Source organism: Schistosoma haematobium, chromosome 7 (assembly GCF_000699445.3).
Source record: "Schistosoma haematobium chromosome 7, whole genome shotgun sequence".
NCBI lineage: Eukaryota > Metazoa > Platyhelminthes > Trematoda > Strigeidida > Schistosomatidae > Schistosoma > Schistosoma haematobium.
The window spans coordinates 7,162,582-7,234,670 of record NC_067202.1 but is presented as its reverse complement, the minus strand read 5'-3'; the positions used below and the strand labels follow the sequence as shown (position 1 = coordinate 7,234,670).

Below are 72,089 nucleotides of genomic sequence, written 5' to 3'. Positions count from 1 at the left end.
TGCGGCAATAAGTTGTTTCTTCCTTATTCTTTTCTTTTTTTTCTGAATGATCTACCATCTTCCACAGAAGACACTTTTGTTAAATATGCGGATGGTTTCAATGTATGTATAACGATCTTTACCTCTTTACATACACTTGTAATGAATGATTTCCTGTCTCTTATTGAACGATGGTTTGTTCTTAATAGTCTTACATTTAATCCTTCTGAATGGCAAACTGTTAACTTTAACCTGAGATATGAACAGCACTTAAACACTTTGTTGAAATCCCATAAAGTTTGTACTATTGAAGAGTCATGTGCTCACAAGTGACCAGCTTCGTGAGATAAATCTCAGAGTCATAGTGAGAAGCCATAACCAGAGTAGTTGAACTGTGTCGTATGTTTTATGGCAGTTACTCGCTGGATACAATGGAAGATGGTCGTGAAGTAATATGAATTTTTCGATGTTAGACGTTAACACCGTTAGATGTCGGCTCAGTGGTCTAAAGGTCCGAATCCCGCGTACAGGATTGTGGATGCTCACTGTCGAAGAGTCCGGTACTAGGACGAAACGATGGTTCAGTGCTTTCAGGTTTTCAATGATGTCCTAACATTGATCGGTTCATAATTTAAATAGAAAAAGTTAACAAAATTTTGATATTTATTCTTTGTTTATATAATCACAACATTTGGAGAAAACAACTCCGGTAAATTCTAAAATATATCAATCAAAAATGTTGAATAAGTAAATAATATATGTACTTGTAAAGCTTTATACAAAATGAACAAGACAATAATCCATTTAATAGACATTCACCCATATAACTGTATTTTATATGTTGATAAATGGAAACTTCACGTTGTCAATCATTATATTACTCATCATAGATTTCGAATGAATATTCATATAGAGATCATCAGTTGTGTACTATTCAATTTAGTCCCGAATTCAGTTCACCTTCAGTTAATTATTGTTACAACGAGTTCCCTACTTTAAGTCATTTGTTTATTATTATTTAATTTAAGAAGGGGTTTTTGTCGATATTATAGAAATTTCAATAGTAAAGATCATGAGTTAATTGAAGCTAGATCATCATGGAAAACCTGGAAGCACTGAATGACCGTCTCGTCCTAATGTCGGACTCCTCAGCAGTGCTCATCCACTATCCCGCCTTATGAGATTCGAACTCAAGACCTATCGGTCTCAACCTTCACTTTTTTTTATATGAGCACGTGTGTTTACATCTTATACTACTCATATCTGTAGGTTATTTTTGTGTGACTATAAATATTGATTAACACTTAATTAAATCAAATCTGCTCACATATCTTCTTCACTGCACGTCATTTTACTTCACTTTCTTCTTTTCGCATCGTCTCTCTGATGGCCTGTCCAGATCAGTGAGGATCGAACCCAGCACCTATGGTCTCGCAAGCCAACTCGCAAAATCGGAATCGGTAAGCCGATACCCGATAGTATACATGGCAAACTATAATGAGTTCGTAATGTCGCGTAACTTTTATCCGTTTCCCACAGTATATAACAATTTCATAGTCGACATGACTGAACTCCATTGATCATGGCTTCTCAATATATGTTCTTATTTATATACTCACTCTTATTCGCAGTATTCTTATGTGCTCTATTTGGTGGGAAGGGCGTGTAATGTCCGTTATTATGTTAAGCCTATATACCTTATTCTAGCTTTCGGACAGACCAATCCATTCATTCTACTTGAGTCACATTTTGACCATGTTAATTACTCACTTATCGACCCTGACCGTTGTGCACTTCTTATCCTCTTCATCACATGTCTGTAACTTATTATTCTGTGACTATAAATATTGATTAACACTTGGTAAAAATGGGGTTGGCTCACATGCCATCTCCACAACTCGTCGTTTCACTCTCTCTTCTTCGCTTCCTTCTCTACGTCGCTATGATTATCTGTTTCGACCAATGGTTGTACAATATTTATGTATTGGGAAATCTATCCTCGTATTTGACTTATTTAATTCTGTTATTCACTAACGCGATCTAAGCCGATAATTATATACGAGAATGGCCGATATGTATATTTCAAAAGTAATCAGAAACAATCTCAGTGGAGTCATATCACTGGTCACTAAAGTGGTGAACCCGTCGACAACATTGTGCAGGCTAATTGACGTCACGATAACGGCCAACTAAAAACTTAATGCCTGAATTTATAAAGTGAACACGTACTGTTGAGGAGTCCCATACTAGAACGAATCGGCTATTCAGTTCTTTCAGGTTTTCAATGGTGATCTCGCTTAGATCAACTCGTTAATTCAACTGTTCTATTACTATAATCTACGCAAATCCCCATACTCATTTAAGTAAAAGTTGTTGTGTTGTATTCTTTATATTGGATGATAATAATGTGGAAAACTTTAATTGCCCTTCTAGAAATAAGATGTTATCATACCTCTTCAAATGATTGATAGCTTGTTGTAATAACAAGAAATTAAAGCTAATTTATGTTTGTACAATCATCTTAATTATCTTTTCATATAATCTAATCTTTGACCTTTAATCCATTTATCTGTTTTCTTATTAAATGATAGATTGAACAGATTTTAATATACCTGTTGGTTCATAAGGGGTTCAAACCACAAGATTCTAGAGATCCTTTGAATATATTTCTTGAGTAATCGTCAGCAAGGTGTACCTGTAATCTTGTGAGATCTGATGCTCCCTGATAGATTTGATCCTCTGTCACCCAGCTTCGCAGTCAGAGACGTTCCCATTGGGCTATCCGGGCCGCGATCGACCTCCTGTATGACTAAGATGTATTCATAATTGATTGATCACTGGGTAGTAGGTGATCAGTGTCATGTGCGTCAGGTCCTTCTTAGTGCAGATCGAAGCTTATCGACCAAGTTGCAATATGACCACCAGTAGTAACGTCTCTAACTGTGAAACTAGGTGACACAGAAACTAATCCGTTAGACAGCATCAGATCTCTCAAGATTACAGAGACACCTTGCTAACGAGTGACAAGTAGCACAAAACCTAGATCCAGGGTTATCTGTTGACTACCTCAAACCACCATCTTACTATTCAACTATTATCGTATAAATATCAATAACGATCAGAAATAATTTGTTATGATAGTTGAGATATGTTATCGAAAACAATTTTCTTTTAAAAATTTACTTTGCTCAACAACAACAACATCAAAAAAACACTTGAAACTATCCACTATCCATCAGTTATATAACCATCTACGTATTTTGCGCAGTCGCATGAAATAGATAAATTAAATTAGAGTTCTGGATATTCCACTCGGACTATGTTTACTGTTAACGGTTGTGTGTTTTTTTCTTCAATACTTTAAACCAATCTATCACAGAGAGAACGTCTTCAAAATGTAAATAATTAAATATCATTAAATCTTATTAATTTAAAATAAATTATATTAACTAAACAGTATTTTTTAAATTTAGTTTCATAGCCAGTCCATCTGTGGTGTATACTACTTATATCTATATGAGTAGTATATAACGCTATTCAAAATGAGAATGTCTAGCAGCAGAAGATTGAGTAAGAAAGAACAGGAACAGAAAGCAATTTGGTATGAAAATGAAGGAACAATGAAGTGTGAGACCATCGATTGATATTTTGCAAATGAAGTATTCACTGTATAGTTCTCAGATTTTAGTAATGTGTTCTGTAATTTTATGTCCAAATACATTCGATTATCCTCTCTTGTTCACTACACTGTATTTTTGTCTTGTGAGTAAGCAAGTTTCGTTACAAGAAAACACTATAGGTAGACAATAAATGAAGTTATCAATGATTGCCTAATAAAGCTTTATTATTGATCAATTAAGGTATAATAAAGAATATATTTAGCTTGAGGTGAGAATGTTTTAGTGTTTAAGGTGAATAGTTTCGTTATGAAGCTTCTATTGTGCTTTTGGACAATAATATCAAGTTGTTCTTCGATGAGAAGTGAAATATTAGAATTTCTCTACAACTGATTAAATGTTTGTTCTATTGACGTAGAATTTTGTCATCTTATGTCCATAACTATGTTATTAATAGGGAAAGTTATTAATAATAAAGTCAGAGATCAGGTCAAGGGCGAAAACAATCCTAACAAATACACAACAAATGACCTTACGACAATAGAGAGTAAATAGTCAAATCCTAGGGCCAACTGAACAAACGATTAATCAGATATATGGAAGTACGTTGTGATGATGCTGTCCTGAAGGACAATGGAAGCTTCAAATCATTCATCTCAGACAACACAACACCAACGATCAAGGTGTTATTGTTTTTTCATGTATTTTCAGTATAACCTTGATCACAGCTATTTTGTCTCCACGTAACGTTGTCAAAGAAATTGTAGTGTCGGTTGACATGTTAAGCCCATATATCTTATTCTGGCTTTCGGAATGGCCAATCTATTCATTCTACTTTAGTCATATTTTGAGCTTGTTAATTGTTCAATTACCAATCTTAACTGTTTGATATGAGCGCATATGTGTGTGTACATCTTTTATCCTATTCATCACATGTCTGTAACTTATTTTTGTGTGATTATAAACATTAATTAACGCTTGGTTAAATGTGGAGTTGGCTTACCCGCCTTCACCGCGCATCGTTTCACTTCGCTCTATTCCATTCGCTTCATATACAAAACATATTTATTCAAAAGTCTATTCTCGTTATTTGACTTATTTAATTCCGTTATTGACTAACGCGATTTAAGTCGGTGATTATACACGAGGATAGGCGACATGTATATTTCAATAACAATCATTCATATGATCGAATTGGAGTCAGATCCCGTGCCACTAAAGTGGAGAACCCGTCAACAAACATCGTCCGATCTAAATGACGACAAAATAAAGGGCCCCACTAAAAACACACTTATGCTTTAGTTCTTCGGAAAACCCCGAAAAATTTCTCTATAACCTATCAAAAATAAAGTTAAATCAGATAGAAACAGAAGCTTTGTCGCTTGGATTTAAATTTCATATCCCCAAAATACATGCCAACAGAATTGGCATTGTCTGCATCAATCTTCGTTCTTGCTCTGTTTAAGATGATAAAAGGAGCTATGTGTATGATGTTTTGTTTCGGTTATCTACTCAGCTATCAAAAGTCACAATCTCATGTAAAACTAAAGTAAAGAAATCAAGATTGTATACCAAGAGCTATGATTGTTTTGATCATTGAGTCAGAATCCAGTGTAACTATACTGACCTTCGAAGTATAAACGTCTAATTCATCTTTGTATTATTTTCAATGGTTCTTATTCCTAGTTAACCGTTTACTTGGAGGAAGAAAGACGAAACCGGTAATATCATTCTGTTCTGTGCCTTTTTTACTCGGTTACTTAAACTAAAGGAAAACTCTCTGTTCAATTTAGAAATGTTAAACAGTTAAACATCAAAAACATGTATCCAAATGGATTCGCATGATATCAAAAAATATTTATCAGGAATGAATATCAAAAGAAAATGATTATTTACATTCACTTGGTGTTGTTTTACGTGTAACTTCTCATTGTTATTTAGGACTGCGGTTGATCAGTCTCATGTTGGCATGTGTGCAACCTGTGCGGATTGACTCGATATAGCCTTAAGTCACAAGCTTTTTAAACAAAGATAAATAGTGGTTATCAGTGGAATTCAGTTTGACTCTCGTTTCGTTCTATTTGGCACTCGTCAGCTAGATGTACATGCAGTAGCCAAGTGAATGACGCGATGACGTTTGAAGCGAGCAGTACTGGGTTCGAGTCCCGGAGTGAACATCAACTCTGAGATGCAGGTACATCCAGTTGACGAGTCCCAAATAGGACGAAACGCGCTTCCTGTATTCCATTGCTAGCCACTATCCATCTTTGCTTAGAAAGTGATTATTTATTTAATGTCAAAATAAAATAAATATGAAGATAGTTGATCATTTGTATATATTTAACATAGGCATAGGCATTTAATAAGGTTTAACGTTTTGACATTGCACAACTATTATACATTAACGCTATTGATACTGGCTTCGCTGGTAGTATAAGTGAACTCCAAAATTGAATGCCTCTCATTGAGGAACCATAGATTTACTTTTGAATTTAGTGACTTGTAATTATCATGACTGATAACATTTCAAGATCATTCAGTTTATAATCTGCATTATGAATCAAATTTAACCAGACAATCGTCAAAAGTCAGGATAAAATGAATACATGTTTTATCCAATTATGAGACTCTGTGGAAGTTTTCATCTGTGATATTATCATGAAGTAAATTTAGGACATACATTCCCTGAGAACTTCTGGGTAATCTTGGACTAAAGCTAAATCGTTGTTGAATCCTTCTTGGTTATTGAATCATTCCTGATGTAATATATAAATTGAACAATCTTGATAAACCTTTACTAAACTATTCAAAGTTCTATATGAATAATGAAATGAATTCTTGGTAATGTTGAGATGATTATCTTAAATCAATTAAAAGTGTAATAATAATTTGATATGAATTATCAGATGTAATAACCGAAACTTTTGATGTTATGCAGTTTTAGGCATATTTACTACTATTATTGTTATTGTTATTATCTTAGATGTTAGCAGTTCAGGAATCGATGTCTGAATGGTGTTCATTCTTTTCAATGCAAATTGCCAACTACCATGATGTATCTGATGATTGTACTTTTTTGTAACGATTCCAGCGTCTTTCCCTAATTTCATCCTCAGCTGAATGTTAGCTTGTTTTCTCCCATAGTAGGCTATTGCTCACGGTATCCGATCAACGAACATTGAGTATCTTGTGTAGACAACTGTTTATAAATACTTGTACCTTCTTGATGATAGTTGTTGTAGTAGTCCTTCAAGTTTCAGCTCCGTATAGTAGAACTGTCTTAACGTTCATATTGATGATTGTGACTTTGATATTGTTTGACGAACAGCTGTTTTGAGTTCCATATGTACTTCAATTGTAGGAATGCTGTCCTTGGTTTGCCGATCCTTGCTTTTGCGTCTGCATGTGATCCTCCTTGTTGATCGATGATGCTTCCCATGTACGTGAAGGATTCTACATCTTCCAGAGATTCTCCATTGAGTTTGATTGAGTTGATGTTCTCTGAATAACCCATGAAAGAACGGTAAATTATTTAGTAGTGACATTTAAACTAGAGCTCCAAAGAAATATCTACATGAAATTGAAATGATAGTTCTAAAATATTGGAAATCGTTTCATTGCATGATATAAAAAGTTTATTTGTAATATATGTGTATAAAAAATCCTCAAATACAACATGGAGAACAGCGATTCAGTCACTCTTGACGGCGAAACTTTGGAAGATGTAGAATCATTCACATACATGGGAAGCATCATCGATCAACAAGGAGGCTCACATGCAGATGTAAAGACGAGGATTGGCAAAACAAAGACAGCATTCCTACAATTGAAAACCATGTGGAACTCAAAACAACTGTCCGTCAACCAATATCAAAGTCACAATCTTCAATACGAACGTTAAGGCAGTCCTACTATACGGAGCTGAAACTTGGAGGACTACTACAACAACCATCATCAAGAATGTACAAGTACTTATAAACAGTTGTCTACACAAGATACTCAGCATCTACTGATTGGATACCATCAGTAACAGCCTACTATGAGAGAGAACAAATTAACTTCCAGGTGAATAGGAAATTATGAAAAGACGTGGAAATGAATGGGACATACATTACGTAAATCATCCAACTGCATCACGAGTCAAGCCCTAACTTGGAATCCTAAAGGGAAGCGGAAAGGAGGAAGGAGAAAGAACACATTACGTTGGGAACTGGGAGCAAATATGCAAAGGATGAATAACAACTAGAAAGAGCTTGAAAGGTTTGCCCAGGACAGGGTTAGATTGAAAGTGCTAATGAGCGACCTATACTCTTTCACGAGGAGTAACAAGAGTAAATAAATAAATAATATGTATATAAAAATTAAAAAGAACGATATAACCCAATCAGGTGGAACACATGATGTTCAATAAAATTCCATAAAACATTAGTTCCATTTAGAAAATTTCTACTTTCTACTTACATACAAAACCACACACACGTACACACACAAAAAGAGAACGAGTTTTCTTTAGATAAACAAAAAAACGAAAAGAAAAAGAGAAGAAAGTAACTACCTTGGGAAATATGAATTGAATGAGAGTACTCTCCTTAAACTACTTTAAACTTATCAAGATAACAATCTTAAGTTTTTCTACTATTTAACTTGTAATATATTTGAAATACTCTCATAGTTGTTGTTTTTTGTTATATCTATCAAGTTATTAAATAGGATCGTTTTAGTCAGTTCTTAAATGTTGAAAGTATTTCATAATAAGATAATTAAATATTCACTTTCAATTGGCAATTACAAGCAATTATAGATTAGAATGAAGATTTATGGAGATTGTAAAGAGTATAATTGTTAAATTTATAAGTTGAGCTTTTAGATATTGATCCATGAATTCTCAAACTTAAACAATATGTCAATGGATTATAAATTATCTGAAATCTATTGAATCTTATGATTATTGTAAAATATCGTATTATTCTTGCCCTCAAAATGCCCTGGTATAACTGAGAGTGAAAAGAGTCAACCCTCTCGTTCGAAATGCTCTCACATGACCACGTGCATACAAACATTGCCAAGGAAGTTCTACTCACTGAATTCTCGTAGTGGGGATGTTGTCTACGAAATTGAGAGGATGAAAAGCTAATGTCTGGCGCTTTAACCGGATTGGTGGACATGGAGTGTCCACCTAGGGGAGTTGGGAAACCCTGATTCCAAACCAATGATGCACATAGGCTCCAGCATCCTGAAGGAACAAATGGCGTATGGACCTAATATTGGTCACCGGCTACCATGGGGCTGTATCTCCTTACTTTGCTCCACCGCCTTGTAGATTAGACCTTTAGGTCATAGACTTCATGATTGACCCCCTAAGAAAATCATCTGCTTCGGTTTGGGCACCTGGGCAGTATCGTAGCCCACACACAAATCAAGTGACTTGTGTGGCGCATATGTATCTGATGCTCTTTTGTACTAATATTCGTGTGTTCAAATAAATAACTAAATAAGTTTATGGTTTAATAATCGCTAATCAATGACTAACGTCATGTTATTCAGATGATAGACAATATTTGCACTCTAGGATGGGTATTTTAAGGGTTTCTTTTACTGACGTTCTCGATAACATCAACACGTACTTCAATAGGAAATGAGTAATGAAAGCCTTTCCATGATTAGTTAACAGCTTGTTCCGTTCACCTAGTGTTTGTCTGATTGTCCCCCACAACTGTATTGCCGTTATTTCCATATTGTCCTCATGTTTTTAACTATGACGTTAACTTTGACTTTACAGGTCGTTATTTTTTTCCCAAACGATCAATAGAATTGATCAATTTTTATATCTCCATTGGTTATTGCTTCACGAGAGTGCTAGAATTCTAAAAGTTTCCAGCTGTCTTTGTGTTTTTTCTGTCCTATATGCCAACGGTTTCACAATCTAACTTATGACGATAATTGACATAGATAGATCCTGATCGTAGTGTTCAACAGGTAACTGAACGGGCGTCCGCTTTTTCCTATATAGTTACTTATCTACCATGGAACTGAGTTATTTTCAGCTGATTGTTCTCCGGGAAACAATTAATATCAAGTTTATTGACTCCTTACTGGCGAATACCAACTAACATGAAACCTAAGTTTAAGGTTTCCTCCACACTACTTTCAATCACCTAACAGTATCACATGTAGTTCAGGATAACTGATTCACTCAATCAAACGATGGCAATCAATTTTACTATATGACAATAAAAATAAGGGCTTTATTTAATATTTTTTCGTAAAATATGGAAGTTCTAGTATAAAAACTATCACCTACCTGTTAGAATACAAAATTTAGCTAGTATTCTGAGTTACGTGTTTTACAACCTACCTATAACGATAAGAAGTAATGGAAAAGCCTTAGTTATTATATTGTATATATTGGCTTTATCGAATATGTTGTTTTACTAACATTATGCAAACTGATTCTTTCACATATACTAGCAATAGCATAGGTCACCTTAGTTAAAATATCTTCCATATTAGACCAGAATTAACCATTTATCTAACCAATCAAATGCATTATTGAAACGTTAGACATATACTATCTAGTTAATATTAGGGATCGAAATCTATCGCTTGACATATTATCAATTTTCCATTTGCATATGTTTTTTTTTTAGAACATTTACTTACGTGTCTATGATTGTCTCATCGGTCACAGTTGATTTCTGCGACAGTTGACAATTAAAAAAAGTCTATATTTCAATCTTTAAATATGTATTATTTACTCCTGTGATTATATAATCAAGTATCGTTGGTGGTCTTAACAATAACAGAAGACAAAATGGTCATATATAATAATAATAAGATTTTGATTAACGGAAAAAACTTTATCAGAAGCGGTTTGTGGAGATTTTAGAAATTTCACTGATTGAAATCATGAGTCAATTGAAGCTAGACCACCATGAAAAACCTGGAAGCATTAGACGGCCGTTTCGTCCTAGTATGGGACTCCTTAGCAGTGCTTTACTTGTCATTTTTGGAAATTATATCAAATGATTTGTCTGTAATACATCACGGAAATATTAGATGGGATAATTCACAATCTTACACCATATATGTTTAGTTATCTTTAGGGTAAACATTAAATATAGTTTTGATTATTAAATATTTAAAAGTGTATTTTTTGGTACTTAATAATGTAACACTGTCCGGTAGCTTATATTGTTGTAACGGGAAGGGTCCAAAATTTGATATTGTTACACAGTGTACTACGTGTTAACCTCTTCCCCCGACTAACTACTTAAGCTAGAACACAAGAATGAGAGAGAAAGTGTATTGGGATACCGGTAAGTTAGACATTAACACCGTTGAATGCCGGATCAGTGTTTTAGTGGTTAAATGCTTGAGCACGAGACTGATAGGCCTTGGGTTCGAATCTCATAAGGCGGGGTTGTGAATGCGCACTGCTGGGGAGCCCCACAATAAGACGAAATGGCCTTCCAGTGTTTTCGGGTTTTCCATGGTGGGATAGCTTCAGCTGACTCATGATCTCAACTATTGAAATTACTACAATCTTCATAAAACCCCTTATGGTTTATCAGTAAAATTATTTAGCGGAATTTTTTATTCATACATTTTTGATATAATCCAGTTTATAGAAAACTGTACAGCTTATTCCACCAAAGTTCATTTACTAAATGAATTGATTTACAAGTAGATTCTCGAGAATTTGGAACAATAGTTACAGTATAACTGCTGAATCACCTTTCAATTCATCGACTGACGTCAAACGGATAATATAGGAGTCTAAGAATGGTATACTTGTCCAGTTGTCATGATACCGGAAATACATTAGAACAACCTAAATGGGAAATAAAATCATTATCCAGAAAAATCTCAACGTGACTGTATATAGCTATCAATATTACACTTATATTTATTGGATAAACAAGGGTAAGACCACAATTCCTGGTGACCTTGGGTTACCAACCGCAATTGAGTTAGCCCATGAGCTAATTTAAAACACTGTTGCATATAGCTTGCTGTTAAAACTAGTAACTTTTATCATATTTCATATTTTTAAATGATTGGATAATAGTTTCCTTACGGAATAAAGTGCTAATTTCAGTTTATTTGGATTATGAGTGTTATAATTATAAGTATTAAGGTTAGGCGTTGAGGTTATAGATTTTTAGCGTTAAGATCTAGGGGTCAGAAGTCTTTGGGTTAGGAACTAGAGTTTAGGGGTTTCATGGTTGTTCGAATTTAATAGATGTAGAGCTAAGAATTAGGGTCTATCCTGATAACAGAGTTATATTATCAAGCCTGAATTATCATTATTTACTATTAAAAAGTTCATTTATGATTTTATAACACTTAGTTTTAATCCATAGCTTTCCTATATTTTGAAGCACCGACACGAAAAATACATTCCAACTGATTATTTTTTATTGGTAGATCTCAAGGCCATCCACAAAGTTGCAGAAGGTCATCGGTAAAGTATAAGCTTGCCAAACCAAGTTTCTCTTTGTGTAGCCCACCTCAATCTACAGTATAGTAGTCGTGCATAGCAACCACGAAGTTACGACTGACCAATTAGTATCATTTCAAAGCGAGCAATAAGAAGTATGATAAGAAGTTCAATAATCGAACACCTTGTGAACACAGATCATTCTATCGCAACGGATTCTGCATAAGAAGTCATATACCAGATAAGTAAAGAGCTGTTAAATGCTGTTATCACCCATTTTTTTAGCATTACTGAAGTATTCGGTAAACATTAGGAAAAAATCAGGATTACCTATACAAAAGGAACTAGAACAAATTCTACCATCGATTTAATCTCTCGTAATTTTTACTACTTTTTTCTTTCACAGACATCTGCCGCCGTTCTATCTTCATCTCTATAGGCCTTTTACCTCACATTTGATTTATTTCTGTCCTATGATTCCGTCTGATTACTGTCTATCTCAGTTTCAATATTTTATCTTCATAAAATTCTCCTACTCTTTCAGTGAGTTAGAACTCTTCACCGAACAAATCTATCTTATTTCATATTTCAATGGATGTATTCTGTTCACTAAAAGATGGCTTTTCAACAGACTTATGACACAGGTGAACCGAACTTACTTATTTACTTACATTACATACGCTTGTTACTCCTAATGGAGCATAGGCCGCCGACCAGCATTCTTCAACACACTCTATCCTGGGCCTCCCTTTCTAGCTGTATCCAATTGTTCTTCATTTTTCTCATGTCTGTCTCCACTTCTCAGTGTAATACGTTCTTTGGTTCTCCTTTGGCCTTGAGGGTTCCAATAATTTAGGTGTAAAAGTGATAAAACAAAACAATCGACATTTTATTAACAAAATGATACACTTGAATACTTAGCATATTGATAAATATGAAAAATAATTTATGTAACAGAACATAATTATCACACATATGAAATAAAGTACTCAATAAATCAAATATAAGCAACGTGAAGAACTTGACACTTGTGTGCATCGGTTCACGTCATCGCACTAAATTAATAAAACAGGATACAATTAATGAAACAAATCTCATTTTAGTAAAAATATAAATATCACCAGTAATGAAAAGGTGAATAGTAGCTAGCAGTGGAATCCACAACGTGCGTTTCGTCCTATTTGGCACTCGTCAGCTGAATGTACCTACAAATCAGAGTTGATATTCACTCCGAGACTCGAACCCAGTGCTGCTCGCTTCAAACGCTATCGTTTTATCCACTTAACTACTGAGTCCTGACAGCCACTTGCTTGTGCAATTGGGTGAAGTTTAAATTCACTTGGTATTGTTTTCCTTGTATCTGACGAGTCCCAGATAGGGCGAAACGCGCTCCAAAATGAATTCCACTGCTAACCATTATCCATCTTTGCTTAAAAAACGTATGACTTAAGGCTATTCTCACAGGATGCACATATGCCAATAAGAGACTAATCAGTTACAGTCCTAAATAACAATGAGAAGATGCAAGTAAAACAAAATCAAGAGAATCATCAATAATGGTAAACAGAAAAAAACACACATCAGACATGGAAGATACAATTCGCGAATATAGAATGAATTCATTGAATAGAGAGAAAACAAAGAATAAATGCATTTGATCTATTATGATCAACTCTTAGCCAATGTCACATAAGTTATACCACTTAAGTAATACTTACTTACTTACTTACGCCTGTTACTCCTAATGGAGCATAGGCCGCCAAACAGCATTCTTCAACCCACTCTGTCCTGGGCCTTCTTTTCTAATTCCATCCAATTCTTGTTTATTTTTCTCATGTCTGTCTCCATTTCTCGGCGTAATGTGTTCTTTGATCTTCCTCTACTCCTTCGACCATGAGGATTCCATGTGAGGGTTTGTCTTGTGACGCAGTTGGGTGCTTTCCTCAATGTGTGTCCTATCCACTTCCAGCGCTTCTTCCTGATTTCTTCTTCCGCACCACTTAAATAATACCTTAATAAATATTCTATAGTATATATGTGAGCTAAGATATATGTAAGTATAAAACGGATGTTAAACTGAACATCTATCAATTCATCATAATTTGTTTGTCCTCTTTTTTTGATTTATTGGTTTATAAAATTGAACAAAGTTACAAAAAATCAAAAAAAAGAAGAAAAGATTTAAATGAAATGATACCGGAAACAATTAAAGTATGAAAAATAATTACTAAGCGGGATCCAACAGATCATTTGCTTTAAAAGAGAGAAAGAGAAAGAGAAAAACGCAACTTTCTAAATGACAGGTAAGGTTTCGATTTTTCTTTTCTAAAGAAAATTAACAATTTCGCTAAAAACGTTTGTTCTTGAAAGTAAAGATGGATGGTGGTTAGCAGTGGATTCCATGACGCATGTTTCATCCAATTTGGTGCTCGTCAGCTGGATGTAAATGCATCTCAGAGTTGATATTCACTCTGGGACTTGAATCCAGTACCGTTCGCCTCAAACGCCATCACGTTATCCATTTAGCTATTGAGTCCTGATAGCCACCAGCTTGTGCAATCGGGTGAAGTTTAAATTCATTTGGTATTGTTTACTTGAATCTTCCCATTGATGTTTAGGCCTGCAGTCGATCAGTCTCTTATTGGTATATGTGGATACTGTGAGATTGTCTTGGTATCGCCTTAAATCACAAGCTTTTTAAGCAAAGATGGATAGTGGTTAGCAATGGAATTCAGTTTGAAGCGAGTCTCGTTCTATTCGAGACTCGTCAGCTGGATGTACCTGCATCTTAGAGCTGATGTTCACTGATCTATTGAAGTCCTGAATATCAGTGAGAAGATTCAAGCAAACAATACCAAGTGAACTTCTTTCTTTTAGATTATTTGAATAGAACAGATCAACTGAAAACTTGAGAGCTGTTTTATTTGCTGCTTGTTACTGAAACATACATGTTGCCAATCCTAGCCTATAATTATCGATATAACTGGCGTTAGAGAATGACGGAATGAAAATAAGTCAAATACGAGAATGGATTTTAGAATACGTATATTTCGTACAATCGTTGATCGGATAGCGAGGGGAAACAAAATGACGTGCAATAAAAAGTTGAGTGAGCCAACTCGATTCAACCAAATGTGAATCGATATTTATGGTCGAACAGAAATATGATACAGACACATGATGATTAGGGTAAGTAATTAGCACACATACGATCATATAGAAAACAGTTAGGATTAATAAGCGAATAAGTGATAGGGTGAAAATGTAGCTTGTAAAGAATGGATAAACCGGTTTTCCCAGAAGCTAGAATAACCTTTGAGGGCTCGACATAGGACCAGTCACTATAGTCTTGTATCATGTTAACAAATGAGACAAGTCATGACATGTTTACACTTAGTAATGTGAATCTGTACATATGTTTTACCAACTATGAAACGATAATCCATTTAGTTTTCGATTGTAAGTAATATTATTTCCTATAGTTTATATCACAAACTGATATTCGTTAGACCACCATTGAAAATCAACAAGTATTACACTTTTGTAAACCGTCGACAGAGCTCACTCACGACTTCATCAAGTAATGAATCCAGTTGATCCTTTAACCATCAGACCAATGAGTCAACATCCAATGGTTTACACTGTCTAATTTAAATTAATTAACTTTACGATGACGATTGTTGAGTAATTAAGGCGAATTCAATGTATTTAGATAAGTTAACTATTGGATGATCGAAAGGTTGGGAGTTCATCATTAGACCTGAAATTCCCGAATTCTATCCCCAGAACAATCTTGGATCATTAGTGTCCAAACGACTAATACCAGGATGAACCAACTTTGTAGTGTCAACTGGTTTTCCATTGTTGTTCAACTAAAATCAGTTCATGGTATAGATTGTAAAATTCAACAAACATTAAAATCCCTTACACTAAAGATGTGTTTTCCTGTATATTTGTTATTTGATTCATTCATAATGAATAAAATGAGTGAATATTTATCGACCCTGGGATCTGACTTCAGTAATATCGTATGATTGATTGTTATTGAAATATACATTCTGATTATTCTCGTACATAATCGTCGACTTAACTTGCATTAGTGAATAACGGAATTAAATCAGTCAAATACGAGAATGAATTCCGAATACGTATATTTCATACAGTCGTTGATCCAGACAAACGAACGAAGAAACGAGGCGAAGAGAAGAGAGCAAAGCGGAATGGCATGTGAGCCAACTCAATTGTACACCATTTCGTTTCACTTTGCTCTCTCTTTTTCCTTTCCTTCGCTACGCCTCTCTGATTGTTTGCTCCGATCAACGATTATAAAAAATATACATATTCGAGGTCCATTCTCATATTTTACTTATTTAATTCCATTATTCACTAACGTGATTTAATTCGATAATTATATACGAGTGTATACTTCAATGACGTTCATACGATCTAATTGGAGTCAGATCTCAGCCGCGCTAAAAATAAACCAAAAAAATCACTGTTTCTTTTACTCTGTTTTGTAAACGAATTTTCTAGAACTTCAATATAAAATATTTACATATGTATTATTGACAAGTTGATATTTTTCATGTTTCTGATAGCTACCAATTTGTGCCTAACCTTATATTCAATCAATATGCTGGTTAATAAATTGAATAACATTCTATTTAACAAAAATGAACACTTCATTAAACCAATCTTTCTTATTGAATACTATTATTATTGATGACTTATTAAGATGATTAAATGATTACTGTATATATGACCTATCATGAACTACACGTTTATATAAATCAAATCATAAACTATATACTACTTCGTAGCATTCAACAATAGTCTAATTTAACTAGACAAATCTATATATCAGAAGGGTTTTTGTGGATAGTATAGTAATTTCAATAGTTGAGATCATGAGTCGATTGAAACTAGACCACCATGGAAAACACATTTAAACACTGGACGGACGTTTCGTCCTATTGTCGAACTCCTCAGCAGTGTTCATCGACGTTCCCGCCTCGCGAGATTCGAACACATGACCTATCAGCCTGGCGCGCGAACGCTTAACTACTATACCACTCAGCCGGCATCCAGTGGTGTTAATGTCTAGCATCAAATAATCCACGGAATTGAGCAACACATTCACCATTGTCTTCAGTGAGCTCCTATTTCACAAGTTTGTTGAAGTTAGACATTAACACCGTTGGATACCAGAGTAGTGGTCTAGTGGTTGAGTGCTCGCGCGCGGGACTGATGGGTCCTGGGTTCGAAACTCGTGAGGTGGGATCGTAGATGCACACTACTGAGGAGTCCCAAAATGGGACGAAACGGCCTTCCAGTGCTTCCAGGCTTTCCATGGTGGTCTAGCTCCAATTTACTCATGATCTCAATCACTGAAATCTAAATATGATGTTATTTGATAAAACTATTTCATAATGAAACATAACTACTTTGATTCATACAATTATTAACTTGTTGTTGTTTTTGTAACATATATTATTGATACCTAAACTATACATAGATACAGGTGAATAGTAAAGCTTGTGTACATTACATTAAATAAGAAATAAATGTCTAGGAATTGAAGAGTGTAATTATTGTGAATATTATTACGAAATTCCAATCAAATTATTATTATAAATTTTGTAATTTATTTGGAAAGAAAAATCCATTAACAGTAATTGAAATATTGTTCTTCTTTCTAGAATAAACATTTTCATAAACTAATATCAAATATAAATTTGCTCGGTGACTATCAGGTGTCAATAGCTAAGTGCATAAAACGAACGGTACAAGGTTCTAGTCCCAGAGTGGAAATCAACTCTGAGTTGCAGGTACATTCAAATGACGAGTCCCAGATAAAATGAAAAGCGCGTTGTAGATTCTACTGCTAACCATTATACATCTTTAAGATGTTGGTTGGAGGTATTCAACAGGAAGCCCTGGATCAAGTTTTCATGCTATTTGTCACTCATCAGCAAGGTGTACCTGTAATCTTAATGGAATTGGTGCTTCCTGACGGATTCGATCCCGTGTCACTTGGTCGATAGCATTTGATCTGCACTAAGAAGATCCTGACACATGACATTGCTGACCCACCACCCAGTGATCAATCAATTGTGAATACATCTTAGTCCTACAGGAGGTCAATCACGACCCCGATAGCCCATTGGTAACGTCTCTGACTGTGGGGCTGGGTGACATGGGACCGAATCCGTCGGGGAGCACCAGTTACTTCAAGATTACAGGTACACCTTGCTGATGAACCCTAGTATTTAAAGTCCTTTATAGTTTGAGACGATTACTAAACATGTAAATTTAATTGATTTATTCAGTAAGAATAAAACAAATTTCAACGAATTTCATTCAGCTCTAAACACAAAAACTGAATGGTCTAGATTAGAACACAGGTGAAGTTATCAATGAGTTCTCCTGAGAAGTCCCAACTGATCATAAAATATTTGTTTTGGCTCCCGTTTTCAGGTACTTCCCGTATAAATTCAGTAATAAACTTAAAATATCACCAAAAAACAATACTGCATCAATCATACATATATTGATCATTGAAAATCGAGTTCAGTGAATATACAGCCTTACAGATCTTGTATAAACAAATGTCTAAAGTTTTGAATAACACATTTTGATCAACTGACCTACTAAATTGCATTTCCCAGCTAATGCTTGATACAAGAATGTTTTAAGGATAAACTGTTTTTTGAGCCATCTCAAAATATATCCATCAACCTACTTGGCCTTAAAGAGCATATTATATTGACCAAACAAAGCTTTCTCTTCCTAAACCTATATCCAAGCACTTATTCAGTATGATTATCAAAAGATGAATGCAAATTAGTAGATTGATCAATCATTGAACATCTTATCTATTCTGATGTTCACCAAAATCTTCAATCACAAAGTGAAAGAAACTGGTTCGAAGAGATACCAGATAAGAAACTTATACATAGAAGAAGTATTAACGCTTATTAACTCAAACCTGTTTTTATTTCTTATCAACATGTTTATTCTATCATCCTATATTCTTCAATTGGATAATTATCTTTCATACCTAACTTATATTATCTTATTTTGACACGCGTTCATTGAAATGTTTTCCTTTTTCTTCCTTTTTATAATCGTCAAGACGATATACTTGAATTTCTCGTTTCTACATGTTATTTCATACTTATTACCCTTTGACTATTACTTAACTTTCAACTCTAACTAACTTTTAATATCTCTATAAATGATTCAATAACTCTTTGTTTATTATGGACCACTAAATGTAAAAATATAACCGTAAATATAAGTGTACAACTCTAATAAACTCAATGGTTTTTCCTCTTTTTTTAAAATAAATCAACATTAGAACAATGAAGGAATTAATCTTGACACGAGATCGAATCCGTTAGGGAAAACCAGTTCCCTTAAGATTACAGGTACACCTTACTGACGAGTGCCAAGTAGCACGATATCCCGGGTCCAAGGTTTCCTGTTGACTACCTTTAACCACCATCTTACCTCAACATAGTGCACTCAGTATCGAGTCACCTAGACTAGTGACCACATTGTAACTTGGTCGATAGGATTTGATCTGCACTAAGAAGGATTTGACACATATGACATTGATCACCCACCACCCAGTGATCAATCAATTGTGAATTAATTTGTAAATCGCTTGAATTTAGCGAATAAATCTTTAGGTAAATACATACTATCACTAGGAGGGGTTGTAAAATATACTTCTGTGTATTTTAGATATATGTCGGTCTCGAACCGTGATCAAGAGATAAATGATGAAACCTTATAGATTGTTAAAAGTATCAATATAGTTACTCTGTTACCAAATATTTATTATATACAAGCAATTAAATATCACCTAAGTGGTCCCAGCATGAAAATTAGATGTTCTGGGTTTGATACCCGGTAGTATTTTACACACGAAATAACTGTTCATATCCTTGTGACTTTTATTGATTGTCTAAGATTAATTACTGTTCTCAATGACAATCACTATAAACCGTCATAGTGACAACTGTAACCATAGTTTGATCGCTTACAATGATAATGTACTTGATATCATTATCTACAAAATATAAAGTAGAACAAAAGTACGTATGTGTAACACCTGTTTGCTTATTTCATTGACTTAAAATATCTATTATAGTAAAACATAATGTTCAAATGAGAGTTGTAATTTTTTTATTGGCAATTACATTTCCAGCATCTAAGCTAAATGATTTTGAAAGATTTATAATTTGCATAATACATTAGAAATAAAGTGAATGACAAACATTGTTCTACTGTTGTAGGTTTTAGTTTATAGGTTGAAATCTATTAGACAACTGATAAAAAACCTGTTCAATTTCTTCATTTCTGTTTAACTTCATCCTAGATCTACTGATAGGAATAACGCTCACATTGACTGAATTCTTGGGCATTGATCTCTTAGCAGGAGGTCCACTCAGCAACTTAGAATACACAGATGATGTTGTCCTGTTTGGTGAAGACGCTGATAAAATGCAATGTCTTTTGGTAACACTGAGCAACAATACCAGAATGTTTGTGTTACAACGCTCATTTTCACTTCGTCTAATGTTATAACAATTGGGTTTACACGTTTACATGTACGGCACATTAATTTACCTTAGACCAATATCTACACTAGACTCCCTCTCAGTGTCTATTCTACAGGACGTCAACACAAATCAGATCAAGAACACGTGATTAGCCTGATCACAATGTGATGTATTTCCACACCAAAACCCGACACAATCCAACAACAATGAACAATCAATAATAAGTGAGTAACAATATTAATATGGATAGGAAAATATATAACTCATCTGATACCTGTCAGACTATCTACATTTCTGACTAAGCGGACAACCAATGATTATCATTGTCGCCCACACATCAGTTTGAAATACGCTTCTCCCCCTCTAAATGCAAGTTGTTGCTTCAAGACTGGCCTGCGTCAACACCTGAACTAAGGGTAGGGAGTGAAGTAGTCGAACGCGTAGACAACTTCACATATCTTGAAAGTCTGATCAGCCCTAATGGGTTGGTGTCTGACGAAATCTCTGCATTGATTCAGATATCTCGTTTGGCTTTTGTCAACTTACGTCACCTATGACGAAGGTGAGATATCCGTCTGTCAATTAAGGGACGAGTATACTGCGCAGCAGTTCGTTCTGTTCTACTTTACGGCTGCAGAACGTGGAAGTCACTAACTTCTATTCTGAGCCATGCTGGTAGATAGACTACTTGGTTGCGGTTTGCGTGATTATCGTAACCAATGGTTGGAGACTAATTGACATGGTTCAGAATCGGACACAATGGCGTAAGTGTGTACATTCTCTGTCTTCCCTCAAACTATGAGACTAAAATTGCTTTACATTTTTCTTTCTACCAACTAATTCCTTCTTCCTGTATCATATCCTTATATGCAATCTTTCTTTTATATATTACTACCATTGAATTAACTACTTCTATGAATTTGGTGTTCATCTTGTTGTGCTTATGAGATGGGGTAACTTAGACCTATGCATATATTTGCCTGGTCCTACGTTATAGTTAACTGACTGATTGAGAAGTATATAACAGCCATTTCATATCGATTCATAGAACTGTTGAACAAAGCTCATCCACAATCAAACCCAGGATCTTTATCCTTGCAGCAAGTGTTTAACATGTAATCCATTTATTCAGCGTATAAACCATGTTTTATAATTATTAGGATGGCAAGTATATGAAGACTGAACTGTTGGAAATAGTTGGTTTTTTATCAAAAATTAACTTTCAGTTATAAAATTATCTCAGTAAATGGAGCACTTATCAGTAGATCTTGCCTGTGAATCAAGCCGATCTATAAGACAACCAAATTATCACTCAACAGTTCATACATTTTACATCAGTCGATTCACAATACTGAACGACCATTATTTCTGATACCTATTATACAACTGACAAGGTTGAACTACTTAGAAATAAATTTATAATTTTCTTGATGTACCGAAAACCAACCTTGTCATGTTTTTTTTTATTAAGAAAGTTAAAATTATTACAATATTGAAGAAGAATAATAACCACTTATGATCAATCACATGGATTATACTCCTTGAATAGCAACTCTAAACTCTAATCTTTCCGATTACTGCTTATACTTTTGCTACCTCTACCACTACGAGGTTTGGATCGACAACTGCATCTCTGTGCTAATGTGTGTTGAGTCGGCTTTCGGAAGACTTCAACGGAGCCTCCAGCGGCCCAAAAGGAGTCGAAGAGTCCTAGCCAATCAGAGTATGATGGAGCATTCTAGAATTCCGACGCGGCGTGCTACTATTGGTCAGTAGCATAATATGTCGTTAACGGATTGGCCGAAATATGATGTTGATTTAACAAACGTTAACATCTATAAATACCCAAGTTTTCTGTACAAAAACGAACCTTGGAGTAAAGTGTCTCTCTCATACTTTGCGTCTTATTTCTGGTGTTCAGGTCGCTGTGTAGTTCTAGCTTGCGGGTCATCAGAATAGCTTAGGAACAAATATAGCGTCCAATCAGCAAGACTTAACAATGTGGAATGGCAACTCGAACTGATGTACGTACGTACAAAGTTCTACGTTGTTACTGAATGACTGACTGATGATCAATCATAAATATTTGCTGATCATTTACAAATATAATGTCAACCAACAAAATATTTTCTATTCAACAATTTGAAATATGAAATGAGTAAAAATGCAATTCTTCTCCATAAATTCCGTAATATAACAATATGATTGTAGGGAAAGAACACTTGGGGCTAACAATTCATTGATTGGTGTCTGAAGGAGTTTTGTGGAGATTGTAGTGATTTCAATAGTCCCACAAAAAGACGAAACATCCGTCCAATGCTTCCAGGTATCCCATGGTGGTCTGTCTTCAACTATTCAAACTCATTCATTGTGTTTTAGTAAATTATAAAAACCATAGATGAAATACTTTATTTGTACATCTTTCATCAGTTATCCTTTACATCCTTCACGATTCATTTGACTTCGTTGTTATTATTATTGCTCTCTGTTTTCTTTTCTTTTCAATATAATCTTCTCAATATTCTTTTGACAAGCATTGCACTTTTGATTGGTGTTACATACTATTTACATCGGTCAACATAAGTAGTATACACTACATTTTTGTTTATTACAAATGACATGAATTATGATATTACTTTAGTTAGTTGAAAGGATTATTAAATAGTATAGAAGAGAAAAATTGATCACTTGTTTAGCTATTGACGCTAATTATGCAATTAGTAAGAACTGTCTCATTGTGTGAATGTTTTTAGCCAGGTTATTCAGTTAAATTCTTGAATTAATAGCTTAGCAACTTTCTCAGTTTAACGTCAAGGCAGACTGTTGACAAGAGATTATTTATAGGGAAATACTTTTGCATTTAATATGTGTTTAATGAATGATAATATTCTTTCACAAATTACTTGAATTATATACGAGTATTCGTCAAGATCAGAACGAATAGTTTGACAGAAATTGGGCGCCGAGTATAAGGAAGTCATTATACGTGAGAACTATATTTGAAATAATCTCAGCGATCGAAATTTGTAGTTATGGTATTGTAGTGAACAAGAACATGAGTGGGTACAACCGAATATAGTTAACACAAAATTACAGAGCATCTCATTAAAATCTGAGAAGTATATAGTGAATAGTGAATTTGCACAATACTGCAGGAGGTCGGTCGCGTCCCGGATAGCCCAGTGGTAACGCATCTGACTGTGAAGCTAGGTGGCACGGGATCGAGTCTGTCAGGGGTACCAGTTCCCGCAAGATTACAGACACACCTTGCTGACGAGTACTAAATAGCACAAAAGCTAAGTTCAGGGTTTCCTATCAACTACCTCCAACCACCAAAAAATACTTTTCCTGGATTTTTCAAGGACTTGGATTTCAAATGGTTGGTCATAGGTATTATCTCTTTTTCTCCAGTCGACGTTTCATCACTTATATAACAACTGTTAACCTGATTACATAAATCTGCACTAAATAAACAATCAGATCTATTATTTCACTTCACAAATATTAAATTATAATTAACTTATAGAACTAAACTATTAGATCGAAAGAAATATAGAGTCAATTGCATTAGAGCTTCTTTGTAAGAACTTGGTTATTGAGAATTTTGTAACCATAATACTAAATTTAAAATAGATTTCAATTGTTGGAAGAAGAGTGATTTAAACTTACGTTTTAAACAAAGTTCAATTGTCAATACTCATAATCTGGAAATGAAGTTTATGCAAGTGATTGAACCTACAACTACTTTGTTTAACCATAGTATTAGAATATATGATATAGTTTTACTGTAATATTCTAGATACATGTGTAGTGAACGAGAACCCAGGTGGAGTAAATCAATTTATTGTTTAATACAAAGGTACAGAATACCTTCATAAAGTACGAAAACCATATAGTAAATACTTCATTTTCATATGTTTCATCAATTGTCTCTTACGAACTTCATTGCTCTTAGTCTCTGTTTATATTCCTATACTCTTTAATTCGATCTTTTAAACCTTTTGCTTCCAGGCTTTCCATATCTGATTGTTTTTACATACGACTTATATCCGTCGACATAAGTAACAATTACCCACCTCAGACAATAGATGATCACGCAATTTCGTGGATTGTTTGAAGTTAGATATTAACATCGTTAGATGTTGGATCACTAGTCTAGAGGTTAAGTGTCCACTCACGAGATCGAACATCCTTGATTCGAATACCGCGTGTGGGATATACATCAATCTTTTATTGTCTGCATTTTACTTGATAAAATGTTATATTCAATAATTTTCAATACCCTAGTTACAAATAAATTAGCATAAATATTGCATAACCATAAAAAAATAAATAAACAAATGTGAAGATGTCACATAAGAGTTTATCAAATCAACTTGTCAGAGAAATGCCTATTATTTTTTATTTTTTTTACAATCAACAGGTGTAAATATACATTGATTGACGGTTTGTTACAAAGATGGGGGTGGAGAGGGTAAAAGCACTTCAATACCTTTTTTTTTTCAAAGGAAAGTAACTGTTTCCTAGACTATGGTACAATATAGTGACTTAGATAATTTGTTAAAATAATTGAAAATTCTATGCAACAAATGACTAAAGTATGTACAATACGTTTATCATATTTGGTTGAAGTTAAATTTTTCTAAAAAAAAGAAAACCTTAATCATACGACCAGTCAATGTAGTTTATAACACGAATGTGTATCCAGTCACATTATCTCGTCTGCCGTTGACTATGAGTATTGGATAAGTTTCTACTAGAAAGTCTTCATATAATGATATGGATCAGATCAATGATTAATGAATTCATGAAATGATACCAATCCGTCGTTGCTTTGTGCAGCCAATGTTACCTACACCATAATTGGAACACAAAGCTAAGAAGATAGCGGAGAGACTCTAATTTATGGACGACCTTTGAACGAATCTGAAATAACCTTGAGAAATATTAGCCAATCAGTAAACAGTAAGTATAGAGTAAAAATATATGATAAATAACCAAGGAAATAACGAGGATACACTTCTTATACATGGTTCGAAAACTTGTCAAGGTTAGAAAGAGGTTCAGAGGTTCTAAAATCATAATGCATGCAGTAGAAGAAATCATCCATACGGCTACAGAATAGTCGGTCTCTGGAACCATGATTAAGTCTCAAAAAATTGTTTCAGCTTCGACCACATAGCTTCAATATTGTTTGTGTGCACTCCGGTTGTTTAGTGCACAAAATATCACTTGTGGATAACCACATGATGCACATAACCAAGCCTATGTAGGAGTGTGTACGCTCTCAAAACATCCGTATATATTGTAGTACTTAGCTGCAGCCAGTGTGACTGGTGCTTTTATTATCCAGTTCGCGATAATTGTCGTGATTCGCCTTAATTAGGAATTATATATAGGGTTTTCATCACGAACTGACATCAGCTATAATGCCAGAAATTTATTTAGCCAAATGGATGAAAGTCTTTCGTGTTAAAATTCGAGACCTATTATCTTATACCTGATTGATTCGTCCATAAATTATAGTCTCGCCGTTTTATTTGTTATAGCCACTCAATTATCACGTTTTGTACAAAATTCCCTGTGAACCGATCGTACGTTAGCATTAAGCACTGAAGTTGGCGCCTTAACCTTGAAATCTCTAAAACGCCTTTGATTGGCTCGTCCATTAAGTAGAGTCTCGCCGAACTTTTAAACTCTGATTTTCAAGATATTTGCCCTAGTGTCTCCTTAATATTCGACTTTTCCTAAAAACCAGTTTTTATTTATTGTAGGAAATTTCTAAAGTTAACTCTTTGGTTACAGGTTAATATCTATTAGACTTGGTAAATATCTATATAATGATAATTATCTATCAGAGTTTCTCTACTTCGTTGTAATTATTACTGCTTTTTGAACCAATTTCTTTTATTGTTCTTCTGTGTTCTTTCAACATTCTATCAAATCACATAAAATTTCATAAGTGTATACAAAAGATAAATTCTTCTGAACAGTCATAATGTAACGGAAATAATTTCTATGCAACTTGTTTTCTGGACTTCGTTTCCGTACTTGAAATGCAGTGGGAAAAAAAATGTCTATCCTTTTATTTTAAAGAGTTTTAAAGTGGCTTATTGCTAGTTATCAACAAATTAAAAAAATTGTGTGATAGTCGAAATACATATAAGATTCCTATGATTTTAAGTTAATGATATGTCGAGGGTATATTTAAACAACTAAGTGATTGAATTCACGCTTGCGATAGTTATAAACTAATGATATGTACTATCAAACTCTGATTATACAGTAGCGTTTACATAATACTTACTAATTTACGTCTTTTACTTTTCTTGGAGGTGTATAGACCACCCATCAGGATTTTCCATCAAATTCTGTCCTGGGAAATCCTTTCTAGTTTTTTCCATTTGTTACCTATTCCCAATGAAATATGTTCCTCGGTATTCCACTTTTCCTTTTGCCTTCAGGATTTCAAGTTAGCGCTTGCTTCGTTTTACAGATTGATGATTTATGTAATGTACATTCTATTTACCTCTAACGTCTTTACCTAATTTCCTCTTCAGCTGAATGTTGGTTTGTTCTCTCTCACGGAAGGTTGTTGCTGATTGTATCCGACCAATGGATATTGAGTATCTTGTGTAGACAATTGTTTATAGATGCATGAACTTACACTTTTAAGTAAAAATGTTCTAAGAGTGATCACTACGTTTGAAAAATACAGAAACACGTCCTTGATGTTATTGCATTTGTGCTGAATCCCTATTCCCAGTAAGAAATAAAGTCAATATTTCATTGTTTGGTTTATCTGCTTATCTTTCAGAAAATATTAAATAAGAAATAATATGAACAGTGCATAAAACTTGTTTGATTAATGCATAAATACTTCAAATGGTACAGCTAATCAGTTCCAAACTCATCATCATCATGCATTGCCAATCCTTGCGGATGCAGATGTGAAGGCGAGGATTTACAAAGTAGGAGAAGCATTCCTACAGTTCATGAACATATGGACCTCAAAACAACTGTCGACCAATATCAAACTCAGGATTGTTATAACTTGTGGTTTTGTACTCTTGGTTCATTGTTTTTCACCCTGTTGCCAATTGTTATAACACTTGATTTTACTTCGTCTAATGTTATAACAATTGGGTTTACACGTTTACATGTACGGCACATTAATTTACCTTAGACCAATATCTACACTAGACTCCCTCTCAGTGTCTATTCTACAGGACGTCAACACAAATCAGATCAAGAACACGTGATTAGCCTGATCACAATGTGATGTATTTCCACACCAAAACCCGACACAATCCAACAACAATGAACAATCAATAATAAGTGAGTAACAATATTAATATGGATAGGAAAATATATAACTCATCTGATACCTGTCAGACTATCTACATTTCTGACTAAGCAGACAACCAATCATTATCATTCTCGCTCATACATCAAGAATCTTCAACATGAACGTCAAAAAAGTTCCGTTATGTGAATCTGAATAGCAGAGAACTATCACAATGGTCATCAAAAAGGTACAAACACTTATGAACAATTTTCTACACAAGATATTGAATGTCCGCTGAACGGATACCATCAGCAACAGCCTACTGTGGGAGAGAATAAACCACTATCCATCTGAAGAGGAGATTAAAAAAAGACGTAGGAAATGGATAGGAATTACATTGTTGAAATCATCAAACTACATCCTGAGACAAGTGCTAACTTAGAATTCTTATGCAAAACGGAAAAGAGGAAAGTCGATGAACACACTTCATCAAGATTTGGAAGCAGGCATAAAAAGGATGAGTAGCAACTGAGAAAGACTGTTCAGGACAGAGTTGTATGGAGAATGCTAGTGGTCTCAATTCAGACTACCATATTTTGATTCCCTGAATAAAAGTAAATTTATTTTAAAACTCTTTGGTTTTATTATTTATCATGTTAAAGATAATAATTAGGTATAATCAATTGTTTAACATTCTATAGTGATCCATTTGAAAAGTGAGAATATTGAAATGGTGTTTGTCGATTAGGCTACTCAGTATATCATTAACATAATTCAAGAAACTATAATTTATAGCTGGATTTAAAAGTTATATATGAAACAGTCCTACAGATTGAAAGTATCGTCAACACATTGGTCGTTTCCATGATAAAGTCATGATCAGTTAAATTACAATCGATGAGATTTAATATCTTTCACATGCTTAAGCTGCAATGTCAGTTAAACTATTCGTTTAACGTTTGATTAAATGTTCATAGCTATTCTTATCCATAGTTCATTTTTGAAAAACAATTTTTTCACAAATTTCATGTTAGTTGTTTTATTGTTGATTGTTCAATTGTTTAAATACTGCGAGGGACTGCTAGCTCAAACAAACTTTTCACAGTAGCTCTAACTGTATATACCAACTTACATGTACGTGCTTAAGCATATACATTGAAAGAACCAAGAGAAGAGTACATGTTCGTATTTTTGACCATGTTCCAAAGAAATTGACACTGTGAGAAACAAGGGCTCTCAACAATGCCATAGATCGGCATTTGCTTGACACCGGACATCCCATTGACATTCTTCATGCTTTTAAAATTATTAGCAGACAAAGAAATACTGTTTCTCTCCGTTTCCCTGGAGCTATCGCGATAAAAAGAACTCAAACCGGATCTATGTATTCAACTAGAGACAGTAATAAACCTAATAATACCCTAGTAATTCAAATTGTTTTTGGTCATTAGTTTTATTTTGTTGATGTTTAGTTTGTGTTATATTTCTCTTCCATTACCGAGTTCTTAAACTACCCCATCACTCATACATTTCCACTGGCTTGATTCTCTTAATTTATGTGAGCTTTTCAAATTCTATTCAATGATTACGTAACCCATCTTATCAGTTTGCTTTTATAATTCCACGGATCTTATGTCAACCTTTCATTATCACACAGCTTATCTTATATGTCTCTGAATTCCACTCAACTATTGCATCACCCACCCTTAATGTTTCCTTGATTCCAACACCAAATAACCTCTGATCTGTTCTTACACACATATATATAGAGTTATTATTGATAACCTTGGTCATTCCAGTTGTTTACATTCACTTATGTTAATTGTTTCATACTATTTCTTACCTGAATGTAAAATTCTAATACATATTTGGTTGTGAGCAGCTGATGAGAAACCAAGAAATATAATGAATTCATATTATTCTGCATCAATGTTTGTTCTAGTTTTATTAAATTCACAAAGGGAACTAATTGTTGAGATCATGAGTCAATTTAAGTTGGACCGCCATGGAAAACCTGGAAGCACTGGACGGCCGTCTCGTCCTATTGTAGGACTCCTCAGCAGTGCCCATCCACGAAACCCACCCCGCGGGATTTGAACGCAGGACACATCAGTCTCGCGCACGGGCGCTTAACCACTAGGCTGACAGGCCCTAAGTTCGAATCCCGCGAGGCGGGTTCCGTGGATACCCACTATTGGGGAGCCCCATAATAGGACGGGACGACCGTCCAGTGCTCCCACGTTTTCCATGGTGGTCTAGCTTCAATTGACTCATGATTTCAATCAGTGAAATTTCTAAATTCTCCACAAAACCCCTTTTGACATTATTTATTAGTTATGGGACTATGATATTTGATTGGTAACGGTTTGTTTTAAAATAAAGAATTTAATTTCATCACTGGAAAGTTTTACACTATATTAAGTTCCTTACTAAATGATAAAAAACAGTCAGGAAGAAGTGTGGACCTATATATTATTCTACATGGTGCTTCTCAGAAGGCATTGTTTACAAATCTTGAATGAGTTGATGCTTCCTATAAGATACGAGTTTATGCTATAGAGGCTCTATCATGACTTGTCTTTTAAAAGAAAGAAAGGATTTTGTGCTACATTGTAATATTATATTGTAGTTAATATCAATTCGGTTCACAATTTCAATGATTGATTGAATTTAAACATTACCACGGTTGGATGTCAGATTAGTAGACCAAAGGTTGACCATTCGCATACGAAACAGAAAGTCCTGGGTTCAATTCCTAAGTGTGAGGTTGTGGATGCGCACCGCTGAGGAGTCCTGTACTAGGACGAAACAAATATTCAGTGCTTTCAGGTTTGCAATGGTAGTCTAACATTGATCGGTTCATGTTATACCTAGAGCTTATATTCATGATATACCGCGTATACTTGAGCACTCCAACACTCCCAATTCGCAAATGAGAAGATAGAAAACAAGTGAAAGGAATGTTATTCCAAACAGTATCAATTATAGTACAAAACTGTCAGTTATTTATAGTTATCAGTAAGAAAAAAATCATCATTATAGTCCTCCAATCCGCATATAGGAGGTTATTAGCATTTGTACAATAGGAAAGCTAAATGTAAGGATTCTGGAATATTCTTTCAAAAGATGATTGAATGGAATATCTTCAGCTCTTTCTGATCTTCTTAAAGCTTCCTTGAGTTCAGCCGTGGATCGTCTTCACACCTCCCCTCTTTAAAATCTGTTATGTAAGACTTTTTTTCTCGGGTCCACCAGAAACTTGGTTACCGTAGTTCATGATTTTAATGAGACTTGACAATCTTCACAAAGTTATACTTGTATATCTAGACTCCTAGGTAACTAACTTCCTATAAACGTTTTACTTTAAATGAATCAAGTTTTATATTGATTATAACTAGAAGTTCCTTCAATAATTATGTCCATTTCTGGTGTTTATTTAATAAAATTTCTGTCAAATTATTAAATGATTGTTAAGGTTGAATAATTACAAATAGTTTGTTTAAATAAAATCTACAATTAATATATTTGTTTATCAATTTATGATTCAATTAAGTGAGAATAGTAGTTTATTTAAACAAAGTAATTGTTCAATGATCAATCAACAATTATTATTACTATTTTTTGAAATAAGATTTAAACTACTTATAAGAGGTGAATATAATCATGCGAGACAAGATCGTGAATGTACACTGCTAAAAAGTTTCATATTAGAACGAAACGGCTGTCCACGGCTTTCCATGGTGTTCTAGCTATTTTCAGTATAGGGGTTGTGGAGATTACTAAGTTTTTTATTGAGATTATGAACCGATTGATGTTAGACCACCGTTGGAAAACAGTGGTACAGTAGGCTAAGCGTTCGCGCGCGACACTAAAGGCTCTGGGTTTGAATCCGGAGAGTGGGCGAGTGGATGCGTACCGCTGAGGAGTCCCACAATGGAACGAAACGGTCACCCAGTGCTTCCAGGTTTCCAACAGTGGTCTAACATCAATCAGTTCATGATCTCAATTACAAAATATTAAACTATTTATTCAGCTAGAATATTTCTATAACTTGTAGAGATGAACAGATTTCCGAAATATTTATTGAACAGAGTAATATTAGTTCTTCTAAACAATAGAGATCAACTATTCATTCATTTCATATCTCAATATATATATATATATATATATATATATATATATATATATATATTAATATCTCATTCAATATTCGAATTAGCCACCCAAAACAACAAATATTTATTTTAAACAAATCTATTATATCGTAACAAACACCTTTGACAAACATGAACATGTAAAATAAATAAGAAGATGGATCTTGATTTTCGATAGAATTTGTCAAAAAAACTTCTGAAAAGCTTTAATAAACATACTTTTATGATATGCGATTTGTAATCTAATTACTTATCAATAACTATATTACTTGATGAGATGAAATTAACATATTGAATAGAACTAATGTAACAGCTATGATAATAATAAAAACTGAACACTTGGAATATGGTTTGAAATGATAGAATGGAGAGGTATGTATGAAGGAATAGTAGAGCTCAAGGTCTAGAAAAAGATAAAGGATGTACGCACTTGAACTATTATGACCGATTCTTGGTAAGATTGTGGTGTATGCTACTTATATCAATATAAGTAGTATAAAACACCAAATGGAATGACTGGCAGCAGAAAGTTAAAAAGATTAAATCGAAGAGGATGGGAATAGAGAATGACAATGAAAGAACAATGGAGTTTTTGACAAGTGATGAAAAACTTACAAATGAATTGTTGAACATATAGTTTACACATTTTATGGAAGAACTCTATAACTTCGTATTCAAATGAGTTGTTGTCACCTGAGTTCCGGTTTACAACAATATCACAGAACACAATAGTCGCGCGAATCCCAACAAGGTAGTATGAACTTATCAAAATGTTCCAGAACAAGTGTTAATGACTTGATGAACTCATTCTGTTTTGGTTTGAGCTCTCCTGAATTGCTCCTAACCTACTTTTACCCGTCAACATCCTCTGATGAAAAACATGATACATGCCTTAACCACTAATATGAATATATTATTCAAGTACAGACTAGCAAGATAACTCTCTATGAAGAGAGCAGTGGTTGAATAATTAAAACAACCGACTTTCAACGATTTGGTCTTAGCTATGCATACATCAAATGTGTAGTATTACTATCACTTGAAAACACTGTTACTGCAAACTAAAAACATAGATCTACTCTTAGTAAACAAGATAAACTTAATATGTTCTCTTTTGTGACTTAAAAAAAATTAATTGAGAAACTATATTATTCTACATGTGCCAATTTTCATAATTGAGGTCATTTCTCAAGTTTCATGAGAAAACCTTCGGAAAAAATTCATCGAATAAAACAATGTTTTCTCATACAATCAATATATAATTATTGAATTCAATTAAAATTACATCTATATAGTAAGGAATTTATCTAATTGATTTACATTGTTTATTTATTTGAACACAAAATTATTGGTACGAGAGTGCACCAAATATATGTGCGCCACACAAACAGTTCATCATTTGTGTGTGGGCTGCGATACTGACCGGGTGCCCAAACCGAAGCAGGTGGATATCTTAGGGGGCCACACGCCGAGCCTTTGACCTAAAGGTCTAACCCACAAGGCAGTGGAGCATCGTAAGGAGATGCAGTCCCATGGTAGCCAGTGACCGAAAATTGGTTCATATGCCATTTGTTCCCGCAGGATACTGGAGCCCATGTGCACCATTGATTTGGTTTGGGATCCGGTTAGAGCGTCGGACATTCGCTTTTCGTAAACAACACCCCCGCCACGAGAAGGCAGTGACTAGGACTTCCCTGGCGGAGGCTGTAAACGCGTGGCCATGTGAGAGTATTTCTAGAGGGAGGGCGAACCCTCCCCCGCTCTCGGCCATACCAGGGCATTTGGGGCACATTGTTTACAACATGAAGACAATTAAGTAAAAGTAGAAATAAGATAGTAATATCAAAAGGGGGTTTTGTGGAGATTGTAATAATTTTAATAGTTGAGATCATGAGTCAATTAAAGCTAGTGACTGGCTTCCAGATGTATATCCTGGAGTTCTAGTGAGAAACAATGACCAGTAGAGTTCAACCAGGTCTGTTGTGAGAAATCAACTCACTGAAGACAATGGTGTACGGTGGCGCAACTTCGTGGACTAGTTGAAGTTAAACATTAACAACGTTGGATGCCGGATCAGCGGTCTAGTTGGTTAAGCGCCTGGGTTGGAATCTCGCGGAGTGTGGGATCATGGATGCGCACTGCTGAGGAGTCCCACAATAGGATGAAACGGTCATCCAATGCTTCCAGGTTTCCGATGGTGATCTAGCTTCAATTGACTCACAATTTCAACCAGTGAAATCTCCACAAAACCCATTCTGATATTTAATTCAACCCCACGAATTGTGAAGAAGAAACATAATGCCTACAGTTGTTTTCTTTTTTCATTCCTTCATGTTAATTTCAATACATATCACAGTCTTACATTTTTCAAAAAAAAAAATTCTAATCATAATAAACGATAATCATGATTTCATACAATAGTTGAACAAGTCTTTTTGATCTTGTCACTGAGTCAATTCAACAAAAGAACAAGAAAACAAACAAAAAAAGAAGACGAGAAGAAGGAATTAGTTCTTATAAAATAGTAACCAATAAGAAAGTACAAATTCTTGAAAATAGTTCCAGTTTAAGTTAGAAAACAAAATATTATTAAAATTGGAATAAAATTCGGTATAAAAAAAGAATGAATGATTAAAGGAGGTGGAGAGAGAAAAACAAACAAGAAAGAAGAAAAAAAGGAGGAAAATGAATCAATGAATGAACGTACGATCCAACTTGACAGTAATGTGCATATATATATATATATATATATATATATATATATATATATATATACCAAAATGATACATTTATTCATTAATAAAACAGCATAGCTAACCAGGTCACTGTGTGTGTGTGTATGAAACGACAATACAATTCCCGTTTTCGGTTCTACTTAATTAACTGTTTTATTAATTTTTACCAATTCAACTTTCCATTCCAATGACCAAGTATCATAATCATTATCCTAAAAATGAGAGAGTCAAATTTCAATGTTGGGGAAAAAAAGAAGATAAAAGAACAGATTTATATGAGTTGTATGGTTAGTTACAAAATGAAAAATGAATTTTTAAAAAAATATATATATACGTCTAATCCTTCAACACTTAGTTATATAATATACCCTTGTGGGTTAGGGTAATTTTGCATTGGTTTTCAGGAGAACCACCAGACACCATCCAGACTTTCACGTGACGACCCCAACAGTACAGCTCAATCCTGTTTAATAGGAGAGCCAGACACTGCCCAGGCTTAAATTTTATAACCTGAGCAGTACAGCTCAATTCCGCTTCATATGAGAACCAGACAACGTATAGGCTTTAACGCTACAATCTGAATAGTATAGCTCAAACCTGTGGCGCAACCGCACAGGTACCAAGCCGCCTGGTGGACCAATCCTTCAACACTTACTATACAAATTTAGATGATGAAATCAATGAAGTAATTTATTGATCAAATATTCTGCTTTGAGCCAACATATGATACGTAAGGAGTAATAATACTCAGTAATCAGTTGCTCAAATCGAAGGGGAATTCAAGTTCGCGAAACAGCGGTTCAAGGTCGAATGCCTTAACCAACGAACTAATGATCCACAATGTACAGATTTACAATAATTAAGCGTAACGCTTGAGAATTTTAAATCTAAGATATAAGGTATGATAGATCATTTCGTTTTCGTTTGAAACCACCGTTTCCTGGTTAACCATTGTATAGTATATTGATACATCAAAATCTCATAGCTAATATTCTCCGACTTTATGGTGATAAGCATTTTTGAGTTGGGTACATTCAGATTTGAACTAGAAATTGAAATTTATTTACTCAGTCCAGCGACATGTTGTTGTGTTTTGTCTTGAGGTAGCTAATACACCCAAGGATATAAGGTCAAAACGAGATCACGTCCGAAAGATAAGGCAATCAGTGGAGCGATGTAGATTAGTTTCAAGCACTGGTTGAAATTTAAAACATTCACTATATTATAAATGAAAAGCGATTTCGCAGCAACTTCCGACATACATTTCTGTGAACCTGACACGTAAACTAAACTTAAACTCTACAGTAACTCAAAGGAGAGAAATTTAGACAGAACTGTGATCACTTATGAGAAAACGCCACATGCGCAACCTAGTTACATCCACTACTACGTGAAATGGCGACAAAGAGAACTCGTGATCTTCTTCGCTTTCCCCCAATCAAATAATATAATTCATTATCATGAGAACTATTCTCTTTCAATAAAGCGATTTCTCCTATTTCAAATATAGACTAACGTCTATAGCTAAAACTGATCTTAGGCAACCAATGGGAACCAGGAATTAGTAGACAACTATCTCGTCTTAGCAAGAGACTCCTCAGCAATGGGCATTCACAAAAACAGAAGGAATCAGAAAGAACCAGGACCTTCAGATCTCGTGACGAGAACCTAAACTGGGTTTCATCCCCGGTTGTGTCGTGGCTGTTTACTGCTCATACCAAAATGAAACACTTATCCAGTGCTTCCAGATTTAAATGGTTATCTAAGGTCAGTTTGTGATGTGATATAAGAAGCATAATCAAAATCAGAAGTGAATACAAGAAAAGATAAAAACCTACTTATATTTACAAACATTCATCTAAGAAATAAAAATATTGATACACTTAATAAATGTACCTTTTGCCGAAATAGTTGGGCTTGCTGCCAAGCCACAGAAGATGACTTTCCAGTAGATTCATCATCATTCCATAGACGAGCTTTTAAAGTCAGAAAATCAGATCCAATCATAGATTCCGAATTGAATAATGAAGCAGAACCTGGTTGAAGACACAAACATAAGTTAGGCACAGATTGTTGAATTTTATTTTCCTCTTGGCCACTATTACTACTATTTACTGGATAGTCACCGGAACAAAGTACAAAACGAGCATGACAATCAGTTGAATGACACACCATATTTGTAAATATAGAAACCTGATGAAAAAGAGGAACAGTTTAAAATACAGAAATATATTGCCATTAAGTTACAAATAGTAGTATTAGTAGTAATACTAGTTATTACACTAAAAACAGAATAGCCCTAAGCCAGTCCTACAACAGCTTTTGTCTAATTCAGTCCTCCAACAACTGAGTAGACAAGGGAAACCCATATAAATTCATTACAACTGTTGAAGAGCACGGGACGATGTGAGTATTTTATAGAAATATCGAGTTGTTCCTGACAACCAGCAACTAATAATGCATGTTTCAGGTAACCGGATTAAGACCTAACGATAATAAATTGATGGTTTTAATAATTCGATTTTTGGATTATTCTGGTTAAATGTTTGTGGAATTTGGGCGTTTCTCAGTAGTTCTGTACTCCAATTATACATTGAATAATCATCAAACAGCATAAGCGTGATTCTAAACAATTCAACGAAGATCACTGCAATTTTCAGGGGAATTAATTATCCATTAAATAATAATAATAATAATAATAATAATAATAATAATAAACATTAATTTTAACAAGTCTAACTCATGTGACAAACAGTCTAACAGAATGACAATTTGTTGACAAGAAAATATTTTAAAATTAAACTCAACAGTACTAGATTTGATTAGCTGAAACAGAATCATGTAATTACCTTCGAGACATACTGCGAATATCAGTGAGAGCTAAATGTTGTCATCTGAGAGGTCAAACCACAGTAGGTGGGAGAAGGGTTTGAACCTCAGACTTATTGGGTGAAAGTCGAACACGATAACCACTGATTTAGCGCTCTACACTCAATAGTACACTATATAGATAATTCAAAACGTAGCCTTAAACCAAAGAATACCATCGGTAAACTTAATATAAGTATTATTGAATATACCAAAAATAATAATGCGTCCATCATACCGAGCTCACCAAACAGAGCATCCTAAATTTTACACGACACATTAAAACGTGTAGTCAATAATAAAGTTTAGATGCTTTTCACCACTGACTGAAAGTTAAGATACTGATAAAAAGCAGGGAGCATTGAACAAACAGTTATTCTAGTAGAAATTTCTTCAGCAGTATGTATAGATAATTTCATTAAAGATAGGACTCACAACCTCCCCCGTCTTGTCTCGAGCTGATCGCCAAATTAGCCCCCTAGTTAGGTACTAACCTATCTCTATTTATTTACCCATAAACATGGACAAACAGCTTTAATTTTATACCTTAGTATTAGAGGCTACATTCAAAATAAATGTAGAAAATATTGAAAATTTTTTTAACCCATAGTTTTCATTGAAAATCGTTCGTTGCTCTGAAAAGAGATAACTAGACCATAAAAGTGATGAACAGATAGGCGCCCATACACACATACGCACTTACGAAAGCAGTTATCAAAAGTTTAAAACCTACACATAGTTATTATTTATTATTGCTTACTTTTCCAACACGATAATTAGTATTTCTTAAATCAAGAATCCAGATAATTATTCCATCTTCTGATGGTTTACTATCCTCTTCACGAGCTAAATAAACCATGTGCCAATCAAGTTCTACCTGTAAATATACAAAAGAACAAATAAATAAATCTATGCAAACAATTAGTCAATATTTCAACATTCTTCATAAACACTGGAACCGTTTTGGTAGTCTTTTACTCTCTGAACTAGATAGTTTCATTGCTGTTAAGGACAATCCCATCATTATGTAGAAGTGAGTCTTCCAATTATTTCAGAAGCATGTTCTATTTATCTATTTATTTGAACACATAAATATTGGTACAAAGGGGCACTAAATACATATGCACCACACAATAACAATGAAGTTGTGAGGAGATAGAGAATGTAAAGCGCGTATAAGAAAATAGAGAACAGCAAAGAACATAAATTAGTGTATGCGAATGATATAATAATAATGGGGGAGGCAGTTCAGTTAGCTAAAGCACAATCAGAAAGAATTCTCCCAATTTTATGAAGTAGAAGAAAGTTACGGCAGGATCGCTACTGGCTTCTATTCTGAGCCATATATGATAACGTCTCAAGCCACTTGTGTTGCACCATCTCTAGGACCAAACTTTAACCGATCCATGATCTTGAGAAACCCTTCATTCATTGCCTGAAGTGGACAACTGTCGCCAAGCGACACGGATTGGACTCCACTAGTCACAGCTTCTCACCAAACTCCAGGAAATCTATCTTGAATCCAGTCAATAGTGAGCACATGATTATGATCATAATGGGAGTCTGTAGAGATTGTAGTAATTTTAGTAGTTGGATTGATGAGTCGATTTAAGCTAGACCATCATTGAAAACCTGGAAGCGGGATCATGGATGAGTACTGCTAAGGAGTCCCATATTAGAACGAAACGACCCTCTAGTGCTTCCAGGTTCCCAATGGTGGTCTAGCTTAGATCGACTCATCAATTCAACTACTAAAATTACTGCAATCTCCACAAATCCCCATTCTGATTATTTAGCTTTGTGAACAAGCAACAGTCGATCAACCAATGTCTAAATAGAATACTAACATCATTTTAACATCCACTCCCCTACCAAAAAGTTATATTGAATGAGGAAACTAAGCAGATATATAGGAATTAACCAACCTTCCGAAAAATATTTCTCCATTGATAGACCACAGACTGCCATCCATATAAACCGGTTTTCCGAGCATTTTCAATCAATTTGGTTGACTCTTGATTATTCGCTTTTGGTGAATTTGTAGAACATTGAAACTTTAATACAATATCAGTATCCGTCTTTGCATTATTATTATTATCATTATTATTATTACTAACATTAGAATAATAAGGACGCTGGTAAATATTTAAAGCTGAATTATAACGTAAGTGAAATATTCCACTTTGAAGTTCCGAATTAGACGGGGTGATAATACACTTTGATCTGGGTTTTTTTAATAAAAAAAAATGTTGATTGAGACACATACACATTATAATTAAGTGGAATAAAAAGACACATTGAAAGAAAAGAGCATTAACAAGTGTACAATATGTGAATAATGATAGTAACGATAGTAGTAGTGGTAGTAATTTTAATGAAACTGCCATGGTCTTTAAAATTTGTGAAACGAATACTCACTTTGATCTGAATACAATGAATACAACAAACCTAGACACAATCAATCCTAAAAACCGAATTTTGATACAAAGACTTATTAAGAGAGAATGGATTTCGTGTGGTAATTCCTGAAGTTCTAGTTAGAAGATGTGATCAATGGAGTCCAAGCATGTCAAGTGTAAGACAGCGCTTCATTAATGGCAAAGGAGATTGACTAATATTGCGAATTGATTGAATTTAGATATGTGGTTTAAAGTCTAAGTGATAGTTGAGTGAAACATAAATGTTATAGTTTAGATCCATAGTGGAGTTATGAATGACCACTGACCACTAGTCCTATATTAAGATGTAACAACTGTCGAGTGCATCACAGTTTTAAATAGCTACATAATTATGACAAACGAAAGAAACCAATCTGTTACAAATAAATCTACATTCTCCATGACAGAATAACAAAGAGCAGCACATGAGAAGAGTAACAGATTAGTAAGAATATAAGATCTTCAGTCGTGGTAAAAATAATAGACACCTAATGTGGGGAATTCCGACAAATGGAAGCAGAAACGCAGATGTACAAAAAGAACACTAACAAAGCACCATATAAGAATGTGGTTTTGTGAGGGATTTAAACCTTCTCAACACAATATACAAGAAATCCGTCCATCACAGGTATCATTTCTTCTGCTTAGTATAAATTGATTGTAGAGTACAGGTTTGTGTACAAGATTTTGAGCCATACTTTGTTTACAGGATAATCAAATAGTTTCAATTGAATTAAACGATGTGGGACAGGATTTAAATAAGCAATTCACGAGATTAAACCCTAGATCTTTAATCGACAAATCTTAAATGCAATAGTGAAGCCATAATCTATAGTATACCTAAATCAGCTACAATAATTTAAGTATGAAAATATATCTTCTCATATTCTCTTAATGAGTAAAACAACTTGATAGTTTAGCGAACTCATGTACTGTGAGAAATATATAAACAACCTTTGAAGGTAGAAATGAATTAATAAGTATAGTTGGAATCAACTTCATCCAGGTTACCAACTCGGTTTGGTCCATTATGTCGGGAAATGCAATAGTTTCCCAAAAAATTAAATCACAATCAGCAACAAAAAAATAATTTTTAATAATCACTATTTCGAATGCTGAAATCGCGTATGTACCCATAGGTCAAACGGCATGGAACTTCGATGTTGAATAATTGGTTCTCAAACACATCATATATATATATATATATATATATATATATATATATATGCCTAAGCATTCCCACCATAACATCATTGGATGAGACAGGTAATAAACTTCCTCTATTCTTTCCTCCTAAATGCCCTGATACGGCCAAGAGTAGGAAGAGCCAGCTCTCCCTCCTGAAATGTTCCCACATGACCACGCGTACACAGCGACTTCCAGAAGTCCTACTCACTGCCTTCTCGCACAACGGTTGTTGTTTACAAAACCAGGTTGGTGGACATGGGGAGTCCACCTAGGGGAGTTGGAAAACCCTGACTCCAAACCAATGGTGGACATGGGCTACAGTATCCTGAAGGAACAAATGGCGTATGAACCAATGGTTGGTCACCGGCTACCATGGGACTGCATCTCCTTACGTTGCTCCACTGCTTTGTGGATTAGACCTTCAGGTCAAAAGCCCGGGGTGTGACCCCTAAGAAAACCACCTGTTTCGTTTTGGGCACCCGGGCAGTATTCCAGCCCTCATACAAACCGAGTGATTTGTGTGGCGCATATGTATTTGGTGCCTCATTGTACCAATGTTTATGTGTTTTAATAAATAACAATAAATAATAAGTCTTTTAGGACTAGGTCAAAAGTTATTGTGGATATAGTACAGTTGAAGAGTAGTGCTCTACATCCATTCAATACGTAGCTAAAGTCGGAGAACATTATCCGTTAGTTGAATTACAACACATGACTACTAATCGAATTCCAACATCCTTTCTAGTCACTTAGTATATTAAAAAGTAGAACTTGGAAATAGGAGTAAGATAAAATTCTACATTATTTCCTTGAATAAATACGTTATAATGTAATTTCGTCAGAATTGCAACTTCCTAATAAAATATGGAAACATATACTCGGGCGCTTGAGCCGTGTTTTCCATAAGGCTGAGGTTAGATGAAGGTTAGCTACTTTGCTACTAAAACACCGTTCTATGCTATCATATAAACGATAATTAAGCATTAGTTTGTAACACAAAATATATTGTCGAGGCAAACAAAAAAGAGGTAGACCAAGAAATACACTGCGCTGAGAATCATTGGCATCGAAATAATGAATAACACATGGGAGAAGATAGCCTAAAACAAAGTTAGCTAGAGATCTCTGGTTAGCCTACGCTTGTTAACAAAAGATCTATGCAACGGTTTTAAAAGTTTAACTAGATTTAAGACAATAAATAACAGTGATGAGTAGGCAGATATGGATGATGACTAGCAGTGGAATCCAGGTCGCGCGTCTCATTCTGTTTGGAACTCTTCAGTCGGACGTACCTGCATCCTGGAGTTGATTTTCACTTCAGGAATCAAACCCAGTACCGTATGCTTCAAACGCCACCACATTATCGACTCAGCTACTGAGCCCAGATAGCCAGTGGCTTGAGTAATCGGGTGGTGTTTAATTCATATGTACTGGTTGTTTGGATCTGCGAGTGCCGGAGTGAACATCAACTCTGGGATGCAGGCACGTCCAGCAGACGAAACCCAAATAGGACGAAACGCTCGTCCTGTATTAAACTACTAGCCATTATCCAACTCTGGTGATAATGCTTGCGACTTGTTGGCAGTATCAAAGTGATCCCCACAGGATGCCCATACGCTAAAAAGAAACTGATCGATTTCAGTCCTAAACATCAATCGGAAGATTCAAGGAACTAATACAAATGAATGATGATTAAAGCATATTCAAGTCATTCCATAAACACTATGAAGAAATGGAAAAAGTGTTCATTCTGTCAAATGAACTGTTGTAATTATTCAATAGTAACCTTTTACATACATGACCTTGAAAGATATCCCCGTACCTAATTTTCAAAGACATACACAGACATCACATTATTACTGGAACCACAGTAATAATGTTTCTATATTGAGATAAATATTAGGCAAAGTTGAAGTTTCGGAAGGGTATAATCTGAAGTTACTGTTAAAAATTTTTACCGTCATATCATAGCGATATTGAGACAATAGTGTAAAATAGGGAATAGAACCTACCCTTTAAGAAGTGGTTCAACAGATAGAGAAGTCTGACCCAGTTCACCACGAGCTTGACGCCATTCCAACGATCCAGTTTGACGACCCGGAAGTTGATCATTACACTTTGAAGGATGTAGGAAACTCACCAATTCATCAATAACTGAATCCCAACAGTATGGTTTTTGGTCAAAATCGGCTGGATTATTGTTAAGCGACCAGTTTCGGATAGCATTAGTATGAATGTCCGCTAATTTATACGCCAATACGGATTCTCTAATCATATTTCGACGGGATTGAACCTGTCCAGGAAATGTACAAAAATGTATGATGTATGGAGACTATACAGTCCAGTTTCATACCGAACGTGTATGTTGGCAAAATGTGTATATATAGACTAGATCATGAATTAACATCAACCAAAGATCTAGACTGAACAATCAATTATTACGGTTTTATTTCTTAACATCTCATAAGATTAAACAACGGAAAGATAGACTTCATAGCCAAGGAATTAAAAGCCAATCACCATCCACTACCATATTTATGATTCGTTATGCAGTGTCTAAGTCCAATGCTGATATACATGCTTCTTAACCGATTGATAATTACCATGTGCTCACTAGTGACTAGCTTCGTGAGGGAATTCTCAGAGTTCCAGTGAGAAGCCGTGACCAGTGGAGCTAATCTGTGTTGGGTAGAGACAAGTATCTACCTCAATACAAAGGAGGACGGTAGCACAATTTCGTGGATTGGTTGGGGTTAGACATTAACACCGTTGGATACCGGCTCAGTCGTTCAGAGGTTAAGCGTTTGAGCGCGAGACTGAAGGCTCTGGATTCGAATCCCGCGAGCGGGATTGTGGATGCACACTGCTGAGTCCCACAATAGGACGAAACGGCCGTCCAGTGCCTCCAGGTTTTCAATGGTGGTTTAACATCAATCGGTTCATGATCTCAATCAAAAACTAAATAATCTTCACAACTCTATACTGAGAAAAATCTTAACTAATTTGCATACTTTGTTAATAAAATCGATCAACATAAATCTGTTTCGTTCATAATCATGTCGCTTGATAAATTGTGCTTGTTGTGCAACAAATAAACGCCGAAGAGCTGTATACTATAACCTGATTCATCCGGAAAAAGGTTGTTGCTTTCTAAGTTTTGAAACGTTTTACAAGTGTCTTTTCTAGCTCTCTCAGTTATGATTGGTTTAGTAATATAAAATAGTTTAACCTGGGTTCTTTCTAATGCAGTTACAGATTCAACGGCTGAAACCGTTCACCGAGTTACTATTTTCTTAATTCCTTTATTATTTAATAGTTTGCAACAGGAGCTAACTAACTGATTTTTGTTTTGGTTGTTTGAATCTTTCCGTTGGTGTTAGGACTGCAATTGATCACATACATCCAGCTGATGAGTCCTAAGCAGGACGAAACGCGTGTCCTCGATTCCACTGCTAGCCACCAATCATCCCTGTTTATAAAGCTTAGAAACTAACTTTGATTAGACAACCATTGGAAAATAGAAAGCATCAACAATTGTTTCATTCTAGTATAAGAATCCTCAGCAGTGTGTATTCACAATTCCAGAGAGGGTCGAGTTTAGAACCTTTAGTTTACGCGATGACCCCTTAATATTTGGACTACAGCTGATATGCTCTCGTTTTTCTCGTCTTCTAGAACATGGAATTTACAAGTACATTTTAAATATCTTCACAGCCGAAAACAATTACTTCTTACATGATAATCGACTTTCCAATTGAATTAATCATGAACCAGTGTAACTCTTTACATCAACACGTAGTTGAAGCTTCATTTATCAATGTATTCAACAGGGAGATGGATCAACTAGAAGAGTTACATTGGCAGGGCTAGTACAGATCATCTAACCTCTGGTTCATTTCAAATGTAAATTGAAATACAAAATACCTACTGACATATCTATTGAGATGGTTGAAAAGATATAAGTTTAGTTGATAAGGAAAAAAAGATATAAATGACAATAAAGCAATTTACTTCTGAAAACTTCTGTGTATAACGCCATGTCACATCTTGTATATCCACAGTTACTAATTTGGTAGTGTTATCCAATTTCTGATATAATGATCGAGGTGGCACTGTGTAAGCCATAATATAATTAATTTTTTTATTCCATCCAGATTCATACAGTAAAGGTTTGTCCAATTGTACTTCACATGGATCACAGTGAACCCAAAGTTTTTTATCATTATGTTTATCCTTTAACCAGCTATATAGAGGCAAATTAGAAAATGTTACGTAAATGATGTTACAGTAATGTTGTACTTCAACGCAGTCACTATATTACTTCAATTCCAGGAATTCTGTAAGTATAGCATTAATAAATGGAGTAGTGATTTAGACATGATGAAGTTGACTAATGATTGAAGGACATAACTTGTAACCATAATAATGTTACATGCATATTTATTGACTTAAATCATTCAGTATACAGTTGTGGAGATTATTATGTTTTTGATTGAGATCATCAACCGATTGATGTTAGACCACCATTAAAAACCTAGAAGCACTCGACAGCCGTTTCGTCTTATTGTGGGACTCCCCAGCAGTGCACATCCGCGATCCCTTTCGACCTAGACGTGGTTGTATAGATCAGATACTCACACTACGTCAGGTCCTAGAACACAGACAAACATTCAGACGCCTCACAATCGTAGTAATTCTCGACCTTAAGGCAGCATTCGACTCTGTTGATCGTGAGGTTCTATGGCAGTGTTTGTCACTGAAAGGAGTACCAAAGAAGTACATTAACCTTATAAAGGCTCTCTACTCGAACACAACTGGTAGAGTGAGAGCTTATGGCGAACTGTCATCAGAATTGATTACCTCAAGTGGTGTTCGTCAGGGCTGCTCACTCTCTCCATTCTTGTTTAACTTTGTCGTTGACGTGCTTTTAGAGATAACACTTTCCTCATCTAAATCTACAAGGGTTGAACTTCTACCGGGAGATTCACTTGTTGACCTAGAATATGCAGATAAAATAGTCCTGTTTGGTGAAGACGCTGACAAAATGCAGTCTTCTGACCACTCTAAGCAACAATACAAGCATGTTCGAGATGCGATTCTCCCGCTCGAATGCAAAATTTTACTTCAGGATTGGGTTGCATCAATACCCGGACTAATGATAGGGAGTGAAGTAGTTGGGTGTGTCGACCGCTTCACTTATCCTGACAGTCTCATCAGCCCTTGTGGTCTGGTGTGTGACGAAATCTCAGCATGGATACAGAAGGCTCGACTAGCTTTTGGCAACTTGCGTCATTTATGGAGTAGGCGAGATATTGCATCGACCACATATTCACCATTCGTCAGGTTCTAGAACATAGGCATACTTATCGGCGTCCGACAATGGTGGTCTTTCTTGACTTAAATGCAGCATTTGACTCGGTAGACCGCGAGATTCTGCGGCAGTGTCTGTCATTGAAAGGCGTACCTCAGAAGTACATAAACCTTGTGAAGGCTCTTTACTCGAACACTACCAGTCGAGTCAGAGCTTATGGCGAACTGTCATCTGCTTTTGCAACCTCAAGTGGTGTCCGTCAAGGCTGTCCACTTTCTCCATTTTTGTTTAACTTCATCATAGACCTATTGATGGAAATAACATTCTCGTCGACTGAATTCTCGGGTATTGATCTCCTTCCAGGAGGTCCACTTATCCACTTAGAATACGCAGGTGACATAGTCCTGTTTGGTGAAGACGCTGATAAAATGCAGTCTTTTGGTGGCACTAGGCAACAATGCCAGAATGTTTGGAATGCGATTCTCTCCGTCTAAATGCAAGTTGTTGTTTCAGGACTGGCCTGCGTCAACACCTGAACTAAGGATAGGGAGTGAAGTAGTCGAACGCGTTGACAACTTCACTGATCTTGGAAGTCTGATCAGCTCTAATGGGTTGGTATCTGACGAAATCTCAGCACGGATTCGGAAAGCTCGTTTGGCTTTTGCCAACTTACGTCACCTTTGGCGAAGGCTAGATATCCGTCTATCAATAAAAGGACGAGTATACTGCGAAGCGGTCCGTTCTGTTTTAATTTACGGCTGCGAAACATGGCCATTAAGAGTAGAAGACACTCGTAAGCTACTAGTATTTGACCACAGATGCCTTAGAAATATTGCTGGCGTCTGCTGGGATCACATGATAAGTAATAGTGATGTTCGACGCAGGGTATTAGGGAATGATGGTAAATCAGTTGATGAGGTTGTGAATCTTCATCGACTGAGATGGTAAGGCCACGTGTTACGTATGCCTGAACACCGATTACCACGACGTGCAATGCTAACCGGTGTTCGGGATGGTTGGAAGAAAGTTAGGGGCGGCCAAACCAAAAAGTGGCATCAGTCATTGAAGTCACTAACTTGTAGTCTGAGCCATGTTGGTAGGTGCAGAATACTTGGTTGGGGTCCGCGTGACTATCGTAATCAATGGTTAGAAACTCTTGGTGACATGACTCAGAATCGAACACAATGGCGTCGGTGTATTCACTCTCTGTCTTCCCTTAAACTAAGAGATTAAAATCACTAATTGTTTCTTCCTGTACTATATCCTTATTGCAATCTTTCTCTTACATATTACCACCTCTCAATTAACTACTTTTATGAACCCGGTGTCCATCTTGTTGTGTTAATGAGCTATGGTAACTTGGACCGATGCATATATGTGCCTGGTCCTACGTTGTAGCTGACTGACTGACTAGGCGAGATATCCGTCTATCAACCAAAGGACGTGTTTACTGTGCAGCAGTTCGTTCCGTCCTACTTTATGGCAGTGAAACATGGCCGGTAAGAGTAGAGGACATTCGTAGGTTACTAGTGTTCGATCATAGGTGTCTTCGAAACATTGCTCGTATATCCTGGGACCACCGAGTATGTAACTCAGCTGTTAGGAAACGGGTACTAGGTAAGGATGGCAAATCAATTGATGAAGTGATGAAACTTTATCAGTTGAGATGGCTGGGACACGAGTTAATTACGCCCAACCACCGACTGCCCCGACGTGCGATGTTCAGTGGTGTAGGAGTAGATTGGAAGAAAGCTAGGGGCGGCCAGACCAAAACATGGCACAAATCCATGAAGTCATTGACAAGTGGACTGAGTCATATTGGTAGGTGTAACCTAGTTGGGATCCGCGAGATGATAAAAACCGATGGTTAGAGACCCTGAATGACATGGCTCAAAATCGTTTGCAATGGCGCAGGTGCATCCACTGTTTGTGTTCTCCTAAATTCCAATCTTCTGAGTTCATGTCCCTTTTTTCCTCTTTCCAAATTTGTTTCACTGTATTATACTCCTTGAATAACATCAAACTCTAATCTTTCCGATTATTGCTTATACTCTTACTACCTCTACCACTACGGGATTTGAATCGATAACTGCATCTCTGTGCTAATGTGGTATGGCAACTCGAACTGATGTACACACGTGCGAAGTTCTACATTGTTACTGACTGACTGATCCGCGACCCCGCTCGCGGGATTCGGACCCAGGGCCTCCAGTCTCAGATTAAAATTGACGAAAATTTTACTTGTGAATGATTTTTTCGCGGTAATACTTTCTTTAAACTATAAATTGAGTGTACTAACCAACTTTTTTTTACTTTTGGAGTAACTTAATAAAAGTTGAGACTTATCTGGATATAAATTATCCTACATTTCAGCATAAACTTCTTAGTGTTAATTATGAATCTCTGAGGAATCATTGGTATTTTGGAATCTCCACAGACTTTCTTTAAATTATATAGTCAATATATAAAGCAATAATACTTATAGATGAACTTTTCACATAGCCCAAATCATTACTCAGTAATCTGCACATAAGAATATTTTTAATGTGTTAAGTTGAAAAACATGTTTCATTTTACTAAAACGTTTACTACTTTAAACTATTAAATGACCTCATGTATCCTATAGTTTACATTACGAGCTGATCTTACTTAGACAACCATTTAGAGGAACTAAGCACTTTACAAGTGTTTCGTCTTAGTACGATGCTCATCAGCAGTGCGCATCCATAACCCCACTAAGGATTGAACGCAGGACTTCCAAAACCTAGGGGTGAGCGTTTGACATTTACACAAATGAGCCAGAATCCAATGGTTTGCATGTTGAACTTCAATCAGATCGCGACATCTCCCAATTATCTTCCAATATTATCATCGGTGGGTGACTGTTTCACACCTGACGTGCTCAAGTTCCACTAGTCACGGCTTCTTACTAGAACTCCAGAAATAACCACACGAAATTAGTCACTAGTGCGCATATAATTATTGTCAATGAATATTATCTTTTAAATAAGGATAAAGTAAAAATATTTCATACGCTGTAACATGACTGAAAAAGTACAGAAATAGATGACGTCGGAAATCCCTATAATTTTTCTCAGAAAAACTTAGACGTACAAATCTATATTCTAAACTGTTTTAATCCTTTAAGAATTAGCTATAATTACCAATTAAATGATAGTAATGATCGAAACGTACACTTCACACCAAACATGATCTGTCCAATCCATAATAAGTCGACATGCATCAAACCAAGGTTGATTAGTGTGACGTTCAGCAGAAACAAGGAACAATGTAAAACAATTTGCCCATTCACCACATCGTCCTAAACGAGTTTCAAGTAGTTTTCTGGGATTGTTATATCGAGGAAAACGATATAATGGATGTGTTTTATTTGTTTTACACTGATAAATTTCTACTACGTTTGCACCACCATCACTCATTTCATCCAATTGAGGCTGATCGTTTGAGAATGCGGCCATTTTGCCCTGAAATTAAATTAATGAAAATTTTACAAAGTGTAAAACAATTAAAGGTACAAGTGGGGTGTGTGCTACTTTTATGGACAGATATAAATAGTGTTTATCAGGAATTGTACGTAGGAGTTTTACAGACAGAAGAGGGAAATGAAGAAAAGGGAAAACAGAAAGCAACCGAAATCTCAACAAGAATGGAAGAATGATGGAGTTGGTGAGGAGCAACTCAAGGCGGCCTGCTTGAATAACTGGGCTACCCGTTCCAGCCATCTAGATATCTTGACAAGTTACATGTCTTTTGTTTGTTTCAACACATTGTCTATTAATCGTGTTTATGAAAAGTTTAAGACCTTTCGCTGTACAAATTACAAGAAAAGTACAACCATCAGAGATATCGTGGTGGCTGGTAATTTGCATTGAAAAGAATGAACATTATTCAGATATCGATTCCTGGACTGCTAACATCTAACCGGTAATCAATCAATATATATCGTCAAGATCAATCAAAAAATAAGAAAAGTAAACTTGTTGAAATACATTGCACTGAGAGTTGTAGATCGTGCTAAAAATATAATATTGGAAAAAGCCACTAATAATAATAATAATAATAATAATAATAATAATAATGATAATAATAATGGCCAAATAGTGTATGTTATGTATTGTTTTCAAATTTTACAAATGCAGTGTGTGATTTTACATAATAAAGTGGTTTACGAAGTCTTCGTTCATTACACAAAGAATTCCGCCAAATCAATAAATTAATGAAAGTTATTGGTCAAAAGAAATTTTTCAGAAAGAATCGAAACGGAAAGAACGGATTTCCCATCCACTACACACGTGTCATTAAGAGAATGGAATGATACAAACCCCTTACTGACAAAAGAAAAGAAATATATATATTAAACACATTCGACAGATCAGTGGCTATTTCAACTCAATAGAATAATGAATTGTCGGTTGATGTTTAAATTACGAAGGCAATTGAATTTGATCCTTAGGTAGGCTGGAAGAAAGCATAGCATCAGTCCACGATGTCTGTGACAACTGGACTTGGTCATGCACAGATACAGACTACCTGGTTGGGATCTGCGTGATTATCATAACCGATGGTTAGAGACTGAATGAAATGGTTCAGGATCGTTTGCAACGGCACAGATGCATCCTTCCTCATGAGATCCTAAATTCCTCATAACTTACTCATGTTTTTATTTCATCAATTTACATTTTCTTCACGAGTCCTATCTTTGATGCCTAATCTTTCCTATTACCACTGATACTGTTACTACCTCTACTATTCTGGGATTCGACCTGACAACTTCATTTCACGTAGCCCAAATCATTGCTCAATAATCTGTACATAAGAATATTTTAAATGTGTTAAATTGAAAAGCACGTTTCATTTTACTAAAACGTTTACTACTCTAAACTATTTGGTGTGGTAACTTGAACCGATGTACATACGTATAGGTTCTATGTTGTAACTGACTGACTCTCAGTGTGAACATTATCATTGGTTGGGATGCAGATCCATGCACTTAATGAGCAACACATATTGTGGTGCATGCTACTGATACTGATAGTTATAAGTGGTACGTATCATCAGTCGAAAATGAAATGTCTAGAGGCAGAAGGTTAAGAAGATCGAAGAGGAGAGAACGAGAACAGAGAATGATTGGTGTGGAAAAGAAACAACAAAGTCTGAGACAATTGAACCTTTCGCAAATGAAGTATTTACTCCATGGTACCTAGATTTTACTAAGAGATTCTGTAATGTTGTGCTAAAATACATTTGGTTGCACTCACTGGTATTCTCGTTCACTACAATATGACTAAATGTAAGTGTTGGACTCCACCACTACCCACAATTCGCATACATCCTAAGACTTGTTACAAAATGATTATAATGTTACAACCCGTACAGGATGCATATATCCTAATAAGGACTGATTCTTAATTCAGTTCTGAATACGAACAGAGAAATAACGTAAACACTAACTAATAATTTTTTTCTCGAAAAAAACATTTCAAACATTTATATTCATCATTACGGTAATGTCTATAGTACAGACACAAAATACATCTACTGCTTGCTATACAAAACTTTAATAGGGTTTAAAAAAACAAGCCTCGGTTTACAAACACTTACTATATTGTTGACAATTAGCAAATGTTTTATTGGACTGGTATGACGAGCACTAATTAACCCTGACTGTTGAGTCTGAATTCGTCAGACCAATAAGTTGTTAATAAAACTCACTGATATTAAAAATGTGTAGCATTGGACGCTAACACAATGATCCTAATGGTTAAGCGTTTTTTGTGAGACTTCGGTTCTACACTTGTTCATGGTTGTGGATGTACACTATTGAAGAGTCCAATAAGAGGATGAAACAGCAAACAAAACACAATTCTATATATATCCTGAATGAAATATAACTACTAGAGAAGAAACCTTCAGCTTAGAATATAAACAATTCAGAGAAATTTGGGACAAGGTGAAATAATGGTTATCCTATGGCGAATAGATTCGCGTAAAACAACTTAGAATGTAAGTTAGTGCATCAATTTTAAGGCTAACTCCATGCTTATAAAGAATGAAAAAGATATACCCTCAAAGATGAACGAAAGTTTACTAGGAGGAAGTCGTTGATAAAATTACAGGACGAAGTGAGTAATTCTACATTAAAATCGGTCAAGATTTTATGATTCAATGAAGATTTTAAATTGTGAAAATGAAAGAGGATCCTGATGGATTGATAACATGCAACGATACAATTTGGCCAAGATACGGCTGCTTAAGAGATCGAACTATTGACCTCAGTTCTTAAATGACTTGAGATCAAAGATGAAACTAATGGCCATAAGAATACGTTATTTTATTCGATATAACAACATGTATACATGTTGGTCACTGGGTAGTGATCAATGTCATGTATATTAAGTCCCTTTTAGTCTTGATCGAATTCTATTGGTAAAGTTGCAAAGTGGCCACTAGTCTAGGTGAGTCGACATTGCGTGCACTATTTTGAGATGTTATATGGTGATTGGAGGTATTCAACAAGAAATCTTGGACCTAGGCTTAGTGCTGATCGCAAATCGATCGATAGAATTCCATCTGCATTAAAAAAAACTTGACATACATAACACTGACCATTACCCAATGATTAACCAATACATCACAGTCTCATAGGTCAGTCGCGACCCGGATAGCACATTGGCAACGTCTCTGGGTGGGGGTCTGGATGACATGAGATCAAGTCTACCGGGAAGCATTAGTTCCCTCAAGATTACAAGCACAGATTGCCGACGAGTACCATATAGCACGAAACCTATGTCCACGGTTTCCTGTCGACAAATTCTAGCCACTATCATATAGTAAATTACTCGCCCTCGAAAGAATTAAAATCTGATCATTAGATTTAATACCTCTTCACTATATCAACTGTCATACCTAGTTAATTCGGCTGTATATTCATCATTTTCATTTCCAACTTTCAGGTAAACCTTGTCATCGAGAATTTAATTCTTATCAGGATGATCAACCGCTTCTTTAAAATTTTACAACTATGAAATTCAAATGAAAGCTATGTCAGTGTTAATGGAAAAACAAGAAAGTTAAGGAAAACTACATCTATAAGATCCCAAAACAGATTATTACTATGTTTCACTAAACTGGTACTTAGCAGGGAAAACTAGATCAGGAAGTCAGTGAATAATCAGTAACTAACTAGCATAAATAATCAGTCCTTTTACAGAGAACTAATTAAGTACAGGATACTCTAGCTTCTAAGTGTAACATTTAACGATGATTTTCAGTCTTGAAACAAACACTGACTTTCCTTGGAATCACTATAAGGTAAGACTGACTAGTCAGATTTATTATTTACCATTGACTGTTTTTATTCATTTAAATCGAAAACAATTGACCATTTATGAATATAAGATGAAATGTTGTTAACAAAATTACAAACAGAAAACTTACACCACATGTTTTACATACAAAGTCGTCAGCCCATTTAAAGAATTCACTCTTAAACCAAATTAATAACTCTCGAAGAAAATCTCTGGGCTCCACATCATCTATAGAACAACTATTATTTTGAGAGGCGGATAAAAGAAGCTGTTCAGTGGGAATCAATTCACGTGCCCGAGTCTAGTGAATAAATAGAAAAAAAAATAGAAGAAATACATTGGTCTTTGTGGTTGTATATTGTGAACTCTATGACATTCCCGCTAGAAGAAAACGCTAGTTAAGCAAATACAAAGGTGCTTCTACTGACTGATCGTTGATACTGATTATTCCAGTTGAGGGTTGTAACATTAGTTAGACATTTAAATGAAATTACCTATTCTGTAATCCAATTGCTTCTTATCCAAAACATTTGATATAAGACTGAACTGAGATTGAAAGTAGAGAAACTATGTAAAGATGGTGAATCTATTGATAAAGCTTTGAATCTTCATCTCACTATCCACTACCATCAGACCAGATGAGCGATACTCATCGTTATGGGATTAAGTTATATAATTGGGACAGGCTAAACCAGGACGCGGCATCAGTTCATAAAATCATAAACTGTTTGAGCCACGTGGTAGATGCAGACTACCTGGTTGGAGTTCGCGTGATAACCGCTATCAGTGGTTGGAGATTCTGCGCGTCATGGCTCAAAGTTGGTTGCAACGACGCATATATGGTGACTCATTTGTATTCTTTAGATCTTAAGTTCTGATACAATTTGTTATTCCAATCCGTTCATTCTTTTTGGATCATATTCTCTATGCTTAACTTATAGAGCCAGTGAGTCTACAATAGGACACACATTGAGGAAAGCACCCAACTGCGTCACAAGAAAAGCCTTCAGATGGAATCCTCAAGGCCAAAAGAAAAGAGGAAGACCAAAGAACACATTACGCCAGGAAATGGAGATAGACATGAGAAAAATGAACAAGAATTGGATGGAATTAGAAAAGAAGGCCCAGGACAGAGTGGGTTGGAGAATGCTGGTCGGCGGCCTATGCTCCATTAGGAGTAACAGGCGTAAGTAAGTAAAGTAAGTAAATGTTGGTGTAACAGTGACATGGGTTGATTTACAAAAATGACAAGTTTTAAGTTGTTTATGACTAACTGATCAGCTGATGATTCTTGTATCAATTCCTTGATATGGTACCACCAAAGAGTAAACTTCTTAAAAATAGGTCTAACCATTTTAAAATTACAGGTTAATGCCAGTGACCTGAACAAACAAGCAAAAGAAAGAAATGACAGATTAAATTAATTCAAAATTTGAACCTATTAAATTAACCAAAAATGGTTATGTACAAATAGTTTATGTACCGCTTACCTGTAACTCTAAATCCATGTAGTTTACAACAAAAGAACGATACTGAAGCAATCGATTAACAAAACTTATTTCAGAGCTTCTCAGATCCAGATTGTCTTGATTTACTGTCACAGAACTAACCGGCTAAAATTAAATTGAAAATTGCGAATCTGTGGTAAGTGGATAAATGATGCGATTATAACGAAACATAATGATGATTTGTTGAAAATAATGATTTAAGATGTTACAACTACTTTGTCAGCCAAAACCAATATTTTAACAGAAATAAACCAGTCAAGTAAACTGATAAAACTCACTGCTAGGTAACATTAATAATACATCATTCCTATTTGTCATATAACTTAGTGACCTAATATATGTCCATATACTTGGCTTTCTTACACCCATCCTGTTTGTATGAGCAGTAATGATACTAGGTAGGTAGGGTAAGATTCGAAACTGTAACCGACTGCTTGACAACTGAGCGCATTAAACACTAAACGACCGAACTACACGACAAAAGCGAATTCTTATTTTTATCAAGTGAGCACCACGTGCTTAGATCTTTCTGAGTTTTTACAAAGCATTCCAGTAATGAATGCTATAGGTAGTACCCTGTATTTTAAACCATTCACTAATAGACATTTATTTATTTATTTATTTAAACACATAAACATTGGTACAACGAGGCACCATGTAGATACGCGCCACATAAATCATTCGATTTGTGTGAGGGCTGTGATACTGACCGGGTGCCTAAACCGAAGCAGATGGTTTTCTTAGGGGGCCACACCCCGAGCCTTTGACCTAAAGGTCTGACCCACAAGGCAGTGGAGCATCGTGAGGAGATGCAGTCCCATGGTAGCCGGTGACCAACGATTGCTCCATACGCCATTTGTTCCCTCAGGATACTAGAGCCCATGTGCACCATTGGTTTGGAATCCGATTAAAGCGCCGGGCATTCGCTTTTAGTCCTCTCCATTTCGTAAACAACACCCCCGTCACGAGAAGGCAGTGAGTAGGACTTCCCTGGCAGAGGCTATATACGCGTGGCCGTGTGAGAGCATTTCGAGAGGGGGGGCGGGCCCACCCCGCTCTCGGCCATACCAGGGCATTTGGGGGCGCATTTATGGTGCATTCTACCAATTCATTTTATTTCAAGAAAACGCTAACACAAAACAAACATTTAGATAAATTTCAAATAAAGCTAACTAGAAATCATTAAAATCGTGATCTTCAAAGTCCGTGTGATTATAACTAATGAAGGACATTCTTAGTCTATTACCTGCCTCAACTACTGACTGTTTAATTAATTAAACAAAACAACAGAGGTTTTTGTTTACAAAACCTGATGTTTTATTACTTTTCACCAAAATTTTATCAAATACTGGTACCGATAGATATCAATTAATACACGAAATCACCTTAAACTATGTGGTACAACCAGTAGTAAAGGGAATATACTCTTTTTCTCTAGATACTGTCACATGTTCAAATGGACCTTTGGCCTCGTGCGAGAACGCTCAACCTCTAGACCACTGAGTCGGCACCCAACGGTGTTAATCTCTAACTTTAATCGATCGAATCATGAATACAACTAACAAAGAATTACTACAATTTCCACAAACCCCCACTCTGATAATAACCATCACGTGCTCATTAGTGACTGGCTTCAAGATGGACTTTCTGGAGTTCTAGTGAGAAACCGTGACCAATGGAGTTCAGTCTGTGTCGGGTAGAGATAGGTATCTACCTCAGTGCATGAACAGTAGCGCAAGATCATGGATCGATAGAAGTTAGACATTAACACCGTTGGATGCCGGCTTAGTGGTCTAGAGGTTGAGCGTTCGCGCACGAGGCCGAAGATCCTTGGTCCGAGTCCCACATGTGGGGTTGTGGATGCTCGCTGCTGAGGAGTCCCTTACTAGGACGAAACGGCCGTCCATTGCTTCCAGGTATTCCATTTCGATTAAAAGAATGAACTTCAAATGTATCCTGATCCATGGGGAGCAGCCTCCTAAGAAAACTTTCTGCTTCGGTTTGGGCACCTGGGCAGTATCGCAGCCCTCATCCAAACCAAATAGTTTGTGTGACACATATATTTGGTGCCTTCTTGTATCAATGTTTATGTGTTTAAATAAATAAATAAATAAAAACTTCGTATAACATCACTATCCTAATAACCGTCTTTATTATTATGCATACTTGAAAATACAAAAGAGAAAGTTACTAGTGTCTACACATCAAGTAAATAGCTGATCACTTGAAGCCCCTAGTAAACGAACAACTACGGTAGAAAATGCGTGAATCAAAACCAATACAATCCTGAGGAAATGAACTGGATATGAGCTAGTTGCAGTACACGTACAGCTATACCGCAGTATTAAACAATAGCCACACATTCAGTACGGTGATAAAATGCAGTGTTAAAACTCAAAATAACCATAATATGACACATAACTGGTGAAAAAATAGTTGTATAAACCAACTAAACTAATATATGCTGTTTTATCTTAATAAATAATCAAAACATACCAAACAAGATCTTAACTGAATAAATAACTTCTTCAAATGACCGACATCGAAAGTAGCTGGTAAGGCAAAAGCATCATCAGCCTCCTTAAAAGAGAGAAAATGTGGTAAAGATAAACAAACCGCATCAACATCATATATATAGGCTTAAGATCCCTCAAGTGTAAATGACTTAGTTCGGTTACTACTGACACTAAAGAATACTTAAATATCTACGAGATACTAAACGTGACAATATAAATTGTCACGTTGGAATTAGATCTAATCAACATTGCATGATAAAAAAGGTAGAAACAACTGTACATGATACTAAAGACAGTTTACTTGTAAGGTGTAAAATTCTTCATAGCAGTTAAAGGATACACAAAAACCCGTAACTCATACAATCACATCCGCATTCACTATACATGATTTACTAGTTAGATACGAAAAACCTAAGTGTAACTAAGACAAGACACGGTATCGTCTCAATAAATATTAAGTATTGCTGTATACTATACAGAAAGGTGCAGACTTTCACTTTAAAGATGGTAAAATGAATTGCATAAACTGTTAATTAGAGACTATAAGTAACACAATTGGAAATTGGTCAGAATGAACAACATGAATTCCTTTTTTATCTTTACATCCTGAACGTCTTATTTCCCTCACAATACTCATAACCTTCCTCTCACTCCAAAGACATCTAACTTTTCTTAGTTTTATTGTCTTGAGATTCTAGGTTAGTATTTAAAACTTACAGTATATAAGTTGAACCTTACAACTAGACGAAATTCTAGCTTATGATAACAAAATTAGGTTGCAGGAACTAGAGTTATAATAAGCGATTATCTGGATAAAAAATAGTATGGCTTATTTCATAGTCGCTAAACAATACAGAACATTGGACCACATAAAATGTAGACGTCACAAGATTAAACATAGCTTTTTGGCTCACGCTATCTTATCAAGAAAAATTACTTAGACGGACGTATTCCCAAATAAGATAACCACAACGAAATGCCACGAACCAGAGTTTCACCACCCGAATAAAATGAGCTTGTATGATTTTTTAGTCCCCCGTTGATCTGACTTTTACTTGATTGTATGGTGATGTTAATGAAATATACAGGCCACCTACCCTTTTACATAATTGTCGGCTTAATTTGTATTAAATAGTGGAATAACTTAAATACGAGAGGAAATTTTGAATTTTTTATATACTCGATACCCCAGACAAACAATAAGAGAAACTAGGCGAGGAAGCAGACCGGAGAAGCCAAATATACCAATTCTCTTTGATAAAGCGTGACACCATTCAGAGCCAGACAAAAATAAGTTAAAGACATGTGATGAATAAGGTGAAAGATGAACACGCATACACTCAGATAGTCAGTTATGAGCGAATAACTGAAAGGGTTGAAATGTGGTCCAAGAAGAATAAATTGGTTTATCTGGAAGGTAGAATAACGCATTTGGACTTGATATAGTACTAGACACTACAGTTTAATAGTAAATAATTTCAACAAGTTTGGTGTATAATACTCAGGTTCTCTAATTTATTTATTTATTTAGACACATAAACATTGGTACAAGGAGACCCCAAATAGATATCAGGGTATTTGAGATTCTCTTAGTTCTGATTACTTTATAAATTTTTTACACTCACTAGTTTGTCGGCTGCCCAGTACATCTTTCCTTTCCAAGTTTTGGATAAATGGTAATCAACGGCCATGATACAGTAAAGGAGAGCTTCGTTCAACGTGACCACCATACAACGACCATTTATAATGACTGAAAGTCATGGTTTATTTAAATTTTACCAGTTTGTTGTGAGCATAACATTTATAAAACATACCAATTCTTATCACAGTTTTTCCTCATGTTAATTGGAATAATAAGAACTTGGACTGAAAACTGGTTGATTTTAAGTAACAAAGTTTATTTATGGGCAATGAATAATTGGTTTACGATTTACTCTTAGGAGCTGATTAATAGGGGTATGAATTAATAATCACTAAAATGACTGATTGTAGTACATTTCGCAACATAAACACTATAAATCTATTTACTGGAAACCACAATTCATTGGTACTCTATTCAATGTACATTATCCAGTGCAAAATCACGACTCTCCCAGTAAAATCCTGGTATTAACAGCACACGTTAGACACACTGTTGACAGTTTGTAAGCACTCAGCATTCAAAAATATTTTGAAGGAGACTGGAGTTTGGAAAGAACAAATATCAAATAGGCAGCTATTTACTTCTAAGTCCAAAAAATACTTTCCGAACAAATGAAACAAACGAATTAAACACACCTGAAAACCTGCAGAAAATAGGAAGTCCATACATCCAGGAACAACTAGAAGTGTTTCTATAAAATCAGAGCTAGCCAAACCAATGCGGCGAAACTTATCTTCTTGAGGATAACTTAGAATTCTGTCGCAAATCTTGTGTAAACACCCAAATGCACGCAATCTTTCCAAGTGATTCTTATTGAGTTTGAGCTGTATTATTGAGTTATCCAGAGAGAACTCATTCAAAACTTGTCGTAACCGACCAACATTGCTACCTTAACTCAGGTTATCAAATAATTTGACCTAACCAACAATTGTTTCAATACATTTTCCGTCATGATACAGTTTGAAGGTTGGCAGAACTGAAATCCCTTCTTGTCGGGAAAGTTCTGAGCAACGGTCCGTATTCACTTTCACAAAGACAAAATTTCCCTGTCGAAACTCAGATGAGAGAGCCTCAAATTGCGGGGCGATACGACAACAAGGTCCACACCAGTCAGCATAAAAGTCAACTACCAAGATTTTTTCTGTTTCAGAGCATTTTTTCAAGGTCTTCCCGAACTCAAAAACACTCTCGACGACACGCATTGAGCGACCTTGAATTCAAATTCGAAGTAAGGTAACTAAGCCTCTTCAGCATGTCTCGGGTGCTAGTGCTAAGGACAGAATTGCATATGACCTACCTCAATCCTCGCTATTCGTGGTATCATAGAGATCCGGCCGTTTTTTTCAACTTGACGAAGGGAATACTGACGCAGAGACCATTTAAAGCAAGACTCAATTCGAGGATTAAAACTGGTCGTAACGTTTGATTTCGGCTGGTAACATTTCTGAGAATGTCCTCTCAGATGGTCACTCCTTGATGGAAGGGTTATACGGGATATATGTTCAGGATGCGTTATGCATATACCAGATCTATTATGACATATGTATTCAGCGATTTTCGTAACGACCAAATAGAGACCACATTTTTTTCTTTATTCGTGACAATTTATATGTGACCACTTCTATATCCAGTATCTAATGTCTGTCTGTATCAATAAAAGAACAGACTTAATTGATTGGTTTCTTAATACCCACTCTGCTGGTGTTATTCAAATAAATTCAATCTCAGTCATCTATTCTTTTACTTTACTGGCCACGGCCTGTGAGTGAAGATTTCAACAATATTATAGCAACCTTTCGGGCCATTTAATACTACGTGGGAATAATGACCCAGGTTATTATTCAATAACACTGGTGGGTTAGCATTTCGCTTCACACTGTTGGTGCCAACAGTGCAGAGTAGCCTTTTTTTGATCAAGTGAACTCTGTTTGTGGCTGTTTTCCCATTAGGAGCTTACAAGTGACATTCATTCCACAAAAATTGTTATCATCTTTGTCACTTAATATACCTTTTTGTGGATGATGTTGTTTGTTGCTGTTTTGCCTTATTCACAGACAGTTGTTTCTTTTGCTATATTATAATGTTTTGAATTATTTGAATTATAGCACGAACTAAGAGTCCCAGAAATAACGCAATTGAATTAAGAAGTGAGACACAAGCACAAACGAATGTATTGTATTTGGAATTCGAAATCGTGCATTCGACAATTACAAAGGTATCATTAGTCCATTCAAACACCACATCCGCCACAGCTTAAATAGGAGTAAAAGTGTTTGTAATCGGTTTTACGTCTTCTTCTTAAGTTCATCCTGAGTCTGTCCGACATTGTATTTGATAGAAACTTTGCAGTATCTAGAATGTGCTCATTAGTATTGGAATTAACAAACGAAATCGGAACAGACTCACCTGGAATTGTATACAATCAGCATGTCGGTTTAGTACTTAAATCATTAATATCTAGAATTTGAACACTATCCTCCCCCACGAAATAATGTTGGATCTTTATATCCCTAAGTTATGAATAATGTGGCTTCGTTTAAAACATACTTCTCACATTAATTGGAGTATACATTGGAAGTGAATTTGTGATAAGGATTGATAGCAATTTATGTGAAATGATCTGAATTGTAATCAGAATGGAGCTCATTTAATACTCGTGCTTCGCATTGAACAAGCTTCCCACAAGAAACAAATGAATTATGGGGACAAATAATATTTGGTATGACATCAAGACTTGACTCTTCTGGAATAGTTTCCTCGAATTCATTAAGAACGTCATTGCAGATTAAAGGATCATTGGAAAAATCAGCATCTATCAAAAATACATCAGGTTTTCGACCATAATTATGTTTACTCAACATATTTTCTTCAGATTTGTAAGAAATTTCATCAGAAATATATGAATCATTAGGAAAAACCATATTTGGTATAAAAACATGAAAAATCTGATAAATCAATTGGTTAGAAACTGTTGTTTCGCAAGAATTCTGAATTTCATTTAACTCTGAACTACTTTGTGACTCTACATTGTCTACTGCAATCGTTGATATAGATAAACCATCATTATAAATACTCGACTCAGTAGAATAAGAATCACAAGTCATAATATTAGTCGCAATAAGATGAACATTAGTATTACTGACTGACTGAATATGTCCAATATCACCACATTTGAAGCACTTGTAGCGGTAAATAAATCCCCAAAATTAATAGCTCTGTAAGTTTTCGACATTGGATGCTGACCATATGTTTTAGTGGACTCATCTAGCTGAAGGCGCTCGGTCAGGCATCCACACCAGATCACGTGTGGTAACGCCGTGCTCAACATCAACCGCAATCGCTAGCCAGATTAGATCAGAGAATTCCGATATATTGGTCATCGCCAAACATACTCTTCCGATCTCCTTGACTCTGTCTTTTGATTTCTCTGGGTGGGAACGAAATATATTAGGTGTTACTGGTAGGAGCGTTGTCAAACACTGAATACCTGTGACATCATCATTGGTGAGACCGACGTGATCTGGTACACCTAATTGCAACTGTGAGTCTGTTCCTTTTTGGGATTTTTTATATATCATTGCCTTATTTTTTATTTTTTAAACATTGTGATTTTTTTCATGTTTTTTCTTGGATATATATATATATTTTCCCCTCGTTCATTATCGTACTTCATACTTCATCATGACTGAACAGACACCTAAAGTACTCAAGCTTAAGACTTTGTCCCCGCCTTCGTTTCAACTGATGCCTTTCTGGCCCGACAACATCGGAGCCTGGTTTTGCTACGCAGAAGCCGACTTCTCCGAGCACGGCGTGATCGACACACGTGCACAATTCCTCGCAGTAGTCAAGGCACTACCGCGCGAATTCAACAGGTACGTAACACCTAGTATGTTTACTAGTGATGTTTCCGATCCTTACGAAATCTTAAAACGCTCGATTCTTAAACGAGGAGACCTAACCGATCGACAAAGGTTAGATCAACTCTTCAATAACATCGACCTGCAAAACGGTTCTGCGACGGACATGTTGCAACGGATGAGAGAGGTAATAGGCCCAAGAACTTTCGACGAAGGTCTATTGAAACAACTCTTCTTGTCAAAACTTCCCCAACAGGTACAAGCAGTTCTGGTCTCGTTCCAGAACAACGCCTTAGACGAGCTAGCTGCATCTGCCGACCGCATTTTAGAAATTACGAAACCTACTACCGAGGTATTTTCAGTCAAAGAAAAGCCTCACACGACTCAGAATGATATAACCGACTTATGTCACACACTCACGCGTTATCTTAGTCTTCGTACCGACCGTAAAAGATCGCGCACTCCACGTAGAAGCATTTCTCGTAAGCGATCTGTCTCTAGACCACGAGAGACAGATAACCCCGACTGGTGCTGGTATCATAACCAGTATGGAAAGTTTTCCAGAAATTGCAGAAAACCCTGTAATTTTCCCAACACGAAACCGAGTGACTCGAAAAACAACTCGGGAAACTTCCAAGCCGGCACGCGTTAACGGCAACCATAGCCGGCGAACAAAGCCGTCTGTTATTCGTCACAGATCTGACAACGAGAGTTCGCTACCTCGTCGACACTGGCGCAGAAGTTAGCGTTCTCCCAGCAAATCCTAACGACCGGCTTCACGAATCGACCTTAAACTTACAGGCGGCAAACGGAAAACCGATCGCTACGTATGGCAAAAGGTACGTTTACCTTAACGTGGGTTTACGCAAACCCATTCACTGGATCTTCGTTGTTGCTGATGTTTCTATGCCAATCATTGGTATGGATCTTCTACAACACCATAATCTGATCATCGACACGCGCAAACGGAGGCTAGTAGACGGAAACACTAATTTGTCCGTTTGCGTAACTTCCTTTTCTGGTTGCAGATTATCCCCAGTCACAGTTAAGCATATGATCGAACCACTCTATCAGCCACTACTCGATAAGTACCCTGGGATACAACAAACTCAACCGAGATTACCGTGTGTAACCAGCAATGTTACACATCACATCACGACCACAGGACCACCTGTATTCTCTAAAGCACGACGACTAGCTCCTGAAAAGCTAAGGTTAGCGAAAAACGAATTCGACCATATGATAGACTTAGGAATCATACGACCGTCAAGTAGCCCATATGCATCTCCGTTGCACATGGTCCCTAAAAAGGACAGCAACGATTGGCGTCCAACTGGTGACTATCGGCGATTGAACGCGAAAACCATTCCCGATCGTTACCCGTTGCCTCACATTCACGATTTGACAGCCACCTTGAAAGGTACAACTGTTTTATCGAAAATCGACTTGGTTAAAGCGTATAACCAAATACCTATGGCTACTGACGACATTCCGAAAACAGCTATCATAACTCCCTTCGGACTCTATGAATTTTTGCGAATGCCTTTCGGTCTAAGAAATGCTGCTCAAACATTCCAAAGATTCATAGACGACGTCTTTCGAAGTCTCAACTTCGTACATGCGTATGTTGACGACTGTCTAATCGCAAGTCCGGACAGAGAAACACATCTCAAGCATCTGGATCTTGTTTTCGAACGACCACAAAAACATGGCATAACTGTAAACGTTCAGAAATGCCAATTCGGAACCGACTCGTTAGACTTTCTGGGACACACTATCGATGCTCAAGGTATCCGACCCCTTAGAACCAAAGTGGAGGCCATTCTGGATTACCCAGAACCGACCACCGTCAAGCAATTACGCACGTTTAACGGCCTCGTAAGTTTCTATAGACGTTTCATACCGAAATGAGCATTACTTATGAAACCTCTGACCGACCAACTTCGTGGAAATGCGAAATCCATTAATTTAGACGACACCGCACGAAAAGCATTCTCCACAATTAAGGAACTCATCGGTAAAACAACAACGCTTGCACATCAGGACACCCGAGCACCCATTAGTATTGCAGTAGACGCATCCGACTCGGCAATCGGAGGAGTCTTACAACAATGGGTTAACAACTCCTGGCAACCCTTGACATTTTACTCTAGACGGTTGCTAGACACTGAATCGAGGTACAGCACATTCGGTAGGGAACTCCTAGAAATGTACTGTGCTGTACGGCATTTTCAACACTATATCGAAGACCGTGATTTTACCCTTTTCATTGAACATAAACCGCTTACCTTCTCCCTAAGCTCTTCTTCAGACACATACCTCGTGAGTCTCGACAACTGGACTACATTTCACAGGTTACTTCAGACATTCAACATATCTCTGGAGCAAACAATGTAGTCGCAGACGTGTTGTCTCGAATAAATTCCTTGAACAGTTTCCAAGGAATCGACCTTCTTAAACTCGCCGAGCTTCAAAAGAAGACACTGATCTTCAGCACGAGTTATCGTCTACAACCCTCAAACTACGCATCAAGTAGGTGAGAACATGTAAGGAAACCTTACTTCGTGACACATCTACAGGTAGGGGTCGCCCAATCGTGCCGAAACATTATCGACGCAACGTCTCCAACACGTTGCACAAACTTTCTCATACAGTTGTCCATGCAGCCATCAATTTTAAGCGGAACGGTTTTTCCGGCCTGGTATGAATAAAGACGTGAAGGAGTGGGCACGCTCCTGAACATCACTGCTGAAACAGTGGCCCGCGTCTTTGTCGAACGATGGATAGCAAACTTCGGCTGTCCTTCAACTATCACCACCGATCACGGACTTTTCCCTTGTCTGACCACACTCGCTTCCGGACGACCGCCTGGCACCCACAAGCGAACGGATTGGTAGAACGCTTTCACCAACAATCAAAAGCTTCATTAACAGCTGCAAACATTTCTCAATGGACTAGCACTCTTCCACTCATCTTACTAGGTATTCGCAATGCAGTGAAAGCTGACATTGGATACACTGCGTCTCAACTCGTTTATGGAACGACACTTCGACTTCCAGGAGAATTTTTGCACTCTTCATCTTCTAAAATGACTGTAGATCTAACCTCCTACACGTACAGGCTTACAAACGTAATCCGTTCAGTTAAACATGTTTCCACTTGACCGCAATCAACTGATGTTTTCGTTCAACCTGACTTACGAGATAGTACACACGTCTTCGTACGTACAGACTCCCATCGACGACCTTTCGAATCAGCATACGAAGGACCTTTCAAAGTTCTTCAACGCGAAACTAAGTACCATAAGAACGGAACCAACGATACCATCAGCATCGATCGTCTCAAAGCAGCGTATGTAGAAGGAAATCCTATCCACGTCGATTTTCCTTCGGTACAATCGAACGACACGGCTCCGACACTTATAATACCTCATCCGACAGCCAACACCCACGATGATAATTCGACAGTATCTAAAAATAAACCTAAAACGACGCGTTCTGGAAGAAGAGTAAGATTTCCAGAACATTTATACGACTACTGCACGTAGAGCACTACTCGACATTTAATATTATCTCGATCTTTCTTTTTACGATATATAATTTTTTTTTAAAAAAATTTTATTATGCCTATATATTTATATTTTTATTCAAAAAAAACAAAAAAAACATTTTTTAACGCTATTACGTGTTCATGAGTTTTTTTTCCATTTTTTTTCCGCCGACATTGTGTTTTTACGCACATACGAGTGTATTTCGACATGCACTTACATTTTCTGTTTTCTTTTCCAGGACGGCTGGAAAAGAACGATGACGTTTATGAGGATCCGAAATTTTCATTGTACATTTTCTTGTTTTACTATGTTGTACCTCCGTCCCATATAGTAAGGAAAGACGACCAGACGCTGCTAAATTTAGTAAGCTATCAGAAGAGTGTTTACCAACGACAAACTCGTTGGGTTTAAACTTCTGGCTGGCCACGTCTTAGGGTCGTCACTGCTCCACTAGGGGGGGAGTAATCTGTAGCGGTAAATAAATCCCCAAAATTAATAGCTCTGTAAGTTTTCGACATTGGATGCTGACCATATGTTTTAGTGGACTCATCTAGCTGAAGGCGCTCGGTCAGGCATCCACACCAGATCACGTGTGGTAACGCCGTGCTCAACATCAACCGCAATCGCTAGCCAGATTAGATCAGAGAATTCCGATATATTGGTCATCGCCAAACATACTCTTCCGATCTCCTTGACTCTGTCTTTTGATTTCTCTGGGTGGGAACGAAATATATTAGAAGGTGTTACTGGTAGGAGCGTTGTCAAACACTGAATACCTGTGACATCATCACACTTAGAATTACGAAATTTACATGAATTCAAAGAGTGGAACTTGCCACAGGAAAAAAACTGACTAAACTTGTGCCCATCTTCGTGAAATGCATTGCAACTCCTCAATGAATTGTCTGCATAATCTCGAGTATGAACTGGATTGGGATGTTGTAATGTAGTGGAATTTTTTATATCCTTATGAATCATTTTACAAAATCTTCCTCCTTTACGACATTCGAAATTTGTATACTGAACATAGTCTAGCATCAGTTCCCTGAGAGCTGTATAAGGAAGCGAAATGGGCTTTTCCGGCATAGCTAGAGTTTTTAATAAATCGTATGCTTCTTTTCCAATGAATGTGAGGAAGTGTGCCACAATATCAGCATCCTCATCATCTTCCTTGGTCATAGCCCAGATTTCGAACCTTTCAAAGTAATCTTCAAAAGCTTCCGAAGTTGAATGAATATCTAACTTTTCCATTACAGGCCCCATCGCGACACCAGTATAATGTTTTGAATTATTTGAATTATAGCACGAACTAAGAGTCCCAGAAATAACGCAATTGAATTAAGAAGTGAGACACAAGCACAAACGAATGTATTGTATTTGGAATTCGAAATCGTGCATTCAACAATTACAAAGGTATCATTAGTCCATTCAAACACTACATATATTCTTAGCAAACTTGCTCATTGTTACATCTTGAATGACTTATTTTACCGAGGTCAACTGCGGATCGTACTTCAGCCTACAAGAAGAGAGGAATCGCGTCAAGTTGTTTCAGCTTATCTTTACACTATAGGTCAGAAAAATTATTTACTATTTCAACCCTTACTCGTTGAAACCTTAATAGCTCCTCCACCGCATCCGAAACAGCGGTTCGTTGACACTCTACTACTGAAGATACACAGGATAAAACATCATCGAATAAGTCGTTTTATATGTATTTACATAATGATATCTCGAGGATAAGCAAGGTAAAGAATACAATTTTTGGTTGATGTCACTAACCTTTTTTACCATAGACATAGGAATGTCAGAGTTCAAAGGAAGAGACACATAAGCTGGGATAGGATACAGTCGTAAAAGTTGATAGTGAACCTTTATTCAGTAGAGTCAGTAAATCTGAGATTAACACTGAAACCGCATTTTAAGAAAGCCATATGTTTCAAGGTGCAAATATCTAAATGTAGTCGACACATTGGTTTTACTTAGTTTGTTCGATTTATTGTTGAAATTGAATGGTATGACTACTTAACCCACTCCATCTTACGTTGAACTCAGATAATATAACACTTCCCTAGCCTGAACCACCCTGACCTGATTTCTAGTTCTTTGCATTTTGCAAATGAATTTAAGAAACGGATAAATTTGTAGTGACCTACATTCGTCAAGAGAACGCGACTGGTTTAATGGAAACAATTATTATTATAACCAATTGTACCAGTGATTGTTTCACTGTACTTGTTTGTTTAACTGGACATTCTTCTTTCCGTTGATTGTGATCTTGCACGCACCTACGTTTGCTCAGTGATTCCGCTTGTACTCTTTTGGCACGATCTCGGTGTTCTTTCGTTACCACGAGATCGCCAACAGATACATCTCGCTACAACCTCTAATCGCCTGATATCTGGTACGCAACCTTCTTGTAATGGTGATCATAGTCAACCGCCACTCGACGCCACACTACAAATTTATATTGAAAAGAAAGGTGATGAGCAAAATGTGATCGTAATTAATTTTCACAATATTAAAAACCGTATTGCTGATAGAATTGCACTATATTTTTAAGGCTTCAACTAGTTCAGTGATATTAAATTACATTCGAAGGGGTGTAGCACTCATTCTAAACTGGGTCTGCTATGAATCATTCATCAAAACGGCCTTATGAAGATCGTGGTGTTGAAGTAATTGTGCAATAACTCTTTTCTAACTTCAAATTCATAAAAGATAAGCCTTATCTGGATTACACCTAGTATCACAGTAGCGTATAAAGATAAGTCTAGGCCCGAATCTTACATATTGACTGAACTTTCATCTTCAGAGGTTAGGGAAAGTTTGACAAAATCCTATCATAAATTACTGGCACTTAAAAAATATTTTCCCTCCTCATGGACATTCAACAAAAAGAGTTTATAACAGCTCATATTTGATTGGCTAAAATTTCTCCGCAAATATCCTAGTAATGTCAAAACATTATTGATCAAGTACTCAATCACTTCCTTGGTTTGCAAAGAAATTGCACTTCTTATTATTTTGGATGCTGAAAAGTTATGTGTGTTTGACGAGAGTGACCTCGGCTCCTTTTGTTCAGGTTCAAGACTTAATTAAAGATCTGTTCACTACTGGTCTGGTTTCTTCTATCGATAGAACAGGGGTACACACCTGCATGAAAAGTTATTCTCTAACTCCGAAAAATTAACAGAAATGATAATCTAAATAATGATCTCGTCTGTTATTTAAGCAGTTGTCGATTGGTTCACTCGTAACTTACGACCCCGAATAACAATAAAATCAAATTCCGATTCGAGGGACCAAAGACAACCCATAAACCACAAGCAGTAGACACTAATAGATCATTCTAAAAATGATTATAACAATTAAAAACAAGCTTTTAATTTTCAGGTTTCCTGAGTAAAAACTTCAAAAATACCAAACCAAAAACAGAATGAAATCAAAGTGACTGAGGTTAAAATTATGGGCAAACAAGTTCGAAAGTTGAGTAGAAACATATGCATTCAAAACAGTGAAACTACTAATATTCAAAACAACAGTTTTCTCAGTCAAAGTCCGTCATCTTTTTCCCGTTACAATAAATGTCTGTCATTTAATGACGCAGGCTCAGAGGGCATCGTCTAGCATTTATTCTGCAGTTTCTAGTATTCAGACCTCAAATGCTCTGTGTTCTACAGTCTCTCCTTAAGTCTTGTAAATGTTTAGATTCACAGAGTGAAATCAAGTTGTTCGCTAGGTCACCACTGTTATAACTTTAGGCGTACTTGTGCTGAATGTATTATAGGAGTAGCACCGTGTTTTAACGGATTTTGCTCAAACTTGCCCAATTTAGTGGCTGAAAAATTCGTACGTCAAACGTCAGAGGGTATCCAAGTGCGATCATTTACGACTGATCATACCACAGCCTCTCAATATAAATGACATACGTTCATAGTCAAATTTCAGTCAAGAGAACGGAAATACCAAAACAGGACGCAAACAAAGCCTCATTGGTCATTAAATTTCATAAGGAAGCCCCTTAGTTTGAACCGGATGATATGGCTACTTTTTTTCTCCGATAACGACCTTCCGACTTCTCCGTACTGTGGGAGAGAACAGATCAACTTCCAGTCGAAGAGGAAATTAGGAAAAGACACTGGAAGTGAATGGGACATATATTGAGGAAATCATCAAATTCCATCACGAAGCACGCACTTGCTTGAAATCCTGAAGGGAAACGGAAACGTCAAGGGCCAAAGAACACACTGCGACGATAATTAAAAACAGACATCAAATTAATGGATAACCAGGTGAAACAACTAAGAAGTATTTTCCAGGACAGAGTTGTACGGAGAATGCTGGTGGGTGGCCTATGTTCCCCCACGAGAGTTAATACGCATAAGGACTTTTGTGTTTATTTGGTTTTAACAATTTATTGCAAGGTCTCTACCTTGAGTCGTAGCCATTTTTCCACTCCTCTGAATTATAACGCAACATTTTTATACTAATACCAACCGATTAAATGCACGGTCTAATAACTTTGTCGTAAGGCTATAAAAACCAATTAATTTCTTTGCACTCGCTTATCATTGTTTCGGTACCATTCCAGGTATCTGGCAAAATATAATGGGTGGCACTCTAGCCACTCAAATACACTAGTTCTAGTCACCTTGATATTTGTTTGTGGACTTGTATATCTTGTGGTTTAAGTGATAACACTTGTCTCATGGCAGCATGGTTTATGAATGCCAGCATTATTATTATTATCTGAACACATAAATATTGATACAAGTAGGCACCAAATACATATGCGCCACACAAATCCTTCAATTTGTCTGGGGGCTGGAATACTGCCCAGGTGCCCAAACCGAAGCAGGTGGTTTTCTTAAGGAGCCACACCCCGGGCATTTGACCTAAAGGTTCTAATCCACAAGGCAATGGAGCAACGTATGAAGATGCAGTCCCATGGTAGCCGGTGACCAACCATTGGTTCATACGCCATTTGTTCCTTCAGGATACTGGAGCCCATGTGCACCATTGGTTTGGGATCCGGTTAAAGCGCCGGACATTCGCTTTTAGTCCTCTCAATTTCGTAAACAACACCCCCGTCAC

General features: G+C 36.1%; 1 protein-coding gene across 2 annotated transcripts; it reads right to left on the bottom strand.

The window, feature by feature from the left end:
* Window positions 1–32,168: 32,168 nt before the first annotated feature.
* On the bottom strand, window positions 32,169–60,784 carry NGLY1_1 (Peptide-N(4)-(N-acetyl-beta- glucosaminyl)asparagine amidase; the record flags this gene model as incomplete). Of its 2 annotated transcripts, XM_012943401.2 has the most annotated exons (12): window positions 32,169–34,995; window positions 36,680–36,976; window positions 38,412–38,528; window positions 39,577–39,874; window positions 43,290–43,570; window positions 45,289–45,520; window positions 49,784–50,073; window positions 54,047–54,217; window positions 55,407–55,529; window positions 57,921–58,004; window positions 60,218–60,471; window positions 60,505–60,784. In XM_012943401.2, the coding sequence occupies 12 exons, from the start codon at window positions 60,782–60,784 to the stop codon at window positions 34,924–34,926; spliced, it is 2,499 nt and encodes an 832-aa protein (XP_012798855.1). In that variant the 3' UTR covers window positions 32,169–34,923. The 2 variants fall into 2 exon arrangements, with proteins under 2 accessions (XP_012798855.1, XP_051064330.1); XM_051217898.1 differs by lacking the exons at window positions 57,921–58,004; window positions 60,218–60,471; window positions 60,505–60,784 and having other exon boundaries at window positions 54,047–56,101.
* Window positions 60,785–72,089: the final 11,305 nt, after the last annotated feature.